General features: G+C 41.2%; 1 protein-coding gene, 1 long non-coding RNA gene and 1 pseudogene across 4 annotated transcripts; 2 read left to right on the forward strand and 1 right to left on the reverse strand.

Annotated features, from left to right (window-relative positions):
- Positions 1–26,110: 26,110 nt before the first annotated feature.
- On the forward strand, positions 26,111–30,648 carry LOC124094551 (sodium-coupled neutral amino acid symporter 2-like). The gene has a single exon (XM_046447414.2). It carries the CDS (start codon positions 26,465–26,467, stop codon positions 27,992–27,994), a length of 1,530 nt encoding a protein of 509 aa, XP_046303370.1. The 5' UTR covers positions 26,111–26,464; the 3' UTR covers positions 27,995–30,648.
- Positions 30,649–33,901: 3,253 nt separating this feature from the next.
- Positions 33,902–36,212, forward strand: LOC124094632 (transcription factor Spi-C-like; annotated as a pseudogene).
- A 25,459-nt stretch (positions 36,213–61,671) lies between these two features.
- Positions 61,672–69,819, reverse strand: LOC131424271 (uncharacterized). 3 transcript variants are annotated; one of them, XR_009227010.1, is made up of 4 exons: positions 69,304–69,819; positions 68,284–68,401; positions 64,045–64,171; positions 61,672–63,434 (listed from the first exon to the last, which is right to left on the reverse strand). It is a non-coding gene; the product is annotated as an uncharacterized LOC131424271 (long non-coding RNA). The 3 variants fall into 3 exon arrangements; XR_009227009.1 differs by having other exon boundaries at positions 68,284–68,445; XR_009227011.1 differs by lacking the exon at positions 68,284–68,401 and having other exon boundaries at positions 69,304–69,815.
- Positions 69,820–72,089: the final 2,270 nt, after the last annotated feature.

Consider the following 72,089-nt stretch of genomic DNA (forward strand, 5'->3'; position numbering starts at 1 on the left):
TCTGCATTGCCCTTGGATTTCTGGGCCTGGTTGTCCAGCTTTCAACCATGTCCATGTTTATAAGAGATTTTTCCACAGCTCATCAAAACCTGCCAACTGAGACAATGCTATGTGGAATAGCTCCATGGCCAAGTGTATGGATCTGTCATTATATTGAAAAGGATGAGCCCTGGTCTACTACTCTCTTATTTTGGGGCAAGTTCATAGCTTTCATTTCTTGCTTTTGCATCTGAAAAGTGAGGAGCATAGTGGTTGTTAAGATTATGGAAAAATATAAATGGCTGACCATAGTGTCTGCGCATGGTAAAGGTTGAAGAAATATTAGTTATCCTTATTATTATTTCAATTGCCCACTAATGGTCTCCACTTTTGGTTACCAAAATTAATGGGGACTTGGAGTTAGTACAAATAAATCTTAACTGCAATATGCTCTTTCACAGCCTAAATCTACTCATTGACTAAATTCAGACCCTGGCATAAAGACAGAAATGTTTTTGTGGACAATAAACATAAAATATTATTTTACTAATCACATGGTTTACCCATTGAAGTAGAAAATAACTCCTCACTAAAAGAATTTGACTATTTAAAAAATACACTAAAATCTGATCATAGGGCTAGGGGTATAGTTCAGTGATAGAATGCTTGCCTGGTAGGCACAAAGCCCTGGATTCATGATTGATCCCCAACATTGAAAAAAAATCTGGCCATAATAATAACCTATGCACTCATTCCCATCCCTATACTTAGAGTAAAGAAAAGAACAAAACCAAAGCCAAAAAACAAAACAATACCAAAAAAGATGAGGGAGGCCTTCTTGGAGGTCATGACCACTGTGCACCATGATTGACACGTGTTCCACCAACTCAGGGTCCACAAGAGGCAATGAAGTACAGCTTACCAGTCCTGCTGGCAGACAGACTAAGTAGGTCTTACTTCATCAACATTCTTTGATTGGAGCTTGAATATAGATTCAAACTGATGGCTCAAGCTGGCTCAGCTCTCCGGCAGCTTTTCGTTCTCACCCACATCTGTCAGAGAAAATGGTCCATATTTACCTCACGAAGAATATCTCTTTCCGGATGTAAGTGTGTCAAAACTTTGGACATGTCAGGATCTTTTAAAATCTGTGGGCATTGCACTTCCCAGGGAACAGCGGAAAGCTACGTTATGTTCACAGCCTGATTTTAACCCCTCACACTGAGAAGGAGATGTCTCATTATAAATCAGGAGAGATTTCCACCAGCCATCTCATACTGCATGAGAAATATTTACCATCCCCTTCAGACACTGCTAGCCTTTGAGCTGCTCTGTGAAAGTGTGAAGAAGGGGAGTCAGGGGAACCAAAATTCAGCTGCCAACCTCTGTAGCAGAAAAGATTTATCCCTTGGAAAATGTAGGCTATCACTGGAGAGATCCACCTCTTAATGGCTTTCTACTCTGCAGGAATTGTTGTCAGGGAGACTGAAGCAAGTGCTTGTCATGCAGGGGCCATCTTGTCATTTGCTGGCTCGGACGACAGGAGAACTCACCGGACGTGATTGGTTTCCACGAACCATTTATCCAGGCTCCTTCCTAACCGATATGCAATCGAACATACAAAAGCCCTGATCCTGCCCATTAATGATAGATTCACAAAGTGAGCCAGATGCGCCTCCAATCAACTCTCAAAGAAAATGAAGACATCCCTCCCTGGAAGTGGGATTGTTGGCACAAAACGCTGAGAATTGCTCCATAGTCTTACCCGCCCTTTCTCTGACTCCCTATAGCACTCATTATGCGCCCCACACAATTTAGCACTTGATTATATACTGTCTTGTATTGTTCTCTAATTGTTTCTCCACCCAGAGAAGAGGTGGAGTTTCACAAAGACGTCATTTTTTTCCTAACATGATTTCTATAATTGTCTCTAGCTGATTTCCTTCAATCTCTGTCTAGCCATTTTTTCTTCTTTCATGGTATGGATTTCAAATCTGCCTAGATGAAGTTAAATAAAAATACCACCCCCAGAAATAGTTAATAGAAAAAATATAAAGTACGTACACACCGAATGTGCACCTAACGATGTGATATGTGGAAGAAAATATTTCTATAGTTAGGAAATTCAGTACACATTCATTTTGTCAGCCACCAAAACTCCTTAGCCTGGGATGAATACACACTTATGAGAGTCTCTTTGCGCCTCTGTGTCCCCTATTCTTTCCAACATGGAAAGGAAGTTTCTGAAATAATAACAAGGGCAATATACAAGGGCAGAGATCCAACTTAGCTCTGGATTCAAGTGGGCATCGCATAATTGGCACTCATTACTCTGGAATTGGTTGCCTGAATGCAGTCTGTAGGAACATCTAGGATCTCTGCTTCTAGGAGGAATATATTATGGCCCACCTTTAGAAAAGCTTTCAGCCTTTACTGGGCTACAGTGCCTGATGACCCAAGCACTCAATGTGCCCAAAACCAAGGGGTTCTTGTGTTCTGGGGCAAGGAGCTGCCTTTGTCTCATGGGACTATTTCAGGTTCTCACTGACAGGTTTTTGTGAAATTTCATACACTCTCTAAAAGGGGGAAAATGGTTTCTTTACAAAACTTGTTGTCAGAAAGGGTAGAGCCCAATGCCACATGAATGTACTGACCTTCCTTAAAGTCCTCTGTGCTAACAAAGGACCCATAGCCAGACAAGCAAGTACCTCAAGAATCAGGTCCAGGTCAGCCTTCAGGCAGAACCACATGTTTAAGCAACAAGGAGGTTTTGTATTATTTTTAAACCCTTCAGGGAAAGAGAATTCCACACCTTTTTTCCTGTTCATGGTTTATCAACTGATTGCATTAGAAACTCATTCTACCCACTAGGTGATTTGTACTTTTTATAAAAGTTTCCCATCTATCTTGCCTATTAGAATCTGTGGACCACAGATCTTGTGTGGGGATGTGGCTCAGTGGTATCGCGCTTGCCTAGCACGTGTGAAGCACTGGGTTCAATACTCAGCACCGCATACAAATAAATAAAAAGATCCATCAACACCTAGAAAATAATTATTTTTAAAAATAGGCATTCAATATTCAGGGAATGCCCTTCAAAAAGGGGGGAATATGGAATTATATTTTTATAAGATTTTTTGGCATTTCTTTCATGTAAATTTCCTTCAAATTTCTAAGTCTTTAGAAATATCTGCTATCTACTCAAAAAATCTTGTAAGAGTGGGTTTTACGGGGAAAAAAAAAAAATTAGGAAAGGAAGCATCACTTCAGGGTTGACATAAAACCTGAAAAGACACGTGCATTCATGAACAAGGAGGCCAAGAAACTGAACAGTTCAGAAGACAAAGGGGCTCAGGTGACAGAGGTGACAAAGAAAAAAGCAAAACCATTCCCGGGATACCCAGAGAGATGGTCAAGGGCAAAGGATGGCAGGGAAGGGCAGGCACTGAGATCTCATTTCAATCTCAGGGGACCCAGAATGTCTACTGACATCTGGATTACCAAGTAATTTGGTACTTTGAAAAAGACAGGGTATAAATTGCCTTTTTGATTATTATTTGGGGGAGGTTTACAGTTTGGAGCTTTGTTGGCCAGAGATGCAAATAAAAAGGGATCATTTGAACAGAACATACTATACTGGCTATACTTCCAAAGAGCCTTCACCACCGTCAGACTCCTTTGCAAGGTAAAGATTAGGCTGATGGCTCTTGTGACCAAGATAATTTTATGTACTACTCCATGGACAAATGCCCAGGGAACTACTCCTAAGTGGCCAAATATATTTTCAAATGCAAATAAACTAGGAGCCAAAAGAACTAGAGCACTGGCTTTCAAATTCACTTTAGCAATAGATCCCTTTCTCAAACAAAATCTTACACCACACAGGGGACTGCTCTAATTGAAGACATGAGCTTAGAAAATGGAGTCCCTACCAAAACCTGGGAAATACTCTTAAAGCTTGTGACATTTGAGGGAGGATGGGGAACAAATCAAAAAGAAAGTTTAGGGACTGGGAATATAGCTTAGTGATACAGTGTGTGCTTAGCACCAGTGAGAGAGTCGGGGCTGGGTTCAATCCCCAGCACCAAAATTAAAAAAAAAAAAATAGTTTATATTGTGTGTATGCTTTTTTTTTTTTTTTCATACCAGGGATTGAACTGAGAAGTACTTAACTACTAAGTCACATCCCTAGTCTTTTTTAATATTTTATTTAGAGACAGGGTCTTGCTGAATTGCTTAGGATCTTGCCAAGTTGCTGAGGCTGGCTTTGAACTCACGATCCTCCTGCCTTGGCCTCCCAAGCTGCTGGGATTATAGGGGTGTACCATCATGCCTGGCTGATGTGAACACTTTTGATTTTCAGTTAAAACAGTCAAGACAGATTCTCAAAAGTATTGCTTTGACCAAACATATGGTGGGAAAAAAATATATCAAAATTGAAGAAGGTGTTGGTGGGGATTGACTAGGAGGAAGAAAAGGGGAATTGGGGGTGATGGTAATATTCTGTATCTTGAGAGGGGTTTGGGTTACATTTGTCAAAGTGCTGCAAATGTGTTCTTCAGATCTGTTCATTTCATTGATGTAAATGTTATATCCAATGGAGAGAAAAGCTATAAACAGATATTAAATTCTAGGTTATGATATGCATGTTGAAATGTTTAAGGGGGAGTGTACAGATGTCTGCAAGTTACTTTGAAATGCATTTTTAAAAAAAACAAGATGGCTTGATGGATGCAAGGACAGATGGATAGACATATGATGAAGCAATATAGCTGGTTAGGCATAGAGCTCTCAACTTTGCTGTGTGCTTCCAATTTTTTTCTAATAAAATGTTGAGGGGAAAACATCCTTATCTTTTAGAGATGCATATTGAAATACTTATGGATAAAATGATACAACGTCTGGGATTTGCTTCAAAATAATAAAGAAGGCACAAATGTGAGCAAGAGTAGAGGAAATAAGATTGGCCAAGAGTTCATAATTGTTAAAACTGGGAAATTGGTAATAGGTTCTTTTTTTTTTTTCTGGTATAGAGGATTGGACCCAGGGACATGCTTTACCACTGAGCTACATCCCTAGCGTGCTTTTGGGGTTTTGTTTTTTGCTTTTGTTGTTGTTTGTTTATTTTGAGACAAGTTCTAAATTGCTGAAGTTCTCACTAAATTGTTGAAGCTGGCCTTGAACCTGCCATCCTACTGTCTCAACCTCCCCCAAATCACTGGGATTAAAGGCACATGTCACTGAGCCTGGTTTTGATATGCTCTTTAAAAAGTTTTCTCCTAATTCTATTTTGCAACTATGATTAAATATGTTGAAAAGTTTAGTTTTTCTAAACAGTAAAACAATACATGTTTCTTCTTTTGTTCTCTAGAGTAATTGACTCCCATCTAAGAGATCAAAGTAGCAATTGTGTCTTATCAAATGTATTTAACTAAAACTGTGCTTAAAATGGAAGAAGGCACAGTTCCCATTCTGAAAGGATTCCTCGTGGAGATATCTATGAAAAATTCTGTTATTAAATTGTGCCTGACACTGATTCCTGACCTGGTTCCTGTAACAAGATAGTAAGACTTCTACTTCTCATGTGGAGCACATTACCCCAGCCACCCACCCTCATTAAAGGAACCAATGCCCAGGAGCTCAAGGACAGGACAGTACCTGGTCCTGTCTTCAGAACCACTACTTGTCTGCATACTGCCTTCCTAGCAAGATGCTAGAATCCTCTAATCAAAAAGAAAATGAAATCACACTTTTAAAATTCATGAAAAAAAAAGAATTTCTCCTATATGTTCCCTAGGCAATAAAGCTTAATCAAAGAAACACCCCCACATTCTGATGTTGAGCCAAACCACCTAGGGCTATCCAATGGGGCCAGAAATATGACAAAGCTGGCTCCATTCCAAGATCTTCCTTTCTGATTGCCATCAACAAGAAGAGTCCCTTTTCCCATACTCCTTCCTCTCTGGGCACTTTCTCTACCCTCACACTGGAATTACATATGGTATTTCAAAACATTTCCCTATGAACCTGGGTAAAAACCGAACAATCAAGGCTCTGGAAAACTGAAACATTATTCCTTGACAATTCAAGACCTAAAAATAAATTAGTGCTTGTGCATTTGTTCTGAGTTTTGGATGAAAGCCCAAAGGACTTTCTTGTGCACCTGAACTGGTTTGCCCATACCTGTACAAAGGAACCGCCCTTCCCTGCTGCAAATAGTGCGGGTTATTGTTCTGTGAGTTGTAAACTTTTTGGTGTTATTAAGGAGCACTCCCCTGAAGGCAAGAGATGTACCTGGCTGATGGATCACTGAGAACAATGGAAATGTGTGGAGGCAGTGATCAGCCAGAATGGACACTGGATGGCCATGTCAGCAAGATGGACACCAGTCTCCTGAAAGCCGGATCAGCACCCTGGTAAGAGAGCCAGAGGGCATGGCAAAAAAAGCTAGAAGGCCATGTGGGTCAAATGGAGCCAATGCAGGGTTCAGCCCCTGTGAAATAATGGAGGCTGCCATCAGCTGGTGCTGTCTATGCTTGGCTAAGAGAGAAGACTCTGCAACTGGCCTGCCTTGGGTTTGGAACTGGCTCCTCCACTTTGCAGCTAGATGACCTTGAATAATATGTTTGACTTCTCTGCTCCTCAGTTTCCCCCTCTAAAGTAGGGATAATCACAGCTTTCATTGATCAAGCACCTTCTGCAAGCACCCCTGAGAGCTCTGTATTGAGTCTTCATGGTAAATATATATGTTCATATATTACTACCCCATTTTAAGGAGCTAAGCAAGTTTCTCAGTCACACAGCTACCAAGTGGTGGAGCCAAATGCAAGCCAGGTGATTGGTCCCAGGGTCTGCTCATTTAACCTTTAGGTTCTTTACCTCCCTTTTGGGTTGTGCAATAATGTTCATTCATGAGACCTTCCAGGCCCTCAAATAGATAAAGCATTTTAGCTGATGGAGCAGGTCTTATTCTCCTAAAATTGAAATAGGCACGAATAACTAGCCTGTGACTAAGTATCTTAGTCCATTTCCTGTTGTTCTAACAGAATATTTGATTCTGTGAAATTTATAAAGGTGTAATTTGGTTCATGGTTCTGGAGGCTTGGGAAAGTCAAGAGTGAACTATGCATCTGATGGGAGCCTCATCCTGCTTCCTAACATGGCCAAAGTTGGAAGGGCAAGCAGGTACAAGTGAATAGAAAAGAAGTCTGAACTCATGCATAGATTTAATTCCCACAAAAAAAAAAGTACTAATCCATTTATGAGGGCTCCACCTCCAAGACCCAAATATGTGCTGCTACGCCCCACCTTTCAACCCTGACACATTCAGAAACTAAGGTTCCAGGGCTAAGGATGTAGCTCAGTGGTAAAGTGCTTGCCTGGCATGTGTGAGGCACTGGGTTCAATCCCCAGCACCACATAAAAATAAATAAAGAGACTGTGTGTTCATCTACAACTAAATAAATAAAAAAGAAAGAAGAAAGAAACTAAGGTTCCAACACATGAACTCTCAGGGTCACACTCAAACCACAGCACTAAGTTCAACACAAACCAAACTAAGAAGAGAAATTAGGGCCAGGGCACAGAGGAGGACATCCAGATGCTGGAGCCACAGGGGTCACCATGAGACACTAAGTGTGACTTCCAGAACCTGGTAAAATAGCATCAAGGAAGTCCAAAAGAAGTGACTTAGGGGAACCCACAGGAAGTGCCTTCTACAGGGAGCCTTGTTATTGGCACATAAATGACTGGCAATCTTAAAGTACCTAGAAGCTAGGCATTTGGTTTATCACTGTGCTATTTTGTAGAGGGGATATATATATATATATATATATATATATATATATATATATATATATATATATATAATTATTATTATTCCCTGTCTTCTGCACACAACTCCTAAAACACCTGGAATCTCCAGAGTGTAAAGAATGTCTTTCTGAATGCTCCTGAGATGAGTAGTGAGACCCTTAGACAGCCTCAGGACAAAGCCCAGATAAAGTGGACCAATCATGTGACCAGCGGGTGGGAAATGTCAGTCCCATTCCTCTACCTCTGGGGGGGAGAGAGGGACTAGAGGTTGAGTTGATCGCCACCTGCTAGTGATAAAATCAATCAGGCCTACTAAAGAAGCCTTCATAAAAACCCTAAAAGGGGGCTGGGGTTATGGCTCAGTGGTAAAGTGTTCACCTAACATGCATAAGGCACTGGGTTCGATCCTCAGCACCACATAAAAATAAAATAAAGATATTGTGTCCACCAAAAAATAAATATTAAAAAAAAAAAAGGACTGGGATTGGAAGCCTCAGAGAGCTGAGCATGTGGATGTTCTTGGAGGCTAGCTCGCCCAGAGAGGGCATGGAGGTGCCTTGTCCCTTCTCCCATACCTCACCCTATGCCTCTCTTCATCAGATGCTCACTGGTATCTTTATGCAACCCTTTATAAAAATTAGGGAAGTAAAGTGTTTCCTTGAATTCTGTCTTTCTTAAGTGTGTCATGTGAACCCCAGTTTATACCCACTAGGTCAGAAGTACAGGCCAACTGGTGACTGGTTCTGAAGTGGGAGGTGACAGTCTTGTGGAACTGAGCCCTCAACTTATCAGACACTATCTCCAGGCAGATAGTGTCAGAATTGAATTGAATTAGAGGACACCCTGCCGGTGTCCCCTGGAGAACTGCTTGGTCTCTGTGGGGGTAAAACCACTGGGTTGAATGACTGGGTAAGAGAGGAGGACAGGTAAAAGCACTTTGGTTTGGTTCGGTTTTCTATACACTTAGAAGCACCCAATCCAAAGAAGCCTGGATAAGAGCAAACAACCACAGGAATGGGCACACTGCCACCCGGAAGAAGGAATTAGAGAAAGGAGGATTAGAAGAAGCCGGATCTATCAGTGTCTCAGGGTAAAGCTCAGGATCATGTTCAACTGCTACTTCCTGGGTCTGCATTCCTATCTGAATATTTATTACTTTCATCATCCCCCTGGAGAGAGACTAACAGCAAAGAGCCCCTAGAAATGGAAGATCTCATGCACCTATGTGGGAGAAAGCAAGGAAGTAGAGTTGGTGTGAGGCAATGCAGCCCCCTTTGAAGATATGAGAGGGAGTATTTGGAAATGAGAAAGAAGTGGGCCAAAACCCCAGGACATGTAGGATAAAAGGAAGAACTATGTGGGAGCCTGCAAATGCTTCAGAGAAGCCTGAGGAATGACCAGAAGGAGGACTGTGCACTCTATGTGAGTCCCCAGGTGACACCCACAATCCTGGAAGGGTCCAGAAGTTTCACCTAAGGAGCACAGCACTCTGACACCACACACACACACACACACACACACACACACACACACACACACACACACTCCCCAAGCCAGGAGTGGTCTAATGGCTTCTTTACTTCCCCCACCCAGTCACTCTGCAGTCCTCACAGATCAGCCTCTAATGAGCCTCTGTCCTTACTGCATGTCCATCCCTCTGTGGCATACAGGAAGAAAAATGAAAGGATTGATATCTGCCAGACAGGGATGGGAACTGAAGGCTGGTAAAAGTGAGGAACTGACCCTGGCAAAGCTACCACCAGGGGCGAAGGGTGATCAAGCTATGGAATGGGACCCACAGGGGCTGGCTTACCTGCCCCATCCCCATAGCACCCTGGCCTACTCCAACCAGTTCTGCTGTGGGCACCCAGTAAGCAGAGACATGATCAGCCCCTACACACCATCCCAGGCCCTTTATCAGGAGAGACTTCAATGCCCCAAGTCTTTGTTCAGGTCCAAATGCCAACTCCTCGTGGATGCCCCAGGGTAACTGCAAGCTAAAGATAAGTTGAAGGGAGAAGCACAGGGACAAACCAGTTCAAGACCTCTAAGGTGACAGAGGCCACCCAGCTGCACTTGCAGAACTCAGCAGGAATAGGCCTATAACTTTCACAATTGTCAGAGTAAAGCAACAAGACAAACTTATCTTTTGCTAATATCAATAAACCCCACATCGCTGGGCTGCTAAACCAGTCATTCAGATGTCCTGCTGCAGCTTAACCTCGCTTTGATGTCAGCCTTTTTGGCCTCCCATTTGTTATAAAAAGAGATGAAAAACAATGTTCTAGAAAGAATGACAATTACAGCCATGTGGCATTTAATGATGGGGACATTCTCTGAGAAAGGCCTCCTTAGGTAATTTCTTCATTGTGCAAACATTGCAGAGTGAGTTAGCACAAACTTAGACACTATAGCCTAGGCTATGAGGACTCTGGTCTAGCTTATTGCTCCTGGGGCCGTGATGAACAAAACATGAAATTAAGTCAAGCACAAGAGGAAAAAATGATGCGATCAAGACACCAATACCAGGTCCATGAGGCTGCTACCAGCTCAACATGGCATGTGCTTTTTTGTTTTGTTTTGTGGTGCCAGGGATCAGACCCAGGGCCTTGCACATGCTAGGGAAGCACTTTGCCACTGAACTACATCCCCAGCCTAGCATATTTTATGGTAGAATACACACACACATACATATGTAAGAATAAATATATATATAATGTATGTAAGAATATACTCTAAGATTTAAAATGTAGTATGATAAATACATCACTGGTAAAATAGTTGTGTATTATTATTATGAAGTGTTATATACTCTGTGCAATTGAATGTGCTATACTTTTGTATGAATGGCAGTGCAGTAGCTTTGCTTATAGCAGTGTTAAAATAGACATGTGAGTAATGCATGCACTATGACCTTATGATGGCTAACACATCACTAAGCAATAGGAATTTTAAACCTCCCTTATAATCTTACGGGACTACCATAATACGGTATTGACTAAAATGTCATGTGGTGCATGACTGCATACCAAAGTGATATGTTCCAATTTATGGAATGAGGTGTTAAAAAGGGACCAAATTAGATAAAATATATAATATGCTGTGCTTCTGAAGTGATTGTTTCTATTTAACAAACATCAGCCATTTAAAATTGATGCATAGATACCTTTAAGTGTTTTTACGTTTCCAAAATATCTCTAGTACAAAAGGAACATTTTAAAAAGTGCCCATTTCTCTATTAACAATAACAATTTGAAACCAATATCCTTATCGAATATTGATAGAATCAGAACCAGAGATCTCAGTGACAGTTGGATAAGCATCCCCAGAAGCTAAACATAGATCTATAAAACCTAGTGTACAAACATTGAGAGTCTTGCATAGAAAAAAAAAAAAATTCAACCAATACCATATGTTTACTCTGAGCAAAGCAAAAAACATTAAGTGAGGTGTCATTGCTGTCCTGGAAAAAAAAAGTTCTGTGTCAACTCTATCCAGAGAATTATCTTCATGATAAATACATACACACACACACACACACACACACATTTTGGTACCAGGGATTGAACTCAGGGGCATTCTGTCACTGAGCCACATCCCCAGCCCTATTTTGTATTTTATTTAGAGACCACACTGAGTTGCTTAGCACCTCACCTTTGCTGAGGCTGGCTTTGAACTCACAATCCTTCTACCTTAGCCTTCTGAGTCACTGGGATTATAGGCATGCATCACCATGCCCAGCCGATAAATACATATTTTCACACAAATTTCCATATTCATGTGTTTCAAATATAGATTAATATGAAAGTTATTATGTGCTATAGGAAATAATTTTTAAGATTGACTATATTTCTTTCCCCAGTCATAATCAAAGCTCCACAACCATTACCCTACCTGAAAACAGAAGCACATTATTTTCTATATAAGAACATAAGATTTTAGCTGGTTGCAGTGGCACAAACCTATAACCCCAGCAGCTCAGAGGGCTAAGGCAGGAGGAACACAGGTTCAAAGCTAGGCTCAGCAACTTTGCAAGGCTGTAAGCAACTTAGCAAGACCCTGTCTTAAAATAAAAAATAAAAAAGGCTGGGGGTATGGCTCAGTGGTTAAGTGCCCCTGGGTTCAATCCCTGGTTCTGAAAAGAAACAAAATTTTAGGCTAAGCTGAAATCAAACTCAACTCTGTTGTAATAGAAGATGATTTAACTGAAAAACCAGCCTCTACCTCAGAGCAAAGCCTGTCCAAGGAAGGGACATCACCTTTGTCCTTGGAAACCCACAGAGCACTCCTAGGCACATTCCCACCCTGCTAAATTGTTTATCTACAAATAACAGAAGAGATCTGCTGCTATCTACAAATAACAGGAGAGATCTGCTGCGCCAGGTGTCCCTGACTCAGTCAGGCTAGGTGGGGATCCATAGCAACCCCCTAGCAGCCCCCAATCAGCATGAGACAGGGAAATACCTGGGATCCCAGATGATCCTCCCAGTAGTTTATGGTGGTTGATAACATGTTGGGAAACCATGTAGTTCAGCACATACACCCCTCTTGGCTTAAACCAATCAGTTCAAATGAATACCCCTTTTGTACTGACCAACACCCCTACCCAATTTGTTCCCGCCAGTGAATGTGCTAATCATGTTTTAGAGTTGTTATTTGATTTTCCCGCAGTGTGTGATGATTTACTAAGAGATGCTATGATGTATGTGGAGGTCCCTGCCTTCTCCAAAGAATGTATAAAACTGCTGCAAACCCTGGGCTTGGGGTCTCTCAGCGTCACCAGTTGCTGTGTGTGCGCGCGGAGGACCGAGCTAGCTCGCAATAAACACCTCTTTGCTGTTTACATCGATCTTGGTTCTGGTGGTCTTTTGGGGGTCCCGAAGTCAAGCATAACATAACATAAAATTCAAGGGTCTAGACTTTGAAGCTAAGAATTTAACCAATTTTGTTAGTAAGCTTTTTTTTTTTAAGAACAGTTTAAGATTTATAAAAAATTAAGAAGACGGCTGGTGCTATAGTTCAGTAGTAGATCACTTAGCTAGCAAGCATGAGGCCCTAGGTCCAATTCCCAGCACAAGAAAACAAAAACAAATAAACAAGACAAACAAAAAAAAAAAAAAACCTCAGTCCGGGGGTGGTAGTACAGGTGTGTAATCCCAGCAGCTCAGGAGCCTGAGGCAGGAGATCACAAGTTCAAAGTCAAACTCAGCAACAGCGAGGTGCTAAACAACTCAATGAGCCCCTGTCTCTAAATAAAATACAAAAAGGGCTGGGGATGTGGCTCAGTGATCGAATGCCCCCCTGAGTTCAGTCCCTGGAACCTTAAAAAAAAGAACAGAAAAGAAAAGAAAAACTCAGAAAATTTGAGAGGAGAGTACAAAATTCTCATATTCCCCATACCTGGTTTTTCCTGTTATTAACATCTTACATTGATGTTATAAAGGTTAATTTGAATTGTCAGCTTGATTGGGTTAATAGATACAGAAGATTAAGAGGCTTCTGGGTGTGTCAATGAGGATGTGCCTAGGAATGACTGGCATGTGAGATAGCAAACTGAAGTGGAGACCCTCCCTAAGGATGGGCAGCACCATCCAATAGGATCATGCCTTGAATGGAATAAAATTTGGAAGAACAAGGAAGCTGCAGCAGATGCAAGCTGCATTTTTCTTGAACCGGTTCTTGATTGCTGCTGCAATCGGACATCAAACTCTTGCTACTTCACTCTTCCAAAGTAGACTCTGCCAATAATTCTCCAGGGAGTTTCCAGAAGCCTTGGGTCTTGGACTAGGGTAGTATCATTGATCCCTCTTGTTCTGAGGCTTCAGCTTCTTGGACTGTGCAGCTACCAGTTCCTCCAGCTCTCCAGCCTGCAGACAACCATTGTGGACTTTCCAGCTTCTGGTTGTATAAGCCAACCTAATAAATCCCCTTTTTATAATCAAACTTCCTATTGATTCTGTTCCTCTAGAGAACTGCAACTAACACAAATACAGTATGTTTGTTATAATTAATGAACCAGTATTAATGCATCTTGTTAACTAGTGCCTGCATTTATTTATATTTCCTTGGATTTAACCTAGGTTATTTTTCTATTCCAGGATTCCATCCAGCACACCACATTATATTCAGTCGGTGTGACTCCTTAGGTTTCTCTTGGCTCTGACCATTTCTCAGACACTCTTTGTTTTGGGTGGCTTCCACAGTTTGAGGAGCACTGGTCAGTTATCTTGTCAGATGTTCTTCTTCCGAGATTATGGGGGTTGGTAAACTCACAGAAAAAAAGTGCCATTTTTACATCAGATCAAGAGTAATCCGGTCCACTTGTCAATGCAGACAGTTGAGGTAGTGTCTGTCAGGATTCCCACTATGAAGTTACTGTTTTCCCCTTTCCATTCTGTGCTTTTTGGAAAGAAGTCACTGTGTAGACCACACTTGAGGAGTAGGGAGTTATGTTCCCCAACCGTTTTTATCTTTATTTTTTATTTTTATTTTTTTGCACAAGGTCTTGCTAAATTGCCCAGGCTGACATTGAACTCATGATCCTTCCACCTTGCACTCCAGAATAGTGGAATTACAGGAGTGTGCCACCATGCCCAGTTTATGTTCCCCATCCTTAAGTGCAAAATATTTACATAATATTTTTAAATTTTTCTGCATTTATTTGTTTCTTTTCCACCTGTTTATTTATTTATATCAGTATGGTCTACCTGTTTGTTTATTTATTTATATCAGTATGGTCTCTCTTAGATATTTGGGTTATAACTCAGTACTACTTTATTTATTTTGTTCCAATTTTTCCAGCTTTGACCATTGGAAACTCTTTTCATTGGCTTCTCCTTTGACGTACTCTTCAGTCAGTGTGACATTTTGTTTTTGTTTTGTTTGAAGCACTTCCATACTTTCTGGAACTACAAAATGCAACTTGTTTCTCAAATCCTTGCCTTAGCAGATCCTGATGTAAGGTATCCGCAGAAGTGGATAATTAAAAAGATGTCCCTGCCTTAAATTCCCAGAAAAGGGTATTTCCAGATTGTTTCACTCCCAGGTGAAACAATCACTCCCACTTTGATTGAGGTTTTTGTCTCTCAAACATAGGTCATTTGCTAAGTGTCAAGGGTACAAGAAGCCACAGGACAAGAAGTGTTAGACTGTATGAAGAGGAGCACTAATAAGATTGGAATTAGCTGTGTTCACAGAGTGACCTTAGAACAGGCCACTTAACTTCTCTAAGCCTCAATGTCATCATGTGCCTTGCAGGGCCTTGTGAAGTAATGCCTGTGAACACAGCACAGTGGCAGGTCCTAAGTTGTTACTTAAAAAATGGTTAGCCTCCTCAGAGAAAGAACAAGAGAGCAGGACCATTCTCCAGCGATCACAGGAGAAGAACAATCCCTTACACCAGCCTCTCCAACCAGCCAGGGCGCCATCAATTCAAAACTAAACAAATGGCTCATGAATTCTAATCCATTCTTCCAGTCTCCGCTTTCTTCTTCATGCTGGGAGGCCAAATTATAGTATTTTATTATTTTGCCTCTTTACTGTGTATTTTATTTATCTCTGTTGTGCTGCCTAGTTTTGGGCATTTTTTCAAAAGCCCTACTTGTTCCTACCTGCTATTTGTATTCTTGGTAAAACCACCAATCACTATAATGTACTCTCCCAACCTTCAAGGAGTTTTCTGTATTGTATTTCTGCCACCCTGCTAGCTTCGTTAATCTGGAACTGAATGCTGAAATTTTGTTTACTGTGTTGATTTCAATGTTCTTCTAACACATTTATCATTTTCCGGAATCAGAGATTCTGTTCCTCAAAGTGGTACCCACCAACCAACCACCAATGGAACAGGCTGATGGAATGAGGCTGAATTGGATAGGCCTTCTAACTAATCCTACCTGAAACAGTACTGCCACCAGCCATCCTCTGTGTACGGAGGCCCTGGAATTTAGTGAAAATTGGCTTCTGCTTTTCCTTCACAGAGCTCCAAGGGGTCAGGGGCATCTATGTCGTCTTTACTGCTGTATCCCCATAGTATAGTACAGTGCCTGGAGCATAGCAGGTACTCAGTAAATATTTAGTGAATGAATAATTGGGTTTTTTCAAAAAATAAATAAATAAATAGGCACTCCGGCTTTTATTTTCTAGTAGATGCAGAAGAAATACTTGTGTCCTTAGTCCAAAGATGGGTCCATTTTATGTGGCCTGTCATATTGTCTTCTAAATATTCATTTGAATTAGAGATTAAGAGGCAGTGCTTCTACTAGCAGCCCTTGAAAGAAAGGGAAGAGAACCAAGATGAATCTAAATTAAAAAATCCTGTCTCCAACTTCTCCTTTCAACTTTTATAGCCATCCATACCCCCTTCTTCTTCCAGCACTAATATGCATCTCTTCCAAGAATTCCCAGACCCAACACTCATCTTCTCCTAACCCTACAGCTTTCGTGGCTCCTGAGACTTCTCCACATGACAGAATCTATTCTGCAGACATCTCTTCTCTCTTGTGACCTAATTCTTCATGATGATGCCACTTTTCCTGTTTATATTTTCTCTTCCCAGCCTCCCTATATATTCCTTGACAGCAGATATTGTATCCCACATTTCTTTCTCATTCCCTCTGTCCTTGCATCACCTCTGGAAAGTGACAGTTCTTTCTAAAATTATCCACTTCCAAACCACTAGCCTGTACTCACTCTAACACGTCGTGAAAGTGTAAGATGAAGGAGGATGAGAAGAGAAGGTCCGAGAAAGGAAAGAGAGAAGGTAGAACAAGGCAAAGAATACGAGATAATCAAAGTAGAAAGAAATGAGCAAGACAAACCCCAACAATATGTTGGGTTAAGTTTCACTGAAAGATGGAGTGAATCAAAACCCCAGTGCTGTTAGAGGAAGAAGAACTGAGCATCACAAGACAGTTTCATGATCCCCTCGCCATGTCCGTCACGTGCACTTCTCTACTAAGTAGTAGAGTCCCCTGGACACACTCTCTAACACACTCCACCCAAATCTCCAGGTCCTGGAGTTGTTATATTAGGTATTACTTGATGAAAGTAGACATTGAACCATTTGGAAATCATCGAACCACAGGATTTTCAAGCAGAAAGGACAATAGTAGGTAATGTCATCATTCTAAAACCTGAGGTGCAATGTAACCTTTCAAAATATGTGTGATGTTCTGGGAACGGTATGAAAAATCTAGTATTAGCCTCTATAAACTTTTCTAGGAAGAGGATTTATATACTTGTCAGATTCTTAAAGGGGCCATGCTACCAAAATATTACAGATGGCTGCTACTCCGGGCTAAGTCCTTGATGTTACAGACCAAAAAGCTCTGGCCCAGAAGGTTAGGTAGTGTGCCAAGGAAATACAGTCAGCGATGAGGGAGCCCCATTATGACCCAATTTTCCTGACTTGCTGCTGCCATTTTTTCCTCCTGCACTTACACCCCACTCCTTTTTTTGTTATAAAGAGATTTTCTTTGTGGCACTATTTGCTCTAACAGGATTTGACCCGTGGTGTTCTGGATGCTTTGCTCTGTTACATTTTAAGTATCTTCCATTTGCCTGCTCCCTTCACCCTAATGATGCCCACAGAGATGTAATTTTCTCACTTCTCTTTTTCTATTACCACCTTATCTGGCCTCTGCTCAGCTTCCTTTTCTGCTACACATGGCCTGTCTCTGGGTGCCCTTTTGTCCTCCCGTTCTGATTTTATGAGAAGTATTTATTTCCATGTTTTCTGTATTTGCCAGGATGTATTCTTACCGAGCTGATGGTAAAACTCTTCTGTCTCAGCGGGAAGCTGTTGCTCACAGCAATTACACCTGCTGTCTCCCTTTTCATTTTCCTTCAGCTCTTGATGAAATCGTGCTTCCAGAAACCCTATGAATTCGTTCTCAGACTCTTACATAACTCAGTGTATTCAGCCATTTCTTTTCCATCCATATATTTTTTATGTTTGGTTGGGCATTTGGCTCCTTTTTCTCTCCAAATAATTGGGTGGCTGTTTGGTCTTCAGTTTCTCTCACACTGTAGATGATCTCCTGCATCCACATGGAGGGCTCCAGATTCCATCAGACTCTGCTGGTATTTGTATCATTTGCCGCAACTGTGAACTTGCCAGTTGTGTTGTTTGTGAGTCCATTGTGCTGATTTTTGTTTGTTTGTTTGTTTAGGGGAGTTTTTTGTTCATTTGTTTTTACTTTTAGGTGTCATCTTAGGATTAAAATTTGGAATGTGTTCCTGTGTTCCAAGTTATGTCCTTTCTACATTTAAAGAGCTTTCTCATTAGATAAAATTCATGTGTGTGTGTGTATGAAAATGTATGTTTGCATTTTTGGAAATGATTCTAGTGTGTTTTACTCAGCTTTTCACAACTGGAACAAATACCCAAGATAATAAACATAAAAAAGAAGAAAGGTTTTCTTTGGCTTATAGTTTTGGAGGCTTCAGCCTATGGTGTCTCATTGTTTCTGGGCCGAGTCAAGGTAGTGCATCATGGTAGGGAGCTCACGGTGGAAGAAGTTACTCACCTCATGGCAGCCAACAAGCAGAGAGAGGAGAGGTGAGGGTCCCAATATCTCCTTCAAAGGCATGCCACCAGAAGACCAATAGACTATTAACTAGGCCACACCCCTTGAAGGTTCTGCCTCTTCCACAGCAGTGCCATAAACCCTTTTAATACATGGACCTTTGGGGACATTAGCTAAACCATAACACAGAGAATATTTCATTGGGGTTGAAATCTGGTTTCAATATCTTCTCTATAAATAAATCAACACTTGAGAACAAGTCTTCTATTCCACTCCCTCTACTGAGCCCAGCACATCCTATTCTGGAGGATAAGAGTCTAGTCCCATAGAGGATACCAGCAAAGTTAAGGCAGAAGTCAGGCTATTACCTACCATGCTGTTGTTCTGAAGAGGACAACGGAGTCATGGAACAGGGTGGAGGGTGGTGGGGAGTGGTGCAAGAGGAAGTATCTTGGTTTGTTTGGGGCACTCTCTTCCCTTGTTTTTCCATGTTGTCTATGTGTCGTTCTTATTGCAGTGCAGATCTCATGTATTACAGTGACTCAGATCTCTGGTGGCATTTTCTTTGGGCTGTGAATTGGTAGAGAATGTATGTGTATTATGGGTAAATGAGGGGCCCCCTGCTGACCTGCACAGGAGCCTAGGCCAACGTTAGGCCTAGGACAGCCCCCACCAACTGGCAGACCCATGCCAGAGCCCATGCCTAGCCCACCTCCATCTTAGGACACTGCAGCCATCGCCATAGCCCTCCCTATGCAATAGCCTCCACCATGGGACAACAGATAGGGCCTGGAGGCAACTGCATCTCCAAATAGGCAGCCCACCCTTTCAGCCCCATCTCTGAAAGTGGTCACATCCATCTTGGGACACCCCTGCTGCTATCTTGAATTACCTCTGCTATTGCCACCACCACCTTTAGTTGAAGTACCATCCATTATGGGACACTAGCCGAGAACAGGAAGCCCAACACCAAGGTGAGGTACAGGTAATCTGCAGGGACACTACAGGGTTATAGAGAAGAAACTGTGATACCTCAGATCCACACTACAATAAGACAGACACATAGACAACATGAAAAAACAAGGGAAGAAAGTGCCCCAAACAAACCAAGATACTACAGTAATAAAATCCATGGACAGTGCAGTAAATGTACATAATTAAAAGAATCTATGAATTAAAGAACGACCTCAGTGAGCAAATACAGGTAAAAATTGACCATTCCAACAAAGAGATAAGAGAACAAATACAGGCAACCATTGATCACACCAACAAAGAGATAAGGGAGCAAATACAGATAGCAAAAGATTACTTCAAGAAAGAGAGATTCTGAAAAAAAAAATCATAAATCCTTGAAATGAAGGAAACAATAAATAAAAATTTTTTAAAAACTCTATAGAAAGCATCACCAATAGAATAGATCACGTGGAAGACAGAATGTCAGATAATGAAGACAAAATATACAATCTTGAAAACAAAGTTGATCACACAGTGAAATCATGAACAGAACATCCAAGAATTATGGGATAGCATCAAAAGGCCAAATCTAAGATTTATTGGGATAGAGGAAGACACAGAGAATCAAACCAAAGGAATGCATAATCTCTTCAATGAGATAATATCAGAAAATTTCCCATACATGAAGAATGAATTGGAAAATCAAATACAAGAGGCTTACAGAACACCAACTGTACAAAATTACAACAGATCTACACCAAGCCATGTTATAATGAAAATGCCTAGCATACAGAATAAGGATAGAATCATAAAGGCCACAAAAGAGAGGAGTCAGATCACATATGGTGAGAGACCAGTTCGTATCTCAGCAGATTTTTCAGCCCAGACTCTCAAAGCCAGGAGATCATGGAACAACATATACTAAGCTCTGAAAGAAAATGGATGCCAATCAAGAATCTTATATCCAGCAAAATTAAGCTTCAAATTTGATGACAAAATAAAAACCTTTCATGATGAGCAAAAGTTAAAAGAATTTGCAGCAAGAAAGCTTGCACTACAGAGCATCCTCAGCAAAATATTCCAGGAGGAGGAAATGAAAAACAACAATGAAAATCAGCAAAGGGAGGAACTACAGTAAAGGAAAAGCCAATCAAAGGAGAAAACAAGTCAAGTTAAAAACCAAAAATAAACCAAAATGTCCAGGAGTACAAATCATATTTCGATAATAACCCAGTGTGTGTGTGAGCACACAAAGCTGACTGAACTGACGATGCTGCTCTGTCTGGGCTGTGCACATATGTGTCCCCTTCGCTTGCTCTGCCTTTGATCATCACACAGCACATGAGATAAGTGTGGCCTTCCAAGATGTCAGTCAATCTGCTGACAGCAAGACATCACGAGGCTAGACTCAACCCCCTGAAATCTGACCCCTTGCCTCATTTGAATGGCTTCTCCCCAAGAAAACCCAGGTTTCAAGCGTGTTCTTTCTTGCCTGCCTTGCCCCTCTTGTGGGAGCTGTGGCTGAGGAGTGGTCACTGAACCCAAAAAGGTACTTTCTGTGTCTGTATCTTTATTTAAACAGCCAAAATTCACTTGGAATGACCCTGACCAGTTTAAGCATGTGTCACGACAACCCTGAATGTGAATGGCCTAAAGTCATCTATTAAAAGACATAGACTAACAGATTGGATTAAAAAAAAAAAAGACCCAACAATATGCTGACTTCAGGAGACTCATTTCAATAAGGTGGGGGCACTAGAGAAGAATAGCATCAGGCTGGGTCTGGGGCTCAACAGTAGAGCACTCGCCTAGCACATGTAAGGCCCTGGGTTTGATCCTCAGCACCACATATCAATAAATAAAATAAAATAAAGATATTGTGCCCAACTACAATTAAAAAATAAATAAATATTAAAAAAAGAAGAAAAAAATAATAAATATAAAACAAGAGAGATAAATGAATTACCGTAGATGGGGTAGAGAGAGAAGATGGGAGGGGAGGGGAGGGGAGGGGAGGGGAGGGGGGATAGTAGAGGATAGGAAAGGCAGCAGAATACAACATACACTAGTATGGCAGTATGTAAAAAAGTGGATGTGTAACCGATGTGATTCTGCAATCTGTATACGGGGGAAAAATGGGAGTTCATAACCCACTTGAATCAAATGTATGAAATATGATACGTCAAGAACTTTGTAATGTTTTGAACAACTAATAATAATAATAATAAAACAAAATAAAAAACAAGACGAATAGCATCACCTTAGATTAGGTAGAAGGAAGTGAAGGGAGGGGATATGGGGATAGGAAAAATAGTAGAATAAAACAGACATTATTAGTGTATGTATATATGTGACTGCATGACCAATATGATTCTACAATGTGTACACTCACAAAAATAAGAAATTATATCCCATCTATGTATGATATATCAAAGTACATAAATACATTCTACTATCATGTATAACTAATTAAAACAAATAAAAATTATTTTTAAAAAAGAGAGAGACTCATCTCACAGGGAAAGATATCCACAGACTGAAGGTGAAAGGGTGGGAAAAACATACCACTCACATGGACCATGTAAACAAGCAGGGATTTTCATCCTCACATCACATAAAGTGGACTTTAAATCAAAGCTAGTGAAAAGGGATAAAGAAGGACATTTCATACCACTTGCGGGATTCATACATCAACAAGACATAGTAATCATAAATATTTATGTCCCAAACAATGGGGCATCTATGTATATCAAACAAACCCTTCTCAACTACAAGAACCAAATGGATCACAACACAATAATACTGGGTGACTTCAATACTACTCTCTCACCACTGGATAGATCTTCCAAACAAAAACTAAACAAAGAATCTATAGAACTAATAATACAATCAATAATTTGGACTTAACAGACATATATAGAATATTTCATCCATCAACAAGCAAATACACTTTCTTCTCAGCAACACATGGATTCTTCTCTAAAACAGACCATGTTATGCCACAAAGCAAGTCTTAGCAAATACAAAAAAAAAAAAAAAATACAGATACTATCCTGCATTCTATCTGACCATAATGCCATAATGGAATGAAATTAGAACTCCAATGATAAAATAAAAAAAAAAAAGCTACTCCAACACTTCGAAACTAAATAATACACTATTGAATGACACATAGATAACAGAAGACATCAGGGAGGAGATAAAAAAAAATTCTTAGAGGTAAATGAGAACTCTAATACAACTTACCAAAATCTCTGGGACACTATGAAGGCAGGCTAAGAGGAAAGTTCATTGCATTAAGCTCATTCATTAAAAGAAGAAAAAGTCAACAAATAAATGACATGACATGACCTAGAAAAAGAAGAACAAACCAACACCAAAAGTAGTAGAAGACAGGAAATAATTAAAAACAGAGCTGAAATCAATAAAATTGAAACAAAAGAAACAATTCAAAAAATTGACAAAACAAAAAGCTGGCTCTTTGAAAAAAAAAATTAAATTGACAAACCCTTAGCCACCCTAATTAAAAGAAGGAGGGAGAAAACTCAAATTACCAAAATTTGTAATAATAAAGGAAATATCATTTCAGACACTATTGAAATACAGAAGACAATTATAAACTATTTTGAAAGTTTTTAATCAAGTAAAATAGAAAAACTCGAAGACACAGACAAATTTCTAAAGGCATTTTATCAACCCAAACTGAGTCCAGAGGACTTCCCCAATTTAAACAGATCAATTTCAAGCAAGTTAATAGAAGACACCATCAAAAGCTTACCAAGCAAGAAAAGCCCAGGACCAGATGAATTCACAGCTGAGTTCTATAAGATGTACAAAGAAGAATTAATACCAATACTACTAAAACTATTCCATGAAATGGAAAAGAAAGGAATCTTTCTAAACTCATTCTACGAAACTAGTATCATCCTGATACCAAACCCAGCAGAGATACATCAAGGAAAGAAAATTTCAGACTAATATCCCTGATGAATATTGACACAAAAATTCTCAATAAAATTCTGGCAATTCACATATAAAAACATGTTTTAAAAATAGTGCACCATGATCAAGGGGGTTCCTTCCAGGGATGCAAGGTTGGTTCAACATACAGAAATCAATAATTATAATTCATCACATCAATAGACTTAAAGATAAAAATCGTATGATTATATCAATTGATAAAAAGAAAGCATTTGACAAAATACAGCACTCTTTCATGTTCAAAACACTAGAACAATTAGAAATAGGAACCTACATTATGAAAGCTAACTATGTAAGCATCATTCTAAATGAAGAAAAAATTGGAAGCATTCCCTCTAAAAACTGGAACAAGACAGGGATGTCTTTTTCATCACTTCTATTCAATACAGTCCTTGAAACTCTAGCCAAAGCAATTAGACAGGCAAAAGAAATTAAAAGGATATGAATAGGAAAAGAAGAACTCAAAATATCATTATTTGTTGATGACATGATTCTATACTTTGAGGATCCAGAAAACTTCTAGAATTAATTAACAAATCAGCAAAGTAGCAGGATATAAAATCAATACCCATAAATCATATGCATTTCTATACATCAGTGATGAATCCTCTGAAAGTATAATTAGGAAAACTACCCCATTCACAGTAGCATCAAAAAAAAAAAAAAAAAAAAACTTGGGTATCAACATAACAAAAGAGGTAAAAGACCTCTACAATGAAAATGAAAACTATGGAATACTAAAGAAAGAAATTGAAGAAGACTTTAAAAGATGGAAAGATCTTGCATGCTCTTGGATAGGCAAAATTTGACAAAATACAGCACCCTTTCATGTTCAAAACACTAGAACAATTAGAAATAGGAAAATACATTGTAAAAGCTAGCTAAGAAGAAAAAATTTTGTGTCAATGTTCAAAATTAATATTGTCAAAATGGCCATACTACCCAAAGCACAATACAGATTCAATGCAATTCCAATTAAAATCCCAACATCATTCCTTTTAGAAGAAAAAGCAATCATGAAATTCATTTGGAAAAATAAGGAACCCAGAATAGCCAAAGCAATCCTTAGCAAGAAGAATGAAGCAGGAGGCATCACAATACCAGACCTTAAACTATACTACAAAGCTACAGTAATAAAAATGGCATGATATTGGCACTAAAATAGACATGGAGACCAATGGTACATAATAGAAGACACAGAGACAAACCCACATAAATACAATTATCTCATACTATACAAAGGAACCAAAGACATACATTGGATAAAAGATAGCCTCTTCAACAAATGTTGCTGGAAAAACTGGAATCCATATGCAGCAAAACGAAATCAAATCCCTTTCTCTCACCATGCCTAAAACTCAACACAAAATGGATCAAGGACCTAGGAATTAGACCAGAGACCTAATAGAGGAAAAAGTAGGCCCAAATCTTCATCACATCAGGCCTCAACTTCCTTAACAAGAGTCCTAAAGTGCAAGGAATAAAATCGAGAACTAATAAATGGGATAGATTCAAACTCAAAAGCTTCTTCTTAGCAAAAGAAACAATCAGTGAGGTGAATACAGAGCCTACATTTTGGGAGCAAACTTTTTGCCACACACACATCAGAGAAAGTACTAATCTTCAGGATATGTAAAGAACTCAAAAAACTTAACACCAAAAAACCAAACAACCCAATCAACAAATAGGCTAAGGAGCTAAACAGACACTTCTCAGAAAAAGATACACAATCGATCAACAAATATCTGAATAATGTTTAACATCTCTAGTAATTAGAGAAATGCAAATCAAAACTATTCTAAGATTTCATCTCACACCAGTCAGAATGGCAGTTATAAAGAATACAAACAATAATAAGTGTTGGCAAGGATGTGGGGGAAAAGGCACACTCATACATTGCTGTTGGGACTGCAAATTGGTACAACCACTATGGAAAGCAGTATGTAGATTCCTTAGAAAACTTGGAATGGAACCACCATTTGACCCAGCTATCTGACTCCTCAGTCTATACTCATGGGACTTAAAAATCAGCATACTACAGTGATGCAGCCACATCAATTTTCACAGCAGCTCAATTCACAATAGCTAAACTGTGGAAGCCTAGATGCCCTTTAATAGATGAATGGATAAAGAAAGTGTGCTATATATACACAATAGAATATTACTCAGCATTAAAAGAGAATAAAATTACGGCATTTTCAGGTAAATGGATAGAGTTGGAGAATATCATGCTGAGCAAAGTAAGCCAATCCCCAAAACCAAAGGCTGAATGTTCTCTCTGATCCATAATTGGGGGGTGGGGGGAGCATGGAAAAAATGGTGGAACTTTGATTGGGCAAAGGGGAAGGAAGGTAAGGGAGGGGAGGGGGTATGGGGGCAGGAAAGATGGTGGAATGAGACGGTCATTATTACCCTAGGTACAGGTATGACTGCACGTATGGTTGTGATGCTACATCATGTACAACCAGAGAAATGAAAAGTTGTGCTGCAATTGTGTACAATTAATCAAAATGCATTCTGCTGTCATATATACCTAATTTTAAAAACTAAATAATTAAAAAAAAAAAAAAGACGGGGCTGAGGTTGTAGCTCAGCGGTAGAGTGCTTGCCTAGCACGTTCAAGGATCTGGGTTCGATCCTCAGCACCACATAAAAATAAATAAAAGGAAGGTGTTGTGTCCAACTGCAACTAAAAAATAAAAATTAAAAAAAAAAAAAAAGAATAAACGAGGGCTGGCACTATAGCTCAGTTGGTAGAGTGCTTATCTAGCATGCACAAGGCCCTGGGTTCAATTCCTATCACCACACACACACACATAAAAAAGAAAAGAAAGAGAGAGCCTTGCCACGCCACCGCCCCGAGCGCCTTTCCCCCGCACCGACGTCCGCAGCCGACCACGCGATCCCGCACACTCCTGCCTTTCCCTTGACACGGCGGACGCCGGAGGATTGGGGCGGCAATTTGCCATTTCCTTTTTAAATTAAAATTCTTTTTTCCTGCCTGTTATCGGATTTGGGGGTATTTTTTTTATTTCCTGATTTTCTTTTATTTGTTTACGATTTTTGTTTGACTGAGACAAACCCGCCGAAGACGTTTGCGTGGGGTTTGCGGATCCAGGAGCAGAGACTACCGAGGCAGCCTTGCGGGGCCGGTGCACCGCCAAGGACAAAAGGAACCCAGAGCTGCTCTGCGCACCCGATTCCTCCTGATGCTCACCATGAAGAAAGCCGAAATGGGAAGGTTCAATATTTCCCCGGATGAAGACAGCAGCAGCTACAGTTCCAACAGCGATTTCAACTACTCCTATCCCACCAAGCAAGCTGCTCTGAAAAGTCATTACGCAGATGTAGATCCTGAAAACCAGAACTTTTTACTTGAATCAAATCTGGGGAAGAAGAAGTATGAAACAGACTTTCATCCAGGTACTACTTCCTTTGGAATGTCAGTATTTAATCTGAGCAATGCGATTGTGGGCAGTGGAATCCTTGGGCTTTCTTATGCCATGGCTAATACTGGAATTGCTCTTTTTATAATTCTTTTGACATTTGTGTCAATATTTTCTCTATATTCTGTTCATCTCCTTTTGAAGACTGCCAATGAAGGAGGGTCTTTGTTATATGAACAGTTGGGACATAAGGCATTTGGACTGGTTGGAAAGCTTGCAGCCTCTGGGTCAATTACAATGCAGAACATTGGAGCTATGTCAAGCTACCTCTTCATAGTGAAATATGAGTTACCTTTGGTGATCCAGGCATTAATGAACATTGAAGATACAACTGGATTGTGGTATCTGAATGGTGACTATTTGGTTCTGCTGGTGTCATTGGTGCTCATTCTTCCTTTGTCACTGCTAAGAAATTTAGGATATTTGGGATATACCAGTGGCCTTTCCTTGTTGTGTATGATGTTCTTTCTGATTGTGGTGATTTGCAAGAAATTTCAGATTCCTTGTCCTATGGAAGCTGCTTTGATAATTAATGAAACAGTAAACAGCACCCTAACAGAGCCAACAACTTTCATACCTAATTTGATGTTTAACATGACTGAAGTTGACTCTTGCAGACCACATTATTTTATCTTCAACTCCCAGACTGTATATGCTGTGCCAATTCTGACATTTTCATTTGTCTGTCATCCTGCTGTTCTTCCCATCTATGAAGAGCTGAAAGGCCGCAGCCGGAGAAGAATGATGAATGTGTCCAAGATTTCATTTTTTGCTATGTTTCTTATGTATCTGCTTGCTGCCCTCTTTGGATACCTGACATTTTATGAACATGTGGAGTCAGAATTGCTTCATACCTATTCTACTGTTATGGGAACTGATATTCTTCTTCTCATTGTTCGTTTGGCTGTGCTGGTGGCCGTCACCCTGACTGTACCAGTAGTTATTTTCCCAGTCCGGAGTTCTGTAACACACTTGTTATGTGCAACAAAAGATTTCAGCTGGTGGCGTCATAGCCTTATTACAGTGTCTATCTTGGCATTTACCAATTTGCTTGTTATCTTTGTCCCAACTATTAGGGATATCTTTGGTTTTATTGGTGCATCTGCAGCTGCTATGTTGATTTTTATTCTTCCATCTGCCTTCTATATCAAGTTGGTGAAGAAAGAATCTATGAAGTCTGTACAAAAGATTGGGGCTCTGTTTTTCCTGATCAGTGGCATAGTGGTGATGATCAGAAGCATGGCCTTGATTGTTTTGGATTGGGTACACAATGCTCCTGGAGGTGGCCATTAATTGATACCACTCAAACTCGAATAGTCCATCTGAAGCCAGTGTTGAGTCAACTCAACTACTATGAAATTTCACCTGCTGTTTTCAGTTTCACTTCCTTTTGAAGTGCAGATTCCTCGCTGGTTCTTCTGAATGCTGAATAAGTGAACTTTTTCTTTACTTTTTCTTTTTCTATTTTAAAGAAACTTATCTGTATGTTAGGAATGGATATTAACAACAAAACCACGAGTCTCGGGTTAAGGGAAGTGACAATTTTATTCCATTCCAGAGAATGGACGAACTCTTAACTTTTATCAAGCCACATGTTTGGCTGTGTCATTGTTTAACTTGGATATTTTATGATTTTACTTGAATGTGCCTAATGGAACCATTCGATGTGAGAAACAATTATTTACAGCAAAGTATTGAAAATAACCATTGAGAAAACACTATTATTTTTTGTACCAAAAATACTTAAAGACCTCAGAAGCACTATTTTACTTTTAAGGAATTGCTTTTTTTTTTAACTTTATCCAGAAACAGTTGTCAATGAATTCCGTAAAATAATTTCATTGGTATTTAAAAATTAATATTAGTATTATGAAATGATTTGCCTTTTTTGTAGGCATTATAAGCCAAATACTTTTTTACCCAAAATAATTTTTAAGAGTAAATGATGTTATGAAAAATTGTACCGTGAATTAGGAAGCATTGTTTTTTCCATTCAAACTTCACCTTAGATATAGGATGATTGATTGATTGTTGCTACACCAAATCAGATGAACCATGTTCGTCATTTTTCTTCTCTCCCCAAATAATGTGGTTCATTCAGACTTAAATTTTTTAAGTCTTCAGCCTATTAGAATGGAAGATAATGTAGATATTTCTGTGGGAAATAAAATAGCTAATTTTGAGGTACCAAATAGTGCAATTGGGTAAAACAGGGTTTATTCAGTTGCATCTGTCTCCAGAGTTGTATTGACAGCTCTGGGTCTCTTTTTGGGCCAGCCCTTTTTTGACATTGCTTCCAGCAGTGAAAAATGGGCACTTGATGGCAATAGGCCAGAACTATTCTATCCAGAGAGTACAACTTTTCAAAATGCTCATCTACTGGAAGTGTGATTTACTTGACTTTGTATGGCTTAGTTGTATTCATGTTTTGTCTTGTAGTAGAGGTCTAATCCATAGGTTACACCGATATTTGATATGATATAAGTTCTCTTCATATAGGCCACTGGGTTTCTCATGCAGTAAGCTTTTTAAAAATTTGTTTGCACTGGGTTGTCATCTCAATCTTATATAATATAAAATTACTTGTTTACATCCAAAAACTTGATTAGCTAGGAAAAACAGTGCAACCTAATTGTACGTAGTTGTTTTGGTCCAACTGCATGTTCACCCTTCCATTTCAATTCCAGTTAGAGGTGAAAACATTATTTTGTAACTTGGCTTTAAGAGCACATTTATTGTACGATACGGTGTATGGTGAATATATTATTAAATAATGTGGTACTCTGCTCATCAGGCATAATGTCTAAGATCTAATATACATAATTCCATTAAGTGGTTGAGGGAAGCAAATAATGGAATCATCAATTGGTTATCTGGCTCTAAAGTTTTCTTTTGAACTAAACATTTTTTGAGTTTTATACAAGAGCCAGAAATGTGGCAGACATGGTTTTTGTTACATGTTCTTGTATTATATGTGACTAATTTACAGGCAATGTGTCTGTGATTAAAGACCCTCACGGAACTGGAAGACGTCTTGTAGTGCTACGTTGGGTGAAGTCCATTTTTGTTTTCTACAAAGATAAAATAATTAGGGACCATCTAGAAATAGAAAGGCAGTGAGAAGACAAATTGCACAGCACTGCTTTCATTTAATTGGCTTTGGGCACTCCATTTGAATTCAGAACCTCACCTGTAGTTGAGACCAAGAATTGGCACTTCTGCTTGAGTTCCAAGTACAGAGTTGCTTTCTACGTTCACCACCTTCTCTGTAGAAGAAAGTGCCTTGGCAACCCGGAAAGAATGGAAGAAAAGAATCCTCTTCTCACAGCAGATCAGTGTTGGAGAGGTTCCCCCCTAATCCTCATTGGTTAAGGTTCAAAATCAGTTCCTAGGATAAATTCCATTGCATGGTTTTCTTGGAGCTATCTTGTCTGCCTTGAGGTTCCTAAACAGTGAATTCCCATTAATGAGCAGTCTTCAGTATTAAAACCACTGTCTTGTCACCTCATTTTGCATTACTGTCTTCCGTGGATGTTTCAGTTATAACTGCAATGTTATTTATAGAACAGCATTAATCCATTAAAGCTAACCTATTTTTCAATATTTATGATCATCTATGTACATACATTGTCTGTCCATATGTATTTGTAAATAGGTTGTATATAATATGTCAGTATTGGGTCTTGGGTTCACATGTATATATTCCTGTAAGTTTCTTAACTGCATTTTGATGAATTCACATTATGTATAAGTCCCCAAAGTACCTGTACAGAGAATTCAATATAAAAGAAAGACTCAAGTTGTGTACAAATACTAAACATTTAAAATACTTGTTTAAACTGTATTTGCAATAAACTGGTTGGACATCAAATTTTTTTCATGAAAACTTGGTGCAAGTTCAGATCTCTTATTTAAATTTTAAATAAAGCCTAAATTTTCAAAATGCAGTAGTTATCAAAATGTGATAGTGTAATGAAATCAAATGTGATCTAGTATAATGAAAGACCTTTGAGAACCTGGGTGCATTGACATTGTATATTAGTGTAAATATCCCCATAGTACTGTTAGAGGCCAACAATTCCAGTGTGGTTTGTTGGCAAGGAGTGCTACACCATTTCAATGAAACAATGTATGTTTTAACTGAACTAAAATAAATACATGCTTAATCCTGAAAAAAAAAAAAAGAAAAGAAAAGAAAGAAAGAAGAATCAATGAAAGCCAGGCGTGGTGGTACGTGCCTGTAATCCCAGCAGCTCAGGAGGCTGAGGCAGGAGGATTGCAAGTTCAAAACCAGCCTCAGCAACTTAGCGAGGCCCTTAGTAACTCAGTGAGACCCTGTCTCTAAATGAAATATGTTTTGAAAAGGTTGGGGAGTGTACAACCAGAGATATGAAAATTTGTGCTCTATATGTATAATATGAATTGTAATACATTCTGTTGTCATATATAACAAATTAAAATTTTTAAAAATTAAAAACAAAAAAGGCTGGGGATGTGGCTCAGTAGTTAAGTGCCCCTGGTAAAAAAAAAAAAAAAGAATACATGAGGGGTTGATTGTAGCTGAGCCATTGGATCTTGGGACAGGGAAGAAACAAATTCATTCTAAGCCCCAATGAAAAGCAGGGTAACATAGTGACATGTGGAGAGGTAACATGGAGCCTCTGCTGTTTTTCCTGATTAGTTCCAGATATAGGGCAGGACAGATTCTGCGAGTTCAGGATGACCCCCCTGGAGGCAATCAGGGAGGGCTTGATAGTCTCAGGGCCATCACTAAGGCAACTGCTTCCATCCTAGTGAACCTTGAACCCTGCAAGAGATGCCACCAAAGTTTAATGACTGCATAAACTATATCTTTGCTGTCTTTCAGAACACATACCGGCAATGTTTACCAGATAACATCTTGAGCTGAATGGGTCACAGTATGCAGCCTGCAATCTAGTACAAGTTTCTACCAGCAAAAGGAAATAGACACAGTGGAACTTCAAGCCATCCTGGAAGACAGAGCCCACGCCCAATGTAACACACTCGACCTTTGCCCTTATGAATTTACAAGATGGTGTAACCTGACCAGTTAACAGTCATAGGCAAACTGCACTTGAGAAGAAAGACTAAGCAAATAAATAATGTGTTGATAACTGCTGAAAATATTTTTCAATTTTTCCCCTACCCTGCCCTTTTAAAGAGCCATTCACCTTCAAATGTGCTGCAAAAAAAAAAAAAAATTAAGTACTCAAAAAGTTGTATAGGGATGGGAAGATCTGATAGTCTTCCTCATTCATCATAAAGCTGGTGCTCCTATAACAAAATCATAATAAATTTATTTAATCGAAGTTTTACATGACACAGGAGTATCAAATGTGAAGATCCAAAGACCTAGAAAAAACATTTATGTTTATATTTAGGTTTGATGAAGAATGGTTGGACAGCTGTACAGAAATGGGATTGGACAAGAGGATCTGACCCACTGCTAATAGACTGAGGTGGGACCAGTGAGGCCTGCTCAGATTCTTCCTGGCCTCTCTCTATATAGCACTTCTCACTCCTGGGTATGGATCAGGAGCCCTCTGGAATGAGAGTTTTCAAGGGAAAGGGGGCAGAGTGACATTTCTGGGTGTTTGACTTGCTCTGGGAAAGAGAAGGTCTAGTTTTTTTGAGGTCTTTCCAATCTTCAACGGTCTCAGACACCAGGACTCCATACTTTAGGGTATGGTGTTCTGAACCCAGTTTCCATGAAATCAGAAGGAATTCATGGAATAGAGGGCACTTTTTTAGATGCTTAGAAATTAGAAATTAGATATAATATACTCTCTTTTTTTCCTCTTGAAGATACCCAAAACATCACCCATAGAACTTTGAGAGGCAGAATAACAAATCCAACATTAGCCTCAGAAAAGGAAGACTTCAGAAGGCCAATTCAGAAAAATAAGCACAACAGTGAGACCTGTGCCAAATATGTGCCTCTGTTCACTTGAAACACAAATTGTTTTATTGATCCCCATGGCAAAAAGTGAAATTACTTAGTTACTAAATAACTCTAGAGTTAATTTACTATATCAATTGCTTTATGAACAGGAGAATATCAATGATAATATAATCATTGCCTTTACTCTGTTAAAATGTTAATGTCCTGACATTTTTTAGAAGAAGCAAGAAGGACATAACTTTCTAGACTTTACATCCTTATTTTTGCTTAAATTGCATGTGAGCATTCAAAAAAGCATTCACCATCTTTACTTCATTTCTTCCCCAACACACCCAGAGAAAAAAGCATAATTCTTACTCTTCTTTTATACCTGGGGAAACTTAGGTTAGAAACAATTTTCAAAGGACAGGGAACTGGAAACAGAGTTAAAGTTAGAATTCATTACAAATAATGCATAGTGCCAATATAACTTTTTGATATTGTATAACAAAATGTGGTAACATTAAAGGATCCGCATAGTTCACTGAACAGTACTTCCAAATGGCCCATGAATGACATTACAAAATCATGCATGGGAAGGAGATTCATCCAAAGTACAGAATAAATCATGGGTTTTAATACAACTACATGTGAAAAGTTCATTGATACAGTTTCCAATTCCCTATTAAACTAGCCTTTAAGAAGCTACCTCTTGTGCTGCCTGCTTGGTTTCAGAAGAGAAGAAGGTGACTTTCACCTTGTGCAACTAGATGCTACACAGAATTGCCACTTAATTAATGAAGCCATGACTTCTGTTGAACAAGACAAGCTAGGTCAAGCCTTTGAAGACGCTTGCCACAGTCTGGCTGGGCACAAATGCCGCAGTCTGGCTGGGCACACAATCACGAGCCACCACACAGCTTGTAGATTCAAACAGCAACTCTTTATTCCCGAACTCACACCAGCCGTCTACAATCACGTTCTGGGGAAATCCACGTTCTCTGCCCAAATCCACGTTCTCTGCCCAAATCCACCTCCACTGGGCTTCTATCTCCAAAATATACTGTCTGAATCCCGTGAGAACTCAAGGGGAACTCAGGCAGCAGGATACGCCCTATTCCCAGCAGGAATAATCTTAAACCTTAAACCTGGAACCTAAACCGGGAACGCCCTAAACACGATTATCTTAAAACCGGGAACACCCTAATCTGCCTTGGTCCTTGAGCAAGGTTAAGTACATTCAATGTCACTGCAACATGGGGTACGCTGGCAAGGAAATTGTCATACTTACTTGGCTAATGGCTCCCAGCAACGCTATCGAAGTACTAAGGCATCATTCAACGGGAGATCTTCAACACTCCCCAGATTACAAAAATTACCTGACTTTCATTAACCATTGTCCTCACATCAGAGGAAATTCCAGCTACTATGGAGTGTGTCCTACAGAGGAACCCATCTATAATTGGAGAACTGTGATAAACAGTGCTGCAGACTTCTATCATGAAGGTAATATTCATCAACCTCTGCAGAATATAACTGGAAATCAGTTGGCAGAACCTGTTGTCTTCCAGCAAAAGGGAGTGAAAGGCAGAAAGAAGCTCAGGCTGTTTGAATACCTTCATGAGTCCCTGTGCGATCCTGAGATGGCCTCCTGTATTCAGTGGGTAGATAAAACCAAAGGCATCTTTCAGTTTGTATCCAAAAACAAAGAAAAACTTGCTGAACTTTGGGGGAAAAAAAAGGCAATCGGAAGACCATGACTTACCAGAAAATGGCCAGAGCCCTGAGGAATTACGGAAGAACTGGGGAAATCACCAAAATCCGAAGAAAGCTTACCTACCAGTTCAGTGAGGCTGTTCTCCAAAGACTCTCTCCACCTCATTTCTTGGGTAAAGAAATTTTCCAGTCACAGCCTGTTCAACCTGATCAAGAATATCTCAGTTTAAGTAACTGGAATGCCAATCACAACTATGCCTATACCAATTACCATGAGCTAAATTACGTTGATTGCTAAATATTCTCTCTCATTTCCCCATTGCCTGGCATCAGAAAACCCTAGAAGCTTCAGGATTTTTCTCTGAAAGCAGTTGGTCCTCCATACCCACAGGTTCCACATCCATGGACTCAACCAACCACGGATGGAAAATATTTGAAAAAATGAATGTTTCTGTACTTTACATGTACGAGCTTATTTTCTTGTTATTTTCTCCCAAATGATACGGTAAGAACTATTTAGATAATATTTGTTTTATATTGGTATTATAAGTAATCTAGAGATGATTTGAAGTATTTTAGTGGATGTTCTGTAATGCCAGATTCGTGGGACCCCCAATTGACCTCCAGGAGCCGAATCCGATGTAATCACACAAGAGTTGAGCCTGGACTCACAACTGTTCCCGACGCAGGGGTCCCAGGGAGTCCCTGTATTTTTTTTTTTTTAAAGACAGAGAGATGATGTGTTTTTCTTAATATTTATTTTTTAGTTTTCGGTGGACACAACATCTTTATTTTATTTTTATGTGGTGCTGAGAATTGAACCCAGAGCCCCGAGCATGCCAGGTGAGCGCGCTACTGCTTGAGCCACATCCCCAGCTTCCTGTTCCTTTGTTTAGTGAGATTTTATAGGTTTTGGGGTCACAACATCACATAGCAAATCATTCCATTCTGCGGGAAAATCAAACAGTGACTCTTAACATTGATTAGCACATTCACTGGCGGGAACAAGTTGGGTAGGGGTGATTCGTTAGTGCAAGAGGGGGATTCATTTGAACTGATTGGTTTGAACCATGAGGATGTACGTGCTAAACTACATGGTTTCCCAACACATTATCAACCACCATAAACTACTGGGGGGTCATCTGGCATCCCCAGGTATTTTCCCTGTCTCATGCTGATTGGAGGTTGTTAGGGGGTTGCTATGGGTCCTCATGTAGCCTAACTGAGTCAGGGACACCTGGCGCCCCAGACCTCTCCTGTTATTTACAAACAACTCAGCAGGGTGGGTATGTGCTTAGGAGTGCTCTGTGGGTTTTTCCAAGGACAAGGGTCAAGCCCCCTTCCTTAGGACAGGCCTTGAGGTAGAAGCTGGTTTCTCAAAAATGGAGTCATATCAGTTTCTCAGTTCCTTCCCCATTTTATATAAAGGACTTTTAGAGTCAATTTTGGTATCTGAGGGTCCTAGAACCAATTTCCCCAGAAGTTACAGAGAGAGAGAGAGAGAGAGAGAGAGAGAGAGAGAGAGAATTATTAACTTCAATTATCCAATTAACATTGCACTGAAAAAAAAAATTTAACTCCTTTTGCTATCTTTTATCAAATAGCATGTAGTCTATACTAACATAAGGAAATTTTTCTAAAAAACAACTTTGTTTCAAATGATCAGTTCTGACCTGAAAGTGTCTTTGCTCTCAGCATAATCCATGTACTACTTTCTTCTAGATTATGTCAGTTGTATTGATTTAAGTTATATATAAATTTAAACATTTTCCTAGCAATTAGAGAAATACGAATCAAAACTAAGATTTCATCTCACTCCAGTCAGAATGACAATTATCAAGAACAGAAGCAACAATAAATGTTAGTGAGGGTATAGGGGAAAAGGCACACTTTTTGTTGGGAATGCAAATTGGTGCAAATATGGAATGCAGTATGGAGATTCCTTAGAAAACTTGGGATGGAACCACAATTTGACCCAGCTATCCCACCGCTTGTTTTATACAATAATTGTTGGGTGTAGTTAGGGAAGAATAGAGGTATTTTGTGTTATACAGGGGAAGTAAAGGGAGGGGAGGGGGTATTGGAATAGGCAGAATATTAGAATGAATTGGACATTATGCGCCTATATGCATATGATTACATGACTGATGTAATCTACATCATGTACAATAAGAAGAATGAGAAGTCATACTCCATTTATATATGATGTATCAAAATGCATTCTGACCTTATATACAAACAGAGATATGATAAATTGTGGTATATTAAAATTGCAATGCAAAAAAAGAGAGCTCATGTATAATGGCATAATTTGGTGTGAACATACTTTATATACAGAGTTATGAAAAATTTTGCTGTGAATGGATAATTATAAATGTAATGCATTCCACGATTGTCATGTATGTAATAAATAAATAAATAAAATAAATATAGGTAATAATAAAAAAAAAGAAGAAGAAGAAGCTACCTCTTGGGGCTGGATATAGCTCAATTAGTAGAGTGCTTACCTTGTATACACAAGGCCCTGGGTTCAATCCCCAGCACCACACACACACACACATACACACACACATACACACACACACACACACACAAGCAGCAGCAGTTACCTCTCAGGCTAAGGATGTAGCTCAGTGGTACAGCACTTGTCTAGCACATGCAAGAAAGACTCTGGGTTCTAGCCTCAGAACCATAAGAAAAGAAAAAAGAAGAAATGACCTCTTGTTGAGCTCTGGTATACTATCAAAGATAAATATCCACAATAAATATTTACCTGAAAAGGCTAGTCCTCCCTTCTCCATCTACAAAACTGTGTAAAGCTGAATTTTTTTCATAGACTTCAACCAAAACAACCTATCCCAACTTATCCAGGACACCAGCCCAGATTAAAACTCTGGACTAGAACTTGTTTCTTTTGTTTGTTTCTGGCTGCCTAATGGAAGGCCCCACTCATGCTTTCTAATGTTTCTAATAATATCCATGTAAACAAAATCTCCTTGGAGTTCTCAATAATTGTTAAGACTAAAGGGATCCTGAGACCAAAAGTTTGAGCACTGCTATACAAACAGCCAGCTGTATCAATAATGATAAAATAAACTTTAAGACAAAAATCATTACACGATATAGAGAAGTCCACTACATAATGAAAAAAAAAAGACTCACTTCACCAAGAAGATATAAGAATTCTACCTGGTATGCATCTTTAAAAAAAAAATCCTCAAAATACAGTAAGCAAAAAATAAATATAAAACAGAGAAACTGGCAAATCTACTGCTATTATAATGAAAGATTTTATCCCTTCTCTCTCAATTAATGTTGGATCTAATAGGAGTAATGAGTCAAGAGTCTATCAGAATTCTATCTGGCAGGAAAGAGATAGGACTACAGAAGCCAAAGGTAGTTTCTCTCTGCCCCACAAAAGGTGCAATCTTGAAGTTTGCTTGGGGGGCGGGGGCGCTGGAAGTAATGCATTTAGATTTATTAACGTGTGCACCAGCCTGGGAAGCATATAAAACACGGAACTTCAAGAAGGCCCACATGTAAGCTGTAGGCAATTTTTGAGGAGTAACAAATGATTTTCAGGGGAATTGAATAGGCCTAAAGAACAAACCCTGGCCGGGTCAAAAAAAAAAAAAAATTTGCTCTGAGTTCTAGATTTGTTGTTTGATTTCAGTTTCTTCTCAGTAGGTTAAATCCTTCCGGTTTAATGAGATTTCATGACAACTGCATTTCTTCAGGGAAGGGGACATCCCCTTAGATTAGGGACAGTCACAGAAAGCTCCTCCTGATGCTTAGGGGGACCCTGGAAGATCAAGGATGTGAGTGGGAGGAGCTAGGAGGTAGGAAGCGGGAGGTGGGGACAGAGGAGGAAGAGAGACAGCGACAGAGCAGGGGTTTTTTTGAGCCCCAACATCACACTCAGAAGAGGAAAAGGGACAGTAAATGAAATATTCACAAGGAATGCATGAGGTTAGGGGTTACCAACCAAGGATGGATGGAGAAGCACACCTGGCGAGCAACAGTGGCAGGTCACCTCCCCTACTCCTTAAGAGCACTGTAGCTGAAGAAGAGGGTGCGGAAGACCCGGTTTCCCAGTCTCCCACCCATACCTCCCGCTGGCGCTGGCCAGGCGGGGCAAGGAAACCAGCAGAAGGGAGTCCCTGCTAGAGCCCTAGCCATCAGCGCAAAGCAGGGCCAGGTAATTTGCAGAGTAGCTCATGAGGACATGTTACCGCTGTTGATCGGTGTGAAGTCCTTGCTTCCCCAATGTTGAAGTATAACACCAGAGAAGCACGCCGAGGCAAGGTCAGAGTGGAAAATAGAAGTTTATTAAAGGACAGCAGAAAAGACTTCTCCCGTAGAAAGAAGGGGACCCAAGAGATGGAATCCGTGGAAGTGCGGTTGTTTCCCCTTTTCATAGTTTCTTTCAGTGATGGAATGTAGGTGGGAAGGCCCGAGGGGTGGGACACAGGTGGGCCAAAGAAGTAATCTGGTCAGGAAGGACTTTTGAGTCAGTATCTTCAAGTTTGCTGTGGGCTGTTCATTAACACTTCTTTGGGATGGGCTCTGGGCCTTGGACTTTTCAGGGACTTCATTAACATTCCAAGAGTTGTTCAACTTTTCCAGAAATTCATTCTAAACATGGCCTCCATTTTGGATCTTACTCCATATTAGACCCGATTTACCTAACTACACTGACTACCTAACTTTAAATCTGGCTTTAGACAGATGGAAGCAGATCCAGCGCAGATAACAATTCCAACACGATTTACAGGATTCATTTACTGGATGAGAGTAGAACCCTGGCTCCAACAATTAAGGAATATGCGTTCTTCCCAAGCACGCACAGGGAACATGTATAAAAACTGACCACAACAATAGACTCAAAAGCAAGTCTCAGCAAATTTCTTAAACAATTCAGTGATGGGAGATTAGAAGTCAATGAAAAAAGATGGAGGGAGAACCTCTCTTATTTGGAAATTTCAAGAATAAACTTGTAGGGAGTTAGGGTGTAGGTAGCTCAGTGGTGGCTTGGCATGCTTGGCATACAGGAACCTCTGCAGTTCAATCCCCAGCACCCTCCAAAAGAATAACCTTTTAATTACTCAAAGGGTAAAAAATCATACAAACTAGATATACTCAGAAACTAATGATAATAAAAATTCTACAGATGAAACTTTATGGAAGTAGCAAAAATAACACAGAAAGAGAAATGTATGTCCTTAAATGCCTATTTCAGAAAATTTAAAAACTAAGAATAAATGAGCTAACATTCAATTTAGAATGTTGGGAAGAAAAGAAGGTGAGAAAAATATAAAAGCAGAGGCGGTCAAGGGGACACAGGCCTGAAATCCCAGTGACTCTGGAGGCTGAGGCAGGAGGATCACAATTTCAAAGCCAGCCTCAGCAAGTTAGTGAGACCCTAAGCAATTTAGTGAGACTCTGCCAAAAAAGAAAAAAATTAAAAGGGCTGAGGATGTGACTCAGTGATTAAGCTCTCCTGGGCTCATTCCCCAGTATATGTACACACACACACACACACACACATAAATGAATGTAATAGAAAACAAAGATAAAATAGAGATGATCAACAAAGTCCAGTGTTGATTCTATTGATAAGACTTAAACTAATCAGGAGGCAGATTGGGGTTAAAAAAAATGAGTAAACAAGAACACAAAAGATTCATCTCTGTATCATTCTGTAGGACCTCAGTCCCCCATTTCCAACCTCCAGTCATCTTCTCTTTTGTGTGAACTGAAAGGGTGTTTGAAATTATCCCCTAAATGAGCAAAAGCACTTACGTGAATTAGGTGACTAAGGAGTTTGTGGAAACTTTGCGGCCTACTGCGCAGACTCCACCTAGCCTAACCCTCAGGGCTCTCACCTTGGGTGAGGTCCACACTAGATATCTAAATGAAGATAAAAAATCAAGACCTGTGCTGTCCTTTTATCTATAATCAGCTCTGTACTCGCTATTCATGAGGTGTGAACCTCCATTCAGGTGGGATTTGGGGCGCCGGAGTGCTCCTCATGGCTACAGAAAAATCTTTTTTATTGTGCTGTTTGGGGAATTTTCTTTGGTTTTTTGTATTTGCCACTTTTCTTCTGCTGCTTTATAATATCTTTTCTACAGGGACTGGCAAATCCCTTCACAGTGCTCAGTCATCTTTGTAAAATGGAGGTCCATTTACACTTGATGTCTCAAGATGTGTGGACCAGAAATAAAACATTCACCCCAACCATCCAAACCCCAGGGTGTTACATTCATGGAAGACTGTGAACGGTGAAAAGAACTGTGAACCAGGTGCAAAGACACATTTCCAGTTTCCTAACTACTGAGGGGAAACATTTCAAATCCAAAGGTGTGGAACTGAGTTTCGCACAGAACAGAGGTCCTACAACATAGGCTAAAACACTGCAAATCACACCATCCATCAGAAATTAGTAATATTAACCCCAAACTTTGGGATCTATTTGTTGTATATATCTCAAACCACATCAGGCAATGGAAACACAGTAGTTAATATTCTCCTACCAGAAGCTGGTTTAAAGTCCTTTCAACTCTTGAAATGATCTGTCATTAATTTTCTAAAATGTTCCATGTAGTTGAATGTTAGAGTCTGTAAACAAGTCAGGATGGTGCCTGGCATTTTGCCAGAGAAATGTTAGAGTCTGTAAACAAGTCTGGATAGTGCCTGGCAAAATGCCAGAGGGAGTGGTTTGAGAAGTAATGCCAGCGAGCCATTAAGTGTGGAGATTCCTTATTGGTTGACTGCTATATGGAGTTTATGCTAATTGAGATAAGCTGTGTGGAATGTATAAATACCTCTGTTGTCCTACAATAAACGGCTCCCACTCCTGCTGTATCAATCTACGCAAGTTGTTCGTCACCCCCCGGTTATTTTGCTGCAGCCAGCCGGACTGCGGCAGTTGAAGAAAAATTCTTACATACCAGGTTATTGGAAACTCAGAATTCAAATTAAAACATCAATATTCTTCATTCAAAGAAACATCCCCCCAAAAACTTTAATTTCTAAGTTTAATGAAAACAACAGTCTAAGAATCGCATGTTCTGTGGCTTTACACACCCATTAAAAAACAGAAATGGACTAAGATTGATTGATATGATCCTTATAGTAATGACTTTAAAATTCTCATGCTGACCATTCATAATCACGATAAGTAAGTGGAATGTGTGTCTCTACTTACTTAACTATGAAAGAAAAAGACTTCATTGTTCCCCAGTCATTTCTTCAAAGTATTAGAACTTTAACTTGAAAAAGAAGAACATTATTTCTTTTCTATAGTTTTGTCTTAGATTTGGATTATTCCTGCATATACTTAAAACTACCTTCTATACTTTTTAATTTGATGATACAGAAATCAGAAACAATATTTGTAGATAATCTCTAAAATTACCCCATGAATACCATCTAGGATGATTTGACCAACTGCTGAAAGGTTTGTTTCATTTTGACATTGGCATTTCTACTATCAAACCTAAGACACGAAAAAGGTCATCAACCTCTTGTCTAAAGCTTATTATACAAGACTATAACTCTTGTGAATTCTTCATAAAAGTTACCATATGCAAAATGTGAATGTTCTCTTGTTTCAACCTATTTTTCCTCCTTTGAAACCTGAGCATTATTTTCATCAAAAAAAAATGTAATTCCATGATAAGTTATACTGCAAATAGTTTAGAAATAGATGCGTAGACCTGCACTTATAGTGCAAGGGGTTCATTATATTTAAATAAAAGCACAGCTTCTATGCAAGACCAATTCTGAATTTTCAACCCAAATTGCAGAAGTCTAGCATGGAAATGATGTGTAAATGAAGTGCTCCCTGAACAGGCATTAAGTGGGCATTATGAGGCAAGATCGTAACAGTACATCATTTCAATGGCCCCAGCCCAAAGGTGCTTGAGTCACTTTGACACAACAGAGTGTGACAGCTTCATAGGCCTAGATTCAGGTGGCTGGGTCCAAGCCCGGTGGAAAAGAGCAAATGAAAATGTCCCAGTGAGTCACTGATGGCTGTGACCCAGGCCCTTCGCCCCAGCTGGCGCAGCCGATCACTTTTCCAGATTGGGTTTGCCAACTTGACCCACAGGAGGGAGGATTTTATGTGGTTTTGCTTTAAGCAGATGATAAGAAACCGATGTGGAAAGAAGCCAATTGGTTCACTTGATGATTGAGTGCAAACCCTGGGTAAGGTTTCTAAGGGGCTCACCAAACAAATAGGCTACAACAGCTGGGGGAGGGGCCTCCAGGGACTTGTTGCTCTGAGTTTTTGCCTCGTGGATCAAAGGTACGTAGGGTGAATGTCTAATAATTCAACATTTCCTATTGGGATTAGGAATAAAAGCATTCCATCTTATGTCAGCCCAGGACTAGTATGTGTATATTTTTCCCACGAAAAGGAGTCCCAGTAAGTCCAACTCAAATAAAAAGGAGCCGTTGATGGAGGAAAACAGATCTCTTGCTATAACACCAGGGATGGGTTGCCATATGACCAATACCTACCACCAAACTGTAAACACACTAGCTACCAAAATAATGTTATACAAGTCAATCTTGGGGTACTTCTTAACTATTAAGGGTGAATTTGCACCACCCATCTAGGCACATTTTTTGGGGAGGGAGGACTAGGGATTGAACCCAGGGAGCTTAACCACTAAATCACATCCCCAGCCCTTTTTTTATATTTTATTTACAGATAGGGTATTACTAAGTTGCTCAGGGCCTTGCTAAGTTGCTGAGGCTGGCTTTGAACTCATGCTCCTCCTGCTTCAGCCTCCCAACCCACTGAGATTACAGACGTGCACCTCCACGCACAGCTCCATCCATGCACTTTCATCCAATCTCCTTGTCCTGCCTTTGCACATTGTCTGGCTGGAAATGGGAGTGAAATTGAAATCACAGAAGACAACTTCATTACCAGACTGTGAGAAAACTACCCATAATTTGGGCTTGTTAAATATCATTCTACCCATGATATCAACCCTCCACTTGTCAGTTATATTGTTGAAAGAGTATGCCTTATGTCTAATGATAAAATTAAATGTTTAAGTGTTAACATCAAAGAATATATTTTCAGGAAATAATTATGTATGTATATGTAAATACATACCTGTACACATGTGTACAAAGTACAGTCATTTGATCTCATATATTATTTTCCAAATAACCTTTTCTTTTCAAGTGGAACACTTGATTTTCATCATTTTCTGACATTTCTTTTTTTAATATGTGAACACCAATAGTGTAACTTAACCTTTTCTTAATATTTAGGGTTGACCTTAGAAATGTAATTTAACATTCTCTCCTATAACATAGTGGTGCTCTTGGGGCCTATTAATGTACATAGAACTCCCTTTTTTTAAAATTTATACTGAGAGACTTTAGTTCAAGGGGAAGGTTTCTGGTTACTTCTTTGCTTGTTTGAGCATTTCTGTCTCCTCCCTAAATGAGAGATGATCACTTCTCCCCACTACCATGGGCCAGCCTTTGTATGGAGTCACGGGTCTCCAGAGAAACAGAACCAACAGGATCCAACACAATACGAGGGGATTTATTGGACTGGCCCTCATGAGCAAGAACTGAAAAGCCTCACCTGCAGGCTGAAGAGCTAGGGACACGGGTAAGCTGCTCGGTCCAAGAAACCAGGGGACAGATGAGGCAGCATCTGGTCTAAGGCCAAAGGCCCAGAAGCTCCCTGGACAGCTGCTGGTGCATGTCCACATTCAAAGGCTGAGGAATCTGTAGGCTGATGTCCATGGGTGATGGCTGCTGAAAACATACTTACTAGAAATGGGTCAAGATCAAGCCGGAGCTCAAGCTTCCCCCTTCTTCCACTTTTATCTTCTATCCAGGTCTCCAGCCTATTGGACAGGGTTGCCCATATTCAGAGCGGGTCTTCACCACGGTTTGCTGACCAATATGCCAAAAGTCTCTGGAAACATCCTCAGAGACACACCCAGAAGTATACTTTACCAATTCTCTACGCATTCCCTCAATCTCGTCAAGTTGACAACCAGAACCAACCATCACAGCCGCTTCTTTCCCCTCACTTTAATCCCCACCACAACACTGGATTTTCTTTTTCTAAAATGCTGGTTAGACATTTATCCATTCATTTCTGTATTCTGAATAATGAATCTTGACTATAAGCCAGGCACTGTCTTGAGGATAGCATGGAACACTTTCTTATAGAAATAACATCTGGTAAGTGGGTAGACATTGGTCAAAGGACCACACAGACATAATAGCACCTCTGAGGAGTGGAAGAGGGCTATGGAGCAATACAGAACCTAGAACCAATCACGAAGGTCAGAGAAGACTTCCTTAAGGAAGTAATGGTTGAGTTGATCTCCTGAAGAGTTAACTGGTGAGAAAGGGTACAAAGTGCATTCCCACCAGAGGAAAATGGTGCAAAAGCCCTGTGGGAATGAGCACAGTCTTCCTCATGACATAGGAAGAGGACCCTAAGGCTGAGACCCTGTTGTCCCTATTCTAGGAGCCATGGAAGACATTGAGGAGCGGGTGAGGGATGGGTGACAAGAAATTTGCATCTTGAAGATACCATCTTGGCTACAGACTAGAGAACGATTTGACAAAGTCTATGCAGCCAATAGGACTCAGTGGCAGTATGTCCAGTGAGAAACCATGGGGGCTTCCACTGAGGCAGGTGATCTCAATCCAAGCTTTATAGTATTCTGTGAACTCAGGTGGAAAAACAAAGATATTCTATTTTTACCAACAAATAATTGAAATTTTGTATCTCCTTCCATTAGGAACGAAGACATCAAACCACAGTAGCATTGACAGCACCTGTGACCTTTTTGCCAAGAAAGCACAGGTGTTTTCAGATCACACTGTGGTTATTACAGATCCACCAAGATATCATTTATACTCATCACTACTTGAAAATTACTGTGGTTGGTAGATTTGCCACTAGATCATATTACATAATGCGCTAATAAAGAAGCATAAGGAGTATAATAACTCGACATTAGTAATATTTTGATAGCTGCATTTTAACATAATTGGCTTCCTTTGTAATCCTATGTATTTTATTTAATGCACTTCAAAACCTTATTCTGAAAAAGAGCTTATAGTCTTCACCAAAGGGTTTGCTTGCAAAAAAAAAAAAAAAAAAAAAAAATGGCTAAGAACTCCTGAAGGTGAAGAGGAATGGAAGGTTTGAAAGCTGATTAAGAGGAGATCAGAGTGGCCTGACCTGAGAAAGATGGATGTGCCTGGGTGAGGGGAGGAAAGTGCCTGCAATAGTTCCCAGGGGTCTGGTTTGTGCGAGTGAATGGGCAGTGGAGGCTTGACTCAAGAGGGAAAACACTAGACAAAGACCAAGAACATCTATGGATCAAGTGCAAGGGCTTTACCTAATAGACTTGAGGGCACTTCGCTCAGCCATTTTTTCTCACTTTCTGGTTCTCAGCCAGGTTGCAGATAATTGAAAAATATTGTTACTTAAGTCAGGGTCACCATGAACACCACACACATACACACCAATAGGAATCATTATCAAGAAAATTACAGGTTTCTACTCACAACACAATTTGCAGTTACGAAGTATTTTTAATAACCACAAATGAAACCATTATCCAAAAGGTTGTCATTTCCTCTTATTACAAGATTGTTTGCCAGGGCATTGGGTTTCTTTTCCTGGGGGACTTCCATTTTTAATACCTTTAGTTAAGCAGTGAATGTCATTACCCCAAGTCTTCCTTTTCTGGATTCTGGTCTCCTTTGTATTTATTTAATACCAAAAAACTCTACAGCAGCTTCTTTTTAAAAATCAGAAACAGCATCAACCCAAATCTCCTCATTGTTTCTATTCCTAAAAAGAGTACCATATTGACTTTGCCAAAGCAATTAAACTTAAGTCATGAGTTACTAGCCAAACAGTTACCTTGGTGACTTCACATAGACCCGCCAACCACCAATTCTGTGGCTAGGGAAGGTGCAAAAATGGGATTTAAATTCAGTGATATATCTTCATTCCAAATTATTTTCAAATATGTATAAACCTTTTAAACATCAATTTCTTTCCAAACAAAGTTTGGATTATTAGAGCTGCGGGAACTAACTGTTGGTTTGCCCTTGGCTATGCAGAACTCAACAGAAAATCTCTCATTCTCTTCTGTTTTTGTTGGGTTTTTTGTTTTGGGTACCAGAGATTGAACTCAGGGGTGCTTAATCACTGAGCCACATCCCCAGCCCTTATTTATATTGTATTTTGAGAAGGGTCTTGCTGAGTTGCTTAGAGCCTCAATAAGTTGCTGAGGCTGGCTTTGAACTTGTGATTCTCCTGCCTCAGCCTCTTATGCTGTTAGGATTATAGATATGTGCTGCCACACCCAGCTACATGCTCATTTTTTTTTTTTTAGTTGTCAATGGACCTTTATTTTATTTATTTATTTGCAGTGCTGAGAATTGAACCCAGTGCCTCACACATTCTAGACAAGTGCTCTGCCACTGAGCCACAATCCCAGCTCTTACATGCTCATTCTTAGACTAAACACATCATTACCAGGAATATAGTATCACGACTGGTCCAGATAATGCCACTGTCCTGTCTAGGGACAAACCCAATGCCAGGGAGTTGAAGTCAGAAGGGAGAGTGTTTAACAAACAAAATAACAAATGTTCACCCCATTTATGTGACACTCATAACTCTATAGTATTTACCAGGTAAGCTTTTGCCCTGGTTTGGCAGTTCAGATACCAGAGAACAATTTAAATTACTTTGTATCAAAAGTCCTGTTTCCTAAAAATAAAATTATAATTGTATGAGTCATTAACAATGATGCTACATGAAAAGGAATAATTCAATAGTGACATTAGGTGAACACTATTTTTCCCCCATTACTAGCATTCTCTGATATTCTAGTAGGTCTTTTTGGAAGTAAAACAAAACATTGAGAATTTTTTACCCCTTGTGACTTGTAATAGGCTACACTAGTAATTTTCAAGTGCCACTAATGATCTTTCCACACAAAACTAAATGCTCTAGAATTATTCTATTTCAGCAATGTCAGCAGTGCCTAAGAAGCTCAATGAAAGTACCATAAACACGTGTCATTAGTGGAGATTGTTATTTCTTGTATCACACATACTTAACTGTGCAAAACTAGAGTCAGTACAAAGGTATCTTTTCTGCTTGGTGTTGTTGGGCACCTGTATTAGACAGCTTTGCATTACTACAATGAAATACCTGACACAGCATATTTAGGAAGAAAAAGATTTACTTAACTCAGTTTGGGATCTTCAAAGTTCAAGATCAGGTGACCTCCTAGATGGCCTCTGGTCAGAATGGCAGATAGCGTCACATCACAGCAAGAATGCTTGTAGGAGCAAGTGTTTGTATCTTGAGCCAGGAAGCAGAGAAAGCAAGTGTTTGTATCTTGAGCCAGGAAGCAGAGAAAGAAGTTCCTCCTTTTATAACAACTTTCTTGCAAGAACTCAGGATGGCGGGAGGAATACCTTAATCCCTTTGGAAAGCAAGGACCTAATTCATCTATGAACCTCCAATTATTCCTCACCTCTTAAAGGTGTCACTACCTCCAAATACTGCCTGCCTGGTGACCAACCCGTTAACACATGGATCCTTATAGTAACTCAAACCATATCCAAACTGTGGCAGTATTACAACCAATTGACCATAGAGGAGCTGAAGCTAGCCAAGGTCGCCCTCCGAGCCATCATTGCCTGGCCTATGAAAATGACAGGATTGAAACAGATGAACCTTAAGGCTTAAAGTTTTAAAAATGTAATTCTAGCATAAAATAACAGCATAAATGGGACATAAAAGAGCCATTTGTTTTATTACCTAAAGCCAGTTGTCAGTCTTTCGTTTTATTACGGGGCCCCTTACCACCCTCTGGGATTCAGGATGAGTACATTGCAGTCTTTATCAGACTGTAGCCTGGGATGTGGAGGGGAAACAGGCCGGGAAACAGATCATTAGAATGCAGTGTCTGAAAGAGTTCCAAGAGAGCAGCAGACGCGGAGCCCAGGGAGGAGGTGACAGGCTCTTCCTGGTGATTACCTTACAGAGGAGGTGCTATTCGAGACGGGCCTGGAAAGCTTGAGTTCAACAGATCACCTGGGCAGGTGCCAAGTGTGAGGGCAGAAAATCTGGGCATGGGAGAAAGCATGTGCCCAAAGAGCCCAGGATGTGCCCAGAAAGGACAAGTGGGACAGTGTGGGGCAGCATTGAGAAGTGAGGCTGAGACTTTCTGTCAGCAGGGAAAGCTACTGAAGGCTTCATGTGGGAACTGCGCATGCTCAGACCTGCCTTCTGGAAAGGTCCCTGGCAGCAGTGCAGCGGGTGGATCAAGGGAAGAACACCTGAGGGCAGAGGCACCTAGCCATGGAGAAGCCCCTGCACAAATTGAACAAGTTGATGAGCAGGGAAAGAGGACAGGTCCCCCCTTCAAGAGAAGGTATCCTGGGGCCTATGAACTGAATTACATTTACCACATTATATAGGAAGAAGTTTTCAGCTACCCTCTTGGGTTCAATACCTAAGGGCCTGTGAATTAAAGTAACAAAATTAACAGGAGAAAATGCATGCAATTTTTGTCATCTTTGTATGCACAGAAGTTCACAGAAAAGAAGTGGAATATAAAGAAACAGACTTGGGGGCTTATATGCCAGTTTAATAAAGGAAAGAGGATTGGGGTTTCAAGGGACTGTAAGTTATAAGGAAGTGACTAGGGAAATTAAAGTGTGAGGAAATAAATTAATGAAAGATAAACGTTATTTAAGGATCTGTTTATGCAAAAATCATATCAGTGTTGACTCCTCATTTTCAGTGATAAGAATCACTCTTTCCTTCCCAGTACAAGGGCAGAGAAGGGGAGGCACCTTCACAGAAGCAAATCTATGCTGGGCTTTTAGGCAAATAAGGGGGAGGGCAGAGAATTTCCTGCATCTCTAGATCCTCAATTGCGTTCAGTTCAAAGTAATCCTTATGCCAAAGTGACATATTTTGGTGTGGAATATGCTCATCTCCTTCACATACGCATGCAGTTTTGAGTTTAACCTCACTTCTCCTTACTTCCCTTACCTCCCAAATGAGAATACAACTTCACAGACCTGCAATAAAATCAAAACGCAACAATCCATTTAAAGGACTCAAGACAGCAGAAAGTGCTTAAGGAATATCAATCACCATCATTTTTATTATCATGAACCACTGTCCAGTAGCTCTGAGGGCACAGGAAGGAAAGTTGACTCCGCCCTACGTCAATATAAGGTCCTGTGAGATGGGGCCCAGTGGGTGAGAGAACCCAGGGTGACCAGGAGCAGAAAGACCCGGAGAGCAAGGGAATAGGTGTGCTTTGGGTACCAACAGGAAAAGCTGCAGAAGCCAAAATCTGTCCGCAAGGTTAAGGGCCTGGCACAGAGGCAGAAATAGGGGGGGAAAAAACAGGAAGCTCCCAAAGATGCAGGGACTGAGAAGGAGGCCGGGAGCATGGTTTTCAGAGAGGAGAAAAAATCCAGAAAACTGCAGCTGGTCCCAGGGCTGAGAAGCCCAGGGAGCCGGTGGCCCTGAGGGGTCCATGTGGCTTAAAAGACAGGAAGAACCTGTGCACAGACACCTTTTGGCTGTCCCTTAGGGTGACCTTGAGGATATCTCCCAAGAAAAGACTGCAGAACCTTGCTGTGAAGACCCTCTCCCCTTACAAAATAAATAAATAAATAAAACAGTAGGCTTCCCCCAAACTCTCAAGGTCCTGGGGCAGCATTCAGTATTTCTCATTGTCCTTCCCATCTAAGACTTAAGATCTGAGGGAAGAAATCACTGAACAACAACAACAAAACTTTGAACTCACTGACCGGAGGTCAAATCTCAATCTGAACATTCTTCCTGTATTCATCCTTTAGTGGAGTAGATACTGTCACTGTCCCCATTTTATAGATGAGGAAGAGATGAGCTTAGAGATGGTGAGCAATCTGCTCAAGGTCATCCAGCTGGTAAGACCTGGGCTGTCTGAACTCAGACCTCAGCAAACCACTCTCCTCTATTACCTTGACACCTGGGGACAGGAGGGACCAAAGACTAGCCTGAACACAGGAGCCAGACTCTTCCTCTGAGACCAGTGGGAACACGGGGAAGGAAAAACAAATTTGGAGTTGGGGGTAAGTATTAGCTTTTGTTACTATGACAAAACACCTGAGAAAAATCAATTAAAGGAGGAAAGGTTTATTTTGGCTCTCAGTTTCAGAGGTTTCAGTCCATGGTCAGCTGACCCTGTCACACAGAAACATGGCAGGAAATGTGCAGTAGACAAGGCTCCTCACCTGAGTGCTCAGGAAGCAAAAAGAGAGGCCCTAATAGTCCTTCAAGGGCACACTCCCCACACCTAACCTCCATCCACTTGAGTGTCTCACACTTCCCAGTAGCACCACAGTCTGGCAGCCCAGCCTTTAACACAGGGGTCTTTGGGAGACACTCCAGGTCCAAACTCTAGCATAGAAGAAAGAAGTTGAGGTTTGGTTTCTGGGAAGAGTTGGAGGTACAGTGATTATGGGGAAGCATAAGGCTGAGGATTTCCAGAAGGAGCCGGGTCCCCAAAAGGTTGGGAGAAAGGCCAGAGATGGGTGCTGCCCTGATCCAAGCTGGGCCTTCCCAGGACAGGTGCTGCATATCAAGTCAGTGCCCCAGGGCTCTGGCTCTTTCCAATGCTGAGTTGGGGGACCCAGTACAATACTGCTGGGCCGCATTCCACGGTCGCCTGAGGGAAAGTGTGTGCCAGGATTTGCTGTGTATAACATGACCTCAGCTTGGCTGCACCGGGGAGGTTGTTAGAAATGCAGAATCCCAGGCCCACTGGGGCTGAATTAGATCCTGCCTCTTAACAAGATCCCCAGGCGATTGCTCTGCACAGGAGAGGGCCAGAGAAGGATCCCACCCGGGGCCCTATAGTCATTTTACCATGATCCTCTTCATGCCACAAATCTCTGGAGAAGAAAGTATTCAAGCTTAAGTCATGAATTCTTCATTCATTCATTCATTTAATACCAGGGATTGAACCCAGTGAAACTTAACCACTGAGCCACATCCATAGCCTTTTTTTTTTTTTTGAGACAGGGCCTCACTAAGTTGCTGAGGCTGGCTTACTATCCTCCTGCCTCAGCCTTCCAAGCTGCTGGGATTACAGATGTGCACCAACATGCCCAGCACTGGGTCACAATTCTAACCATAATCTGCCTATCAAGTTGCAAACTAACAGTGGTTGGCACAACTGCTTCATGTTCTCTGAGAGGGAAAGGATGAGGTACAAGTGTGAAGCCTTATGGGGTAGGAGTGGCACTCCCACCACCATTTGGTCATTACTGACCACCTTCCAGTGCCAGATGCTCTCCTAGCTGGATACCTCAGTGAACAAAGAAAGCAAAGATTCTGCTTATGTTCTAATGAAGAAAGTAAATAAATAAAATTGCCAGGCGCATCTGTAATCCCAGCATCTGGCAAGGCTGAGGCAGGAGGATAGTGAGTTCAAAGACAGCCCCAGCAACTTAGCAAGGCCTTAAGCATCTCAGCGAGGCCCTGTCTCTAAATAAAATACAAAAAAAGGGCTGGGGATGTGGCTCAGTGGCTAAGCGCCCCTGGGCTCAATCTCTGGTGCAAAAAAAAAAGAACTTTTGCTTTTTCCACAGGTGAGGTGATGAGCAAGAGTGACATGTTCTGGCTTAGGTTGGAATTGCTGCTCTGGCAAAGGCAGGCAGAGTGAGAGGAAGGGCAGTTAGGAGGCTACCAAAAGCATTTGGGGCCAAAAGACGGTGGGAACTTGGGGAGGGTGAGAACGGGGCTGGATTCTAGCATGGAGGAAGAGCCAAAAGGATTTCCTGGCCAGTTGAATGTGGGATGACTCCAGGATTTTTGGCCTGCGTAACTAGATGGAGCTGCCACCATCTGTGATGGGGGAAACCGTGGGCAGGGCAGGCCAAACAATCTGGAGCAAGAAAGGATGTTGCAAAGCCCTCAAGGAAAAATATGGGTCGTGTTTTCATTTTGTATGTTCTGGGAGCAACTGGTTTTTCATTTTAGTTGGAAAAAGTAGTTAGGTGTTCCCTCCTCCCCTACTTAAAAGAATAAACTAAACTGTCGGATACCATGTATCCATGCCAGATGGCAACAGTGAGCTGGCACCACATGCGTCTGAGCTAGTACATCACCCTGAACACAGACACACAGCTAAGGCCCAGCTGACTGGGATGGAGCCTGAGAGCCGGGTCTACCATGGGACTTTGTGCCCACCCTCAGTCTTGCTGCTCTCTGGGACTCTTCCTCTGTCCTGGTTCTCTCAGAGTGAACCTTTAATTAATGCCAATTGGTGCTTGGCTTCTTCAGTCACCGCCAGGAAGAGCTTTTTCTTGCCTACACTATCTCCACCATGGCCAGGATGAAGTGGCACCCCTTTCTCCACAGAAAAGCCCTCTTCACCATGGCTGATTTTAGGACTGGCAGCAAAAGAGTCCGTTGTAGATAAACTTCCTATTTTCGTGTTGCCCTGTTTTATACTTGGCCACTGGCCGGGAAGATAGCAGCACTCCAGGTGCTGGACACCCCCTTACTAGTTTCTCACAAACATATCAGGATAGTACTTTGTAGAAATGTGCAAACAAGGCCTCTGGCCTTGAGTGGGCTTCACAGAGCTGTCTACATTTTTAAGATAAGTTACCAATTGGGCTCCATGGTAACAGCTGGCAGGGGGAGGAAAGAAAGGGGAAAAGAAGCTCTCCCCTTCTCAGGTGTTGTCCTTGAAGAGTTAACAGTGAAAGAAAAAGCTGCTTTTATGTGAACTTCTGCAGACTGTGAACTTCTGAGCCCCTCCCCTTACATGCCGGGTATAAAATTCTGAAACTCCCTGAACTCAGGATTCAGGGGATTAATTGATTACAGCAAAAGCTGTGCCCTCTGAACCTGGCTGCAGCCAAGTAAAACTGTTTCCTGCTATCTTCGGTGCCTTGCCTCGTTTTTCCCTACAACAAGGAGAAAACCTGCCCCATGTACAACATGGCCAAGCTTGATTGGCAGCTGGGGAAAGATCATTGGCTTCATTTGAGATCCCTTTATTTATCCCCAAAATTTCACATGTTGAAAACTGACTCCCCAAGTTCATATGTTTTTGTTTTTTGGGTTATGTTTTGTTGTGCGGAGGATCAAACCCAGGGCCTTGCACCTGCAAAGCAAGCACTCTCTCAACTGAGTTATATCTCCGGCCCCCAAATTCATATGTTAACGGTAGTTAGAGATGTTGGATCATGAGCCCTCATGAATGAATTAATGAATTATCAAGATGGTGTCTTTAATTTTAAAAAAAAAAGTGAGCTCTCTGAGGCCTGCTTACTCTGCTTTACCATGTGGTGCCCTCTGTTATATTAAGAAACAGCGAGAAGGCTCTCACCAGATGTTGAACATATGCCAGCATCATGCTCTGGAAATTTCTAGCCTCAGAACCGTAGGCTAAATAAATCTATTCTTTGTAAATCACCCTGTCTCTAGTATTTTGTTATAGCAGCAGAATATAGACTAAGATGTTAACTTTTGCAAAAATCAACAAGAACTATGACAAGACCACCTGAAGGTAAAATATGCCCATTCTCTTTTTTTAAAATGATACATTTCTGCACAGACTTCTGAAGACCATTTTCTTATGTCATGCAGTTGCAGTGCTGGGATCTTAAAAATCATCAATTTAATGACTTTACAGGTGGTAAAAAAAAGAGTCTGTAGATTGGCTGGAGTTAGACAGCTAATCAGAGACAGGGCCAAAACAAAGGCCCCCACCTCCCAAACCTCATCACAATGAAGAGTCCAGATCTGTTCGGGGTAGCCCCTGAGGACCACGACTGTAGTACAAGTATGCCAGCAGATGGGACCGTCCTCCTGCTTTTAGAAAGATTTGAGGCCCCTTATCTTCTTGCAGCAACAGTCCCCCTGTGCATATAACTGAAATTTTTGAAATGTAGATAGCCAAAATTATATTTGATGAAGATTTTTTTTTCTGGGTACCAGGGATTGAACTCAGGGGCACTCAACCACTGAGCCACATCCCCAGCCCTATTTTGTACTTTATTAGAGTCAGGGTCTTGAGTTGTTTAGTGCCTTGCTGTTGCAGAGGCTGGCTTTGAACTCGTGATCCTCCTGTCTCAGCCTCCGAAGCTGCTGGGATTACAGGCATGTGCCACCACACCCAGCCTTGATCAAGATTTGTATGACTCTCTCTGGAAATAGCCTAAATTCCTAGTTAAGACTATGACCTATGAGACTTAAGTGCAGCTTCTGCCCTCCAGATCTGCCCTAGCATGGCCACACTTCACGGCCCCTCTCCACTTTGTGCCACCCAAATGTAGTGCTTCTTGACTGTGCCATGATGTGAGAAGGGCTACGGAACTTTCCATTACATTTTCTAGTACTTTCTACTTAAAATATACCAATGCTGTGTCTCCCCTCTACTTTCCAGCCCTTCAAGCCCCAATGACCCTTCATGCTTCTTAGAAAACTTGGCTGAGAGTCACCTTGGAACTGGCAAGTTTTAATGCTAAAGTAAAAATGCCCCAAGTGACTGCCTAAGAGCCCAGAGTGTTCTCTGTGGAAGGAAAGAGAAGACAGCCTCACGGGGCTTCAGCCTCCAGTGACCAGGAGCACTCAGGTTGGGTGCAAAATGTAGAAACTTCACACCTGTGAACTGACTTGCTAAATCACTAAAGTTGGGCCAGAGTTCTGAGATATTTGTATTGTTTATTAAAGTCTTTCTTTTCTCACTTCTGACTCAATTTTTAAGTTTTCTAGATCCAATTTTTTAAAGTTTAGGAATAAGATGTGGGTCAGCCTGGCATAGATAGGTTCAATAAACGCATGTTGAGGGCTGAGGGAGTAACTCAGTGGTAAAACATTTGCTTAGCATGCAGGAGACCCTGGGCTTCATCTTCAGCACTCCTAAAAAAGAATGTGTCAAGCCTCGTGACAAGAAGTGATCATGGTCACTGTCAGTTTTAATTGCGTGCCACAGAGGAATTTTCTGAATAGTTAAAAAAAAAAAAAAAGATTGGGTTCATTCATCAAAACAAAACAGCAAATATTTATTAAATGTTTATCTTTTTTACAAATGGATTCACTGAGTTGAGTGTGGTGGCTCACACCTGTAATCCCAGCAACTCGGGAGGCTGAGGCAGGTGGATCGCAAGTTCAAAGACAGCCTTAGCAACTTAGCAAGGCCCTAAGCAACTTAGTGAGACCCTGTCTCAAAATAAAAAATAAAAAGGGCTGGGGATGTGGCTCAGTGGTTGAGCACTCCTAGGTTCAGTCTCTGATACAAAAAAAAAAAAAGATTCACTTTTTTTTCACACACACACACACAACTGATTTATCCTACCTGGGAGATGACCAGTTTGGTGTTTATCAATGCACTTTTGAGATGACTATACTGCATTTTTAAGTACACATTTCTGTGTTACTTACCCATCCCCCCATCTCTTCTGTATTGCCAGAGGTCATAGTAAACGTCCCTTTCCAGCACTGCCCAGTGACCAATGGCCCCTGACCTGTGAGTCCTCAATATTTATTGACTGGGCACACAAAAACTTCAAATCCTAGCCCCTTGCAGTTGGGCAGGGTCACATGACTTGTCCTGGCCTGTGGGCTGTGAAGGGAGGGTGTGTCATTCCTAGCGGAAGCATAGAGAAGCCCACAGAGATGGTCCAGGGCCATAAGGAGACAACACACTCCAGGTGGTGCAGCCAAGATGGCCGGGCCACTGCTGAGGTAGGTTTCTGCATGACTCCATGGAGTGGCGCCCAGCCAACTTGAGTGGCTGTGTAGCAGGAGCCAGACATGAAGGAGGCTATGTAAAACCTCTGAGCCTGGGGGTGGTTTGTGTCTGCAGTTCCCTGAGGAATCCAGTGACTTTAGCTGGCGTTGCTTCTGAGCCATCTGGGCCAGGTATTTTCCCCAAAATGTTTTGCCTATTCTCGAGCAAGCTTACTTCCAGACCCTGGAGAAGGATACAGATTTACTGGCAGAGACCAGGACTCCCCTGGGAGATGCCTACCCATGCCAGAATCCCCAATGGCCCCTCAGCACTCCTCTCTGGTTCCTTCCAGACATGCTCATGGGCACTCTGGGAAGACACTGCTGGCAAGCCCTGTGCAGCCTTGGACCCTCCTGGCAGGAAGCTCAGGCCCAGACACCACCTTCCTGGGGACACTATCCTGTCCTTGGTTGCAGACCCTGCCTCCTCTCTAGACCCCTGCTGAATTCACTTCTGCCCATTTTTTTCAAAAATCCATTGCTGCTTGGTTTCCCACTGTTCATAGACAAGCACATTTCTACATTTTCTCTCTCCTCAACCACTAAAGAAATCAGATTCTTTCCACCAAGAGCCCAAAACTGAAATTTGAAATTCACCCCTGAGGTTACAGGATGATCTCATAGATGCTATCATCAATTACCAAGCAGGTGCCTCCAGACAAAACTCTTACATGCCTCCACTTTGGATTTTCCAGAGTTTCCAGTTTAAGCCTGCCCCCTCCTGTTATTTTTATTATATATATATATATATATATATATATATATATATATATAATATTTTATTATATATATAATAATATTTTATTATATATATAATAATATTTTATTATATATATATATAATATATATATATATATATATATATATTGGTCCTGGGAATTGAACCCAGATGCACTTGACCACTGAGCCACATCCCCAGCCCTTTTTTTATATTTTATTTAGAGACAGGATCTCACTGAGTTGCTTAGGTCCTCGCTAAATTGCTGAGACTGGCTTTGAACTCCCAATCCTCCTGCCTCAGCCTCCCAAACTGCTGGGATTACAGGCGTGCACCACAGCACCCCGCTCCTCCTGTTATTTTTAGATTTGATTTTACTCCTTATAAAAGGCCAGAAGTGGTGAGTTTGGGTAAGGACAGAAGAAAAAAAATGTTTTTAATTAAAAGCAGATGACAAAGACAGCTCAGTCGTGGAAAATTATGGGAGCCAAGCCATCTCTGGCTCCCATCGGAGCGTTTCCTCCATCAGCAGAACAGCAATGCCGACCAAGGCTCCCCTGCCTTTTCTAGAAGACATGTACCATCCAGGACATCTCCTGGATCCACTAGAAAATTGCAATGTGCTACTCTTGCCTCACCATTCACCCTCACAGAACAATAGTAGTTCAGAGCTGGAGGGAGCGTCCATAACTGTCTTCACATGAGCAGGGAGATGCCCAGGGCCAGGGGAAGTCAAAAGGACAGCAGAGATGGTTCAGCCTAGTGAAGTCTCTCTAGTCCCACCTTCCAAATGCTGAGCCTGTCTGCTGAATCCAGTTTCTCAGCTGCCTTAATGTTCAAATAAGCTGAGAGCTCTTCAGGCGAGCGACCTTTGCCTGGTATGTTCTGTCCCTCAATTCCTCAGGAATGAGGAGGTGGGGCATATACCAATAAACACCCATGTTAACACTGGGCTTCACTCGTTCTTCCATACAGTCTTAATGCCTTTTACCTCCTTCCCAGCCACTTTGTGTTTGTTTTTCTTTCTCTCAACCACATTTAGCCTTAAGCATACTCTGAGCTTGGACAGTTTGTTTGCTTGCCTGTTTGTTAACTCAAAGACAGTCTGATTCTCGATTTTCTTACAAGATTGCACTTAGATTCAGTCTTCAAAGTCACATTATTAAATGTTTATAATTCACGTGTTCCTCAATCATATAACAACTCCAAGGCCCTGGTCTCTGCTCCCGGGGAACTTGTACTGTGAATGGAATGTGGCCCTCACTGTGGTGATAGCAGGGAACTCCACGTTGTACTCTCAAACTCTTCTTTGTTCTCGCTAATATAAGAAGAAGGCCTCATGAGGCAGGAGTTGATTAGAGATGATTTACTAGCCTAAGCCAGAAAACTCCTGAGGACTTCAACTCCTGTCATTTGGTGGACAGAAAAAGCATACATTCTGGAAGCTTTGTCCCACTAACTAGGAAAATTAGAACTCCCTGATTACAAAAGAGAAAACCAACCTGAACTAGCATGACCAAAGGAGGCTTACTGGAAGGCTCGCCTGCCTGTCTGGGAAGAACAGGGCTGCTGCTGACATCGGCTGGGCAGGACCAAGCAGACACTCAGTACTTCTTCTCTCTCTCCCTCTCTCTTTCTCCCCCTCCCCCTTCTCCTCCTCCTTTCCTTCTCTTTCTCCTTCTTCTTCTCCCCCCTGCATTTCTGTACCTCTCTGTGACTGGCTTTATCTTCTCCAGACAGGTTTTTGTCTATTTAGTGAACTAGAGTTTATCTTCATTCCCCAACTTAATCATAAGAGAAGGATTAGCTCTCTCTACCCGATTCCAGGTACAAATCCCCCAAGCAGTGATTCAGTTGGCCTCATGAAAGTCAAGTACCTACTCCTGGGTGTTGAGGGGCAATCACTGAGGCCCTTAAAGTCACCCTAATTCACATGGATACATGGGACAATGGGCGAGTGCCTTAACTTCTCTGAGTCGTGAAAAAGAAAAATGAAAAAGCTAGTGGGAAGGGCAAAAATAATACCTTCTTCAAAGAGCTGTTGGTCATTTTACATAGACAACCAATGCCAAAGGCTGGTATAGTGTCTGCTCTATATGAAGCATCAATAAATGTTCATTTTTCTTCCAAGGTGAGTCTTAAAGTCAAAGAAGAAGTCAGCATGTTAAAATGGAGAGGAAAATTACTTGAAGAGCAGGGAATCGGATGGGAAATGCTATACAATTCAGAGTAAGAGGCACTACAGGAGTTGTTAAAAAGAGGGTAATTGAGCCTTAAATCATTCCCACCCCTAAATCACGCACAAGATCTGTGTTCTAGAAAAAGGGGGGGCTAGCATCAGCTATTGGGAACCTGGAATGTCAAGTTGACCAGTTAATCTGCAGCTTGTGAGACATTCTTTGCTATCGAGGGGAAGATTATTTCAGTCAAATAACATTTTAGGGCCAATATAAAAAGAATTGTAAAAGATTCGAGGTTTGATGAAGCCTGAGAAGCCAAAGCTGCATTTGCTCCTATTCCCTTTATAACGTTTTGGAGTCAGGCCAATGAACATCCCCAGCTGTGCAGCTGGATAACTTGAATTTACTACAACTTCTGCAAAAATGTTCCCTATGTTGTCTTCCCTCATACATTTCATCCTTGAGTTTTATGAGAGGAAAAATAGACTTCATATTATATATTTCTAGGTAAGATTACTATACCCGTGGAGCACAAAACCCAAGATGGTAAAATTTCCAGTTTCCCCAAAGCTTTAAGAGTTTAGGGCATCTAAGACTTGGTGTTTTTACCAATTGCGTCAATTTGACTCATACCAACATCTGTTCTTGATAAAATAATATGAAATGTAATCTCTTAATGGTGGCCCAGAATCAAATTCTACCCTCTCTCCTTGTTCCTTGTCCTTTTCTTTGGTATTCCCTACAGCATCTGGCCCTCCGGTTTTTAAATGACCATAACATCTAACAATGCGCTACAATTCACCTGTTCGAGAAACCAGCTTTTCATTTTCTTAAACACGCGTGGGATGACAAGCATCACACTCTCTGTCACCCATGGTGTGCGGAATCTTATACAGTTGAGCTCACAACTTATCAGGTTCAATCTGTCCCTGGAACTTTGACTCAGCCCGGACCCTGGCTCCAAAACCTCCCTGCTCCATGAAGCTCCAATTCCAGCACACAGTCATTTTCTCCTCTTTTTCTTATAGCATTGGTACTTTGATCTTCCTCAAAGCCTGCCTAGTGCTGCAATTTAATTTTACATGTATATGTCTGTATATTTGTTCGGCAGCACCCAATACAACGCCTTGCACCATGCACCGTGGAAGCTCCATAAATGCATGCATGGGTGAGGAGTGTGTTTAATGTCCTTCCACCCAGGCTGGCATTTCAGTCTCTGGGCACTAAGGTCTGTGGCAAGCTTGTGTCTAAAAACAGCAGATTGTGACTCAACCCTGTCAGTTACTTTTACATCAAATTGTCTGATGGACTGGAGACGCTAAGCATCACTTGAGGACATAGAATGAAACAGGGTGCCACCACAGGATGTATTTAGCTGTGGCCCGCCTTAAGGTGGGGACAGAGACAGAAGATGGTCCAGACCCTGGTCCAAGAACTGAATGGTCTGCCTTGTGTCCATGATCAATCACAAAATAAACAAACAAGCCAGGCACAGTAGCACTGGCCTGTAATCCCAGCAGCTGGGGAGGCTGAGTCTGGAGGATCCAGAGTTCAAAGCCAGCCTCAGCAATTTAGCAAGGCCCTAAAGCAACTTACTAAGATCCTGTCTCTAAATAAAATATTAAAAAGGGCTGGGGATGTTGCTCCATGATTAAGTGCCCCTGGGTTCAATCCCAGGTACCAAAAAAACAAAAAACAGCTTCTACCTTCTGAAGCAAGTCATATCAACTCCCCCGCCCAACCCCAAACCCCAGTACTGGGGATTGAAAACAAGGTCACTCTACATCCCCAACCCTTTTTATTTTGAGACAGGCATAGGGTCTTGTTATGTTGCCCAGGATGACCTCAACCTTGTAATCCTCCCACCTCAGCCTCCCAACTTGCTGTGATTACAGTCCTAAGCCACTGCACCTGGCTAGGTCATTTTATCTTTCTCATCCCAAGAAAATTCATATACATTTACCAATATACATACAGGTTCCTACCTCTTCATCAGCAGAACAAACTCCTGAAGGACTCAGAAGCATCCATTTGAAGTTCTAACTAACAGGGCCATAGTCAACCTGGCACAAAAAGAGAAACCTGCCACTCTCGATCCTGAGGGCCACAGTGGGCAGGGCATCAAGATCAGAAGAGGTGCCGGGTGGGTGGTGCACTCCTGTAATCCCAACAGCTCTAGGGGCTGGGGCAGGAGGATCTCCAGTACAAAGATCTCAAGGAGGATCTTCAGCAAAAGCAAGGCACCAAACAGCTCAGTGAGACTCTGTCTCTAAATAAAATACAAAATAGGACTGAGGATGTGGCTCAGTGGTCAAGTGCACCTGAGTTCAATCCCTGGTACCTGTCCCCAGTAAAAAAAAAAACAGGTGACCCTTAGAATTGGGTACCAGCTCTCCCCTCTCCATTGGCACACTGGACACCCCAGCATCCCTACACCAGAAACCAGCATGACTGAATGAAAGGGAAAAGAGAAACTTTCAAAGATTAAGTATTGACCAATAAGAGCCTGCACCAACTGTTTTAAACCAGAAAATACTGAGGTATCTGTCTTTAGCTTTCAAATTTAAATTCTTCCCCAGTTCCCAGATTATCTATTGGATGGAGCTCAGTGGTTATGTTAATAAATTGAGGTCAGTTATATTGTATAAAAGAGAAATCTCTACAATATTGATTTGTTAAATAAAAATTACCAGAGGCCACTGTTTTGAACTGAGCTGTATACTAGGCTAAAAATCAGACTAGACTAAAAATCAGAAGGGAGCCACTCAGGCTGAGGTTCCACCTCATCAAACCTAAACTTAGTTGTTACCTGGCCCTCTGAGAAATCAGGAGACAGATAAAAGCTAAATTTTACAAACAGACCAGTTTTTATTTGCACGTCAGTAAAAATTCCCTCCAGTAAAAATTCCCTCCGTTGTAATCCTTTCCAAAAAAGTAACCTGAACTAACCCAATATTAACCAGTTACTCTTCTATTGTTCTCTCTCCCTATCCCAATGTTACAAGGAAAATAACTTTGAAATGACCGATTTAATTTTTAGTTTTATTTTATTTAAACTTTCGTTTATTTTATGTGGTGCTAAGGATCAAGCCCAGGGCCTCACACATGCTAGGCAAGCACTCTACCGCTGAGCCACAACCTCAGCACCTCCAATATACTTTTTGTTCTGAATTTCTGCTTTGTTCAACCCAGCTCATCTCATCTTGCTTTGAGGAATGAAGTGTTGGTAAATACTAGAATACTGAATAAAGCCAATTAAGATGTTTAAACTTTCACATTATTTACTAGAAGAGCCAGTACTAATGTCTAAGGCTGAGTTTGGGAAAGAAAGAGGAAAAAGTCGAGCACTTTTTTTTTTTGAACCCAGGGCCTTGTGCATTGGGGAAAGCACTCTACCAACCGAGCTATATCTCCAGCCCAGGTTTTTAAATTTTTCTTTACTAATTATATTATTTTGCTGTTGTTGTTTGTAGTTACCAGGTAAACCACTAGTGACTCCAAAACTCTAAACCCAAATATTTGTTATTCTAACATAAGCTTGTGGGTCTGATTTTTCACTGTTTCTTACATCATTTGGGATTGAGCCCAGGCATGCTATACAACTGAGCTACATCCCCAGCCCTTTATTTTTTTATTTTGAAACAGGGTCTCATAGCTGGACTTGGTAGCACATGCCTGAATTCCAGTGGTTCAGGAGGCTGAGGCAGGAGGATTGCAAGCTCAAAACAAGCCTCAAAAAATTTAGTGAGGCCCTAGGGAATTTAGGAAGAGTCTGTCTCAAAATAAAATAAAAAGGGCTGGGGATGTAGCTCAGTGGTTATGAGATAGCAAAACCAGACCTGGTTGTAAAATGAAATCACAAGAATGTTATCATGAGAAAGAAAGCCTGGGAAAGGGTCAGAGTTCCCTCCACCACCACCACCACCCTTCTGTCAGCCTTTCTTCAGGAAACCTAATTAACCATAGGTCCCTACCATTTGGATTGTAAATAACTGTCTCTAGGAATCTGACTACTCTCTTTTGAAACGTAAACACCCCTGGACCAGGCTTCAGACACAAGGCCAAAGATTTATTTATGCCTGTGCAAAGAGCCAGTTCCTCTTATCGCTTTTTTGCTTCTGTAAACACACTTCCCACTAGAAACCCCACACAAGGCCTCCTGTCATGTAGACTAGAAATTTTATGGCACAAAATTGCCTATAAATGTTATGAGAAACTATGGGCCAGCGCTCAGAATTTAGAGTTTGTTCCCCTCTGTGCCGGCTGGAGTAAAATGAAGCATGAGTTCTCAGTCTTTCCGAGTGCCACTTGTTGCTGCTTGTCTAGCTGGCTTCCTGCAACGGTGACCGTCCTGGGTTCAATCCCTGCTACCAAAAACAAACAAACAAAAAAAAACATGGTCTTACAAAATTGCTTAGACTGTCCTCAAACTTTCAGTACCCCCTGCCTCAGCCTCCCAAGCAGCTGAGATTATAGACATGTGCCACCATGCCCTGCTCACTTGGCATTATCAGACAATGCTTCCAAATGTCACTGAGGATGAGAACCAAGAGATGACCCTTGACAAAACCAAGTTCTGGCTCCTCCCCGGGAGAGACTTATTCAATAGATGAGGGTGGGACCCAGGAATCTTCGTTTTTTCAACAGATGTGGGAGGTTGGGAGGGGCAAAGCTAGGAAACACATCCTTTAAGGCAGTGGTTCTCAATGTGTGGTCCCGGAACCAGCAGCTTGGACAACACCAGGGAATTTTTTTACAAATGCAGATTCTCAGGTTCCATCCACCCTAGAAGTGCTGAATCAAAAACTGGTGGCTGGGGCCCAGTGGTATGGGTTTTAACAAGCCTTATAGGTGATTCTGTTGCACATTTAAGTCTGTGGACCAGCGTCTTCAGGAAATGATAAGCAGGCAGTGAACAAAATTTCTTAGCATACCTAAATGCCACTCACCAATCCACAGCCACCCACAAGAACCTACCCAGAGCCAGGGGCAGTGGCCCATGACTATAATTCCAGCAGCTGTGGAGGCTGAGGCTGGAGGATCGCGAGTTCAAAGCCAGTCTCAGCAATGGCGAGGCACCAAGCAACTCCGTGAGACCCTGTGTCTAACTAAAATACAAAAAAAAAGGTGGAGGGAGGGGTGCTGGGGATATGGCTCAGTGGTCTAGTGCCTCTGAGTTCAATCCCCAGCACCAAAAAAAAAAAAAAAAGAACCTACCAAGCATCACTGTGCCCCATACTGATAGCTGGGGCAGAGATTCTCAGGCTTTGCTGCAGAGTTACCTGGGGAGCTTGTAAATTTCCAGCCACCCAGGTAGCTTTGAGGGTGGAGCCACGCATCAGCATTTGTTTAAGACAATCAGGTGACTCCAAGGTATGGAGGCATGTGAGAACCACTATCTCAGCACCTAAATCCCAGAGACCAGACCCGCCAGAAAAGGTACAGGCTGGCAGGGAGCTTTCTCATTTATCCAGGGTTAAAAGAAATGTCTAGGAGCAAGGACGTGCAGGGATGTTTTCTAGAAGTCACTGGAGAGTTTGGAACACGCTCACCCTCTTGAGGGTTCCCCAAGACTCAAGAAGTGGATCAATCAGAGCGGGAAGGATAGACATTCTCCCCTTCTCCTCTTGACCCTTTCTGAACCCACTTGAGCACTATTAGCACTTTAATTAACATCTGCCTCCCTGAAGGGGTCTGGCATACAGTGACTGAGAGCAGAACTGAGTCCCAGCGCTCAGGGTGCAGAGTGACAGGAAAATGGGGGTAAGGAAGTGGGGAGGGGTAGGAGACTAGGAGGAAGAAGGGGAGGAGGGGGAGAGCTAACCTGAAGAGGTTCCCATATGCCAACCTAGGGCTTCAGTCATGTTCTTGTTTAACAAGACTCCACTTTGCAGTGAGCCATCTGAGGCCAGGGTAGGTCAACTGGCCCCAGGTCACATCTATAAGCGACAAAAACATTCACCAGTTCAAATTTCAGGGCTCTGGATGGATGCCAGAGGGCAGGAAAGAGACTCTGAGAGGTGAGACTGAGGGAAGCTTGGGGCCCACTGAACGAGATCCACAGAGGGTGAGACAGCTCAAAATCGATCCTTACCATCTGGATTAATCCAGGTGCCATATTCTGGATTTGGATCATGGGAAAGGAATGGGGGTTCCTCTGGTGATCAGAGCAGGAGTGAAGGAGAGTGCACAATAAGGGGTCAGGGCAGGAGCCATGTACCAATATACTGGGTGGATTTCCACATTTCAAACAGCTGTGCCACAGCATCTGTGTGTAGCAACAAAATACCAGCCCTGTTTTGACCTGGTGCGGATGGAGAGCGTAAGGATTTTTGTGGTTTAGGAGATTTCAAAATTTTAAAAGCCCTTTGTCTTCTTCCTTAACTCATCCTTAATGAGGTCCCAGATGTCTCCACTGGGCCACAAGCACAGCATATCTAACTGCATTCCTGAAGACACAGTCCCTTCCCCCCCACCCCCTCCCCCAGAAGGTCCATCCTGGGGCTCTGTGTGGAAGCTGGAGTAAAGGATTGTCACATGGGAAGAACCTGAGTGTGGAGGGTAGGGGAGAGGATTCCTAAGACATTGCACACATTTATCTCAAATTTCCCGTTTGAGCTGAGGAAAACACACTCAGGGGCACGTCATTGCTAGGCAAGAAAATCTTTGTTTCAGTAACTGAGAGCAAAGGTCACCAAGCCTGGAGAGAGTTGACCTGAGGTAAGGATGGGACAAACTGAAGAGTCTGAGGAGAAAACAGCAAAAACAAATTGTGAGTTTCCCGCTTGAGTGATGTAAGTCAAAGGGTGGGATAAAAAGTGATAAGGGGAAATATGGACTGATGTAGTGTGTCATGCAAGACTATGGCAATTGTTGAGATTTAAGGAAAGCAGAGAGCAAGAAAACAGCATCCAATGACAGCACTCGTGTCTGTCAGTAGCTACAGGGTAACAATGAAAATTCAACTGTTCAGATGTAAAATTCACCCAAAAGTGAAAGATCAGCACTGTCAAGATCAAAATTATTGATACAACGTTTTTTAGTAATGACAGCCCAAGTCCATGAAATGCTCAAAGATCCTTTGTAAAGCGGTGGAATGAAATTCTCTCACCTTCTACTGCAGGAAAATGTCCGAGGATATTGCCTCAACTTAGGACAGGTCCCATAAATAACTGCTTCTTTCTTTTTACTTTTTTTTTTTTAAGCTAAGAAAAGCTTTCTTTCTCTTGAGGAAACAATATTTTTTTTCATTCCTGAGCATGAGAGTCCATCTCTCTTTCTCTATCTCCCTTTTCAATTTTTAAAGCTGTTAGGAATCTCAGGGAGGAAAAAATCCATCTTTCAAAGAGTGTTCTAATAATTTCAGAATCGTTTTAGCTTTTTTTCAGACACAACTAGATCACATTGTCATTTATTTACTCTGTGTGTGTGTGTGTGTGTATGTGTGCACATGCTAGAGACTGAACCCAGGGCCTTGCACATGCTGGGCAAGGGCTCTGTCACAGAGCTACACCCCCAAGCCCTGGCCATTTTCTTAGCTGCCTGAAGATAATACTCGTTTGACAAGCTAAACAGGCAGTTTCTTGGCAGGAATGCTTTTCAGCTACTACCCTCCCTTCCTGAGGATGTACTTAAATATGGATGATATAAACCAGAAATCCACGTAACTGGACACACATGTACTACAAGATGCCTCAGCCTGCAGAAAGCAACCAAACTAGCTAGGTGGCTCTGTGGGCCTCAGTGGTGTGTGGAAGGTCTGCCCTGTGTGCCTCAGGGCCCTGTGCTTCTGTAAATGTCATAGGCCAGCAGCGTGGAATGCATGACAACCCATATGCTAAATATTACTAAATCCTGATGCCTCTCACTTTAGGAGGAAAAATGACTCTAACTAAACATAACTAAAGTTCTAGTGTAAACACTCATTTTCTTCCCATGCAACTGATTTCACATGCATACACTACTTCTGAATACATCTCTCTGTGCCTCTATCCATTTTTACATTTTTCTAGTGTTGATTTACATATTTTCCCTACTCTCATTTTTCCTCCCTGTGGACTGGGGATTGAATCCAGGACTGCTTTGCCACTGAGCTACATCCCCAGTTCTTCTTATTTTATTTGAGACAGGGTCTTGCTAAGTTGCTGAAGCTGGCCTCCAATTTATGATTCTCCTGCCTCAGCCTCCCAAATTGCTGGGCTTACAGGAATGCACCATGGGATCCTGCACTTTTTATTTTTATTTATGCTAACCATTACTTTTTGCCTGGGTTCTTAATAAACCCTTTGTGGTACAAGAGTACACATTTCAACATGCTGCAAACAGAATGGATACAAGAAACTTTCTTTTCTATGGCCATCTTGGTTTTTGTTGTTTTTTGGTACCAAGGATTTTGTTTTTGATATCAGGGGTGCTTAACTATTGAACCACATCCCCAGCCCTTTTTTATTTTTATTTTTTAGGGGGGTATTGGGGATTGAACTCAGGGGCACTCAACCCCTGAACCACATCCCTAGCCCTTTTATGTATTATATTTAGAGACACATCTCACTGAGTTGCTTAGCACCTTGCTTCTACTGAGGCTGGCTTTGAACTTGCAATCCTCCTGCCTCAGCCTCCTGAGTTGCTAGGATTACAGGCATGCACCACTACACCCAGCTCAATGGCCATCTTGTTATCTTAGTTAAGACATATATTTAGGAATCTATAGACCTGGGGTCCTTCCAGGCACCTATCTCTCCAAACATTTCAAGATCACGTTCAAAGGAATAAATGTGAACGAGCATTCATTGTCAACAGAAACTGAAATAGTAAGTCTTTAACAAGACTTTAAGTATCTACCAAATCAAGATTACGATGAGTAACAGAGGCGCTGCGGTTGTAGTTCAGTGGCAGAGCGCTTGCCTTACACATGTGAGGTACTGGGTTCGATCCTCAGCACCACATAAAAATAAGCAAACAAAATAATAAAGATAAAAAAAGAAAGAAAACTTAAAAAAAAATGATGGGTAACAGAAACCGGGCACCATGGTACTTTCCAGTTGTCCCAGCTACCTGGATACCCAGGCAGGAGAATTGCTTGAGTTCAGGAGTTCAAGGCCAGCCTAAGCAACATAGTGAGATCCCCATCTCAAAAGGAAAAAGAAAGAAAAAGAAAGAGACTAATCAGAATTAGGTTTGGTGACAGAAATTCTCAGAACAGTAACTTTAACTCACCAAGTTTAATTTTTACAGGGGGAAAAAAAAGTCCAGAAGAAAATTCTTTTTATTCTGAAAGTTCCATGAAAATACCTGGATGCAGGTACCTTCCAATCTCTCCTCCTCAGATGTGATCCTAAAACAGCATCCAGAGTTATTACCACCATAAAATTTTCCAGGCTGCCAACAAGAGGAGGAAAGGGAAGGGATGGTATCCTAAAGAAATGTTCCACACCACTTCTTCTACATCTCACTGACAAGAATACAGTTTCCCCACATAAGCATGGGCAGAAATACAAACACCAAAAATCAGGGAGAATGGTTACTGGGAGAACAGCAGGCAGAATCTGCCACATTGCTTTACAAATTGAGATTTTCATTAGCAAAGTACAGAATCCAATATTAGACATGCATTTGGTAGATTCTAATTCTAGACCATCGATCAAGTTTAAAGTTTTTACTGACTCATTTTTTGGGGGGATGGGATTAGTTTTAAAGACCCATTATCTCTCATCACCTGGGGGTATTTAAATTAAGTATTATATGGGGTATACATTGTATATTACAGAAGCCCTAAAAAATACCTCTGTGAATACACAGTTAATTTTAGCCACGTGTTTGGACATACTGAACGAAGAACTTTTTCTGTCTAATGGAAACCTGGCAAGGCTTTATACAATAAATATCTTCCTCAATAAGTACATCAGCTTTTGCAAACCTGATCCTCCTTCAAATGCTTGTGGGAAGCTATTTAATGAAACCCACAGTGAATTTTGGAGGGAAGACTTCCACCTTATAATGTGAATAATCACACTCTATACATCTGGATCAGAATTTGAAAGGTTCATTTATCAGATTGTCCTAAAATCAACTTGCAGGTGATCTTAGTAGACTCAAAGAAAACTTCTAAAACAAACTCAAAATGCAAATCTCATAATGGGTCATTATTTCCCTTTTGAAATCTCATCTCATCCACTGCTATAAAGATCCCACTAGAGAGAAGGTCAGTGGGTTTTGCAACTTTTCCACAGAACTAACCTCCAGAGCTGGAGATGTGGGCAGATGCTGAGCGACAGGCTTCCTTCTGTTGCTGAACATGTGTCAGGGAGAGCATTCATTGTGCAATGACACACATTTCTTTCAATGCCAAATGCTCAAAGTCTAAAAATACTGGGCCACTCAGAATAAGATAGGCAATGGTCCTATCATGAGCTCACGCTACATCAGTGACTTCATCCTCCAATCAGGAGGCCTGTGAAGTTTGTGGCTAGCCAACAGGAAACCTAAAGAGGCAGTTTCTCCCCTCCTCGGCCTCATCCTCACCAAACCTGGAGTGCTTACTCACTCAAGTTGACAGGAAACATTCAGGAATCTAGATCGATCGTTCCACTGAGCTGAAGAGGAATAGGGTTGGGGACACTGGTGGCATTTCTCTGTGCACTTTTTGAGTAATGGAATTGCCCAAGGGAGAGGTGCAGTTTCCAGAGCACTGATACCCTGGTGAGCACGTTTGCCCACCCCACCGCCATTACCTCCAAGTCATACGAAGGGAGGAAACTTCTACCTCTGGTTTCTATTTCTTCCCCCTCTAAATTTTAAGGGAAAAGAAGAAAATTATAAAATCAGGAGCCTGCATGTCCCCTGAGACATTTACATTTAAGCTGGACCAAGCACTACCCACATATCACAGGCAACAATTTCACCCTGGCAGGGAAATGGACTAAGTGACTTAATGGATATTTTCCATCTCTAATTTCCATGATTAAAAGAAAGAGGTTGAGAGGGGTACATGTGGAGCCTATTGTGAGTTTGCCAATGAATCCTAATTTAGATCAAAGAGAGTCTATGTGACACTGAACCATAAACACCCTAGTGTGCGTTACTTCAAGGAAGTTGTTAGTGTGTTCCCGATGGCTATTATGCGATATAGTTGCGCTCTCCAGCCTGCACCCTTTAATTACTAATATAGAAGAAAATCCCATATAAGAGGGAGGAATGTAAATGAGACCTCTGCTCTTTTGAACCTTTTATGCATTTGCCAAATTAAAATTTGCTGTGGACTTTGGTTTTCCCTGATGGCTGTTGGTAGTGATCATTTGGCTCATGGGATTAAATCTGACTTTCCAAAAACTATTTCTGATCAGTGTGCAGATTTCAGACCTTTATGTATGCTTTGCACTGAGACATGGATCATCAGAACCAGATTGGGAACAACTTTGAAGTTTTCAAAGGTATGGAAGACGGAAGAAATTCTCTTTCATTCTCATCTTTCCTTCTGCCAATTGTTGTTCGAGGGCAGGTTGAGGGGCTGCAACTGAGAGAGGGGCTGGTGGAGTCCAGAGGCACAATATCACACCACACTCATGCACCACTTGCAACATGTACATGTGGTTCCTGGGCAGAAGACCTCACCTTAGGGACATGGATCCAAATCCCTAGGCAGGACCATACTCACTTAAATGGGGATTGCTCCGACTGAGCTTTAAAGCATGATTTCAAGATGAGGACAACCATAAATGTTATCTTAAACAGCATGATTTTAATGAAACTCTCTTCTCTAGAATTCTTCTGCCCTCCACCCACATGCAGGAGAGAGAAGAAGAAGAAGAAAAAAAAGAATTGATAACAGCTTTGCCCTTAACTTAAGAGCTAAATATAGAACCAAGCCCTGTACAAAGGCAAAGATGCCTATTAGACTGACGACTACTGAAGGTAATAACCATTGGGTGAGATTTGCCATGCCTAATACCACATCTTGTTCAATAAAGCAAACTCCTTCTTTGCCATCTGTCTCATACTATGAAGAGATAATAATAATAAAATCATTGGTTAATGAGTAAACTAAGTAGAGGATAATTCCCTGGTAGATCATATTGATGTTCTTCTCCAAAGGATGCCATACTCTCAATGAGGCAGAGAACACAGGGGAGAGCGCGTGACCAAGCACAAACACGGATGCCTAGAATCAAAAACCAGTGCAGCATATGTCAGTATTTAAAGCCCCATCAAAGAAACATCCAACTTTTCAGCTGTAACCCAAATATAAATTTTCCTTACCCTGTCAATTAGCAGATTACAAAACTTCTGTAGCAGGAAGACCATTCTGCCAGCAAAGCCGTGGTGTTTGGAATGGGTCCAGGTCAGACAGATGGCGTGGAAAAGGGGTGCAATGAGACATTAACTATCGGCAAAGCCAACTGCTCTTCCATGCAGCAAATGTAACCTTTGAAGGGCCAAAGCCACAAGGTGAAGAGCATCGCCCACACAGCTGGAGGAGCATATAGATGTCTAGACGCTCCAAGGTAAACACCACAAGCAAGTCATGTGGCTCAGGGAAGCACTTGAAGGAAAATATGCACAACATTAGATAATTGTCATTTGGCACCCTACCCACCCACCTTAAACCAATGAGCAGAAAAACCTCCAAGTATGATATGACTATTTAAATTAAGATAATAAATTAAGATAATAGAGGGGTTGGGTTTGTGGCTCAACGGTAGAGCACTCATATAGCATGTGCGAGGCCCTAGATTTAATCCTCAGCACCACATAAAAATAAATAAATAAAATAAAGGTATTGAGTCCAACTACAACTAAAAAATAATTAAAAAAAAAAAAGATAATAACGGTTTCTTGTGCTCTTTGGAGTGCTGACTATACTACACACAGTCAAATGAAGTAACCATACCATGCGGGAAAGACAAAGGATATTTGCTATACTGTTATTAAATGCCACCTGTATATGTTACAGTTGATTTGCAAAACTTATTAAATTATAAACAGCACTGACCCAGTTGCTTAGAAAAGCTGGATTCAGCAGTTTA

Source organism: Marmota monax, unplaced genomic scaffold (genome assembly GCF_021218885.2).
Source record: "Marmota monax isolate L192 unplaced genomic scaffold, Marmota_monax_Labrador192_F-V1.1 WCK01_AAM20220418_F8-fsc00007, whole genome shotgun sequence".
NCBI lineage: Eukaryota > Metazoa > Chordata > Mammalia > Rodentia > Sciuridae > Marmota > Marmota monax.

Coding starts and splice junctions, on each gene's coding strand:
- LOC124094551 (XM_046447414.2), top strand. CDS start 26,465: ATGCTCACCATGAAGAAAGCCGAAATGGGAAGGTTCAATATTTCCCCG.